The sequence below is a fragment of the Nanorana parkeri genome, unplaced genomic scaffold (genome assembly GCF_000935625.1).
Source record: "Nanorana parkeri isolate BGI_ZX_2015 unplaced genomic scaffold, ASM93562v1 scaffold457, whole genome shotgun sequence".
In the NCBI taxonomy this organism is placed as follows: Eukaryota; Metazoa; Chordata; class Amphibia; order Anura; family Dicroglossidae; genus Nanorana; species Nanorana parkeri.
The window spans coordinates 13,600-81,535 of record NW_017306725.1 but is presented as its reverse complement, the minus strand read 5'-3'; the positions used below and the strand labels follow the sequence as shown (position 1 = coordinate 81,535).

Below are 67,936 nucleotides of genomic sequence, written 5' to 3'. Positions count from 1 at the left end.
AGCCTGATGAAGGGGACCCGGCGAGGCCCCGAAAGCGCCTGCACTTATGACATTAATATATTTAGGGCACCTTTCCCAGTTATCCCTGGGAAAAATATCCCTATTTTTAAAATGCTGAGGCTTGACACTAACAAACGCTATATCCTTTGACACCTGTGCCATAGGAATTTAAAGCAAACCAGTGCTTGTGTCAAACCTCATAACCTTCTACAAGAAATCAAACACCTCTTGATTCTTATGTAATAACTGTGATATAAGGCTTCTTGATTGCACCAAAGTCCATATGAATGGCAGGTTGGTAATTCAAGATCTATAATTCATATGAATAATGGATGTTTTTTATTTAAACAAAGATGAGCAATCTTAAAACACTCTGATGATGATTCACACAATTCAGTTCTACAACCCATTTCAGAGAGTAAAAACTTTTATTCACATACAGGTTTAGTGACAAAAAGATGAGGAGTTTGGAGAAGGCAGGAGAAGTGAACAATCTAGGACAACATAGCTGAACTGGTAAGTGAGGTGAATTGGAGAATTTTTCCAAATCAGCTATGTTGTCCTAGATTGTTCACTTCTCCTGCCTTCTCCAAACTCTTCACCCTATCTAAGAGTGTCCATTAGCATCCCTGCACTGCTCCTTCTTGCCAGGAACCTGTCCTTGCTTCTAGTTAACCAGCATTTCTCCTTTGCATCTTTTTTTATGCTGTATAAGCCTCTAGAAGACATACAATTAAAAAGTGAGCTATTACTCACTTTAATTAAATATTAGCACCAAAGAGTTTAATTGGTTTTCGTATAAGATATAAGGGTACCCCAGTTGAAATTTGACATGTTAGCCCAGTGGCTTTTAGTTGACCATCTCTGCATAAACATTTTTTTAAAGATGCTAAAAGATAGTGTATACCAGAAATGTCAGCTGCATTTAATTCAGTTTTGGTAAGTTTGCTGGAGTAATTGCAACATGTAATAACTGAATCATGGCATGCCTGAAAGCTGTGGTGTAGGAAATCACCACATGAAGCATAACTGTTACATCAATAGGCTACTGCCTGGGGGCTAAAGAAAATACAGATTTGTTTAGGAATCAGTCACTGGAGAATAAAGGTAATGTTTTTCCTACCACCAGACTTGATGAAAATAATGTAACATTTTATCAACAGGAATAATGCTAGAAAATACACTCAGGTTTGACCTTTTGTTTTCTGCTACATCGAAGATTGTAGGCTTCAGTATGTACAGTAGTATATATTGTTGTAGTTATGAATATCTTTAGTATGAAGATTATCTTGCTGCACTCCTTACCGGAACTTAAACCCGCTATAGCCAGGTGGGTGCTTGAAGTGACCACGGATGGCACCGTGAAAGAACTTCAAAGTGAAAAAAGAATGTCACCAGCACTCCAAGATAAGTGAAATAAGTCAATTGAATGAGTTAGCATATTATAAGTGCAAGCGCTTTCGGGGCCTTGCCGGGTCCCCTTCATCAGGCTCAGATGCTCAGAATGACAGGAATTCTGTCATTCTGAGCCTGATGAAGGGGACCCGGCGAGGCCACGAAAGCGCCTGCACTTATGACATTAATATATTTAGGGCACCTTTCCCAGTTATCCCTGGGAAAAATATCCCTATTTTTAAAATGCTGAGGCTTGACACTAACAAACGCTATATCCTTTGACACCTGTGCCATAGGAATTTAAAGCAAACCAGTGCTTGTGTCAAACCTCATAACCTTCTACAAGAAATCAAACACCTCTTGATTCTTATGTAATAACTGTGATATAAGGCTTCTTGATTGCACCAAAGTCCATATGAATGGCAGGTTGGTAATTCAAGATCTATAATTCATATGAATAATGGATGTTTTTTATTTAAACAAAGATGAGCAATCTTAAAACACTCTGATGATGATTCACACAATTCAGTTCTACAACCCATTTCAGAGAGTAAAAACTTTTATTCACATACAGGTTTAGTGACAAAAAGATGAGGAGTTTGGAGAAGGCAGGAGAAGTGAACAATCTAGGACAACATAGCTGAACTGGTAAGTGAGGTGAATTGGAGAATTTTTCCAAATCAGCTATGTTGTCCTAGATTGTTCACTTCTCCTGCCTTCTCCAAACTCTTCACCCTTTTGTGAATAACCCTGTCATTTTGTATAACACAAAGTGCTTAACCCCTTCATGACTGATGAAGGGATTATACTGTCACGATTGTTTAGTTCATTAATGACCAGCGACGGGATAATCACTGTTATGCTGTACAATTATCACTGGTCCGTGAAGGGACCAGCGCTCACTGATTTACTGCTGTTGATGGGCCCCTTGGGGTCTGAGGCAGACCCTCAACAGCAGCTTAGGTGGTCACAGCACTTTGATCACAGCGATAGCTGGTTGCTGTGATCACAGAGCCGTGACAATCACAGAGTCGGCAGCAGCTCACTGTGTTGTGCAGCTGCGAGCCGGCTGTGTGATACAAACTGATACAAAGTATCTCTAAGGAGAATACTGTATTCTCCTCAGAGATACTAAGTATCAAAGCCCCTGTAAATTAAAAAAATACTTCTTAGTGCCCCCTAGTTTAAAAAAAAAATAAACATTTTAGAAGTAAAAAAAAAAAAGTGCCAAAAAAGAAAAAAAATGATAAAATAATAAACAGTTATAAGAAATAAAAATGTAAAAGATAATAAGATAAATAAAAATAAAAAATAAAAAAGTGAAAAATAAATAAATAAATAAAACCTAACCTGCCCCCCCTTTGGCCATGGTCTGAATGGCCTATCCTGAAATATGATCCAGGGGACTATGTATTGCTAAGGGGGCTGTGGGAACATGAATTAGCCATGACTAAAAGTGTTCTACAGGTCACTGATCTATATCAATCTGTATTTACATGGCAACGCTACATAGGTTTCAAACATCTTTTCTTTAAACATTGGCAGTCTCTTGTAAGATGAGGGTAGCTTCTCGCAGTGTCTTGGAACACGGCAGCAGTAAAAATAGGTACTGCAAAAACAGGTTGAAGGTATGATATCCAACTACTGCAAAACAGCAACAAAAACATTTGTGCTAAAAATGTTCTTCCCCCTTTTATCACATGCTAATTATGCTAAAGTCAAAACAGCTTAGCCATGCCAATGTTTTGTTGTGGCAATTGAACTGTGCTACTTGATGTCTCTCTTTGCCACTTCAGAAGGAAAGTTGGTAGGTAGGCTAAGGGTGCCCACACACCTTACGATTATCGTACGATAATCGCGGGAAATCCCGAGATCGTACGATGTTCGTAAGGTGTGTGGAAGCCGTGCGACCTCTACTACTGTAAGGTCGCATGACTTTAAACTTACGGACATGTTTGAAAACCCGCCGAGTAGCCTAATAGTGATTTCCTATTCCCCAGAATGTATTGGTAGAGAAAGTAGTCTCCCACATAGTGATAAGCTGCACTACCACAAGCATTTAATGTTTCCTTCCCAAATGTACGGGTTTCTGACACAAGCTAGTGAACTACTTTATTTTCATACCAAAGCAAACAATGTAAAGGAAAGTACTATTAATGCAAACTGAGCCGTTCTCAGTGGGCCAATATGACTCATAACAAAACCAGCAGCGGAATACAGTGTGGCTGACAAATGGAATTTGGTAACATGTGGTGATTAAAAAAAAAAGAAGCTACTGAAGTAAAAGCAGCCACTAAAGTATTTCAGTAGCTCTGTGGCCATGCAACATACTAGTATGTTTTATATTCTACAGTCTGTGTGACGGGGCTACAAAATATCATTGTTCTTTTTAAAGCATTGCGTTCTCCAATAGTAGCAAGAACCATATGCTCATACAGGGCTTACAGGCGTGTTATGTGTATAGAAAAAGAGATCCACTAGCATCCTTTTTTTTCTCAACCATCCAGCTGTCCTAATGTTTATTATAAAGAAAATGATCACAGGGGTGGAAAGATGTCTAATGATGTTGCAATAGCAATTCAGAATTCTCTTTCCTTGTCTAATCCACAAAAGAAAACTTAAGGCCCCATTTACACCAGATCCATTGCTTTGCGTTGGCATCTGTTTTTCAATGGATGCTACCGCAAGGGCACCAAATAAAATGTATGGGCGAGAATGGGGCCAGTTCATACTGCTGGATTGCGTTGCAGTGCACTGAAAAGGAAGTAAAGCATGCTCTACTTTTTTGAGCGCAGTGCAAGGCATCAAAAACGCAGCACAAATAAGAAAAGGGCAATACAGTGAAGTATATCCACTCAGGACATGTTACTTCACATAAAGATTGCCCCCCCCCCCCAAAAATAAAAAAAACAACACAGTAACGCAACGGAAGTACAACGGAGGGTGCAATCACAAGTCGATTACCTTCCAATTTTGGTGTGAACAGACCCTACATGTGAAAACTGCTTGCTATGAAAAATTGTGCCACTTGCCCACTCTTGAAACAAAGGGCCACAACACTACAAGCATCTGGTAGCAGTCTTCTTACTTATCATACATCTCACAGTGCCAACAGCCAGATCAAATTATATCCATTTTCTAAAGGAATACATTATAATACTTAAGCCACAACTGACAGATTTTTCCCTTTAGTCTATAAACAAAATTAATTATTCAATTATCAAGAGGCTCAGATTTAACCTTTTTCCTGCCAACCACGAAAGGCATATGGCAGAAAAAAATGTTTCCAGCTGAGTATGCCTTACACCACTGGCATTCACCCTTTTGCTATAAGCTCATGGTTGCTTCAGCGATCACTCCGGTGTTTGTTCATAACTGAGAAGAAAGTAAGTGTTTACTACGTCCCCTGTTATGAATGAACAGGAATTGCTACACATCACCTCATCTCCTCAATTTGTGAATGGATAGGAAGCTCTACTGAGTGCTTCCTGTTCATTAAGTGCTAGGGCTGTAAAAAAATAGATTGAGGACTCTCTGTCATGTTGACAGTCTGGAGCATAGTGCTGCATGGCATGTGCAGACACACTGAGGGGAATTTATCAAAACTGGAGCAGACAAAATCTGGAGCAGCTGTGCATGTCAGCAAATCAGCTTCTCTCTTCAGTTTGTTCAGTTAAGATTTGAAAATGAAAGTGAGAAGCTGATTGGTTGCCATGCACAGCTGCGCCAGATTTCTTCTGCTCCAGTCTTGATAAATTCCCTTCACTGTGTACTGTCACTGTACCCTGCTATACACTTTGCTTTTTCGTGACTAGTGGGCTATGTTTGATGCTATTGTGCCTGGGTACCTGGAATTGTCACTAACTTGAACCCTTTTCTGAACTCCCCTGCACCTGCATACTTCACCGCTGAAAACCACTACACCCGCATAACTCAAGTTTTTTTTTCTGCATCAAATATTTTGATTGATTTACAAAAATAGGTAGATTATGTTATTTTTGTTTGTTGTTGTTATTGTTGTTTTTAAAAATGCCTATGGTGGGCGCAAACCTAGGCTTAAAAAAACATAAATGTGTACACAATTGAAGCCACAGAGTGCCCATATAGTTCTTGGTGTCTTAGTTCAGAAAAGTCATGAATTCAAGAAGTATAATGATTCTGTTTAATCGCATGTATTTTTATCATACAGAGAACATGTCTTGAGGGTTCCGAAAATCTTCTCTTACCTCTCTAATTAATTGTAACTTCAGCCCTAATTTCTGCAGAAAGAAGAACACATGGTTTGAAAAAAGTAGGTTCTGTCTTACCACTTCCACCGACAATTAACAATTCCAAACCACATGCTTACGCACAGATAAATTTCTGAAACCAGTGAGGTAATGGCCTGAATCCACTAACCAGAAGAAAACTCTTAAGAACTAACCATATGTTATAAGGTGGTGTTTATTTACCTGAAACTGAGGAAATCCCCACATGCCTTTCTGCTTAATAAAATGCAACTGACTTCCTATTCACATTTTTTTTTAATCATGCATTCATTAACTGACGTACATAATGCATGTAAGGAGACTTTGGGGAACTCTTGTAAAAGGGGTAACATCTTCTTGGTAGACGCAATTTTTGTATTTTCCCATTATTTCTATTTTCTACTGCTGCGTTGCTAGCGTTTGCAAAATACCCCCCCCCCCCCCCCCCAATCATATATTTTCTGAAAGCACAGGCCCGGTAGAATAAAAAGATGGTGCTACTAATTTTGTAGGTCCTGCGATTATTGTGCAAATGTTTATCAAATCCATATTACACTAATAAAAATACACAATTACATTGATAAAAGCACACTAAAAGCAGTATCAGTGCACAAAAATACTTTTCCGACTAAAGCTAAAAGATAAAACTGTATTAAGTTAATAAATAACAAATATTTGTACATTTTAAAATTTTTTATTTCATTACTATTTTTTTTTTTTTACTGTTGGGGGGTTTCGGGGAAATATCAGGGGTCCAAACAGACATTTCTTTTTGGAAAAAAAAAAAAGAAATTGAGGACACAGAGTCCTCAATCTCTTTATCTACAGCCTCAGCACTCAATGAATGGAAAGCACTCAGTACAGAGGCTTTCTATTCATTCACAAACTTGAGATAGTAAAAGATTTACAATCATCCAGTTATGAATGTGGAGAAGCCTCTATAGTGAGTGCTTCTCCCCATTCAGAAACTCATGAATGAACAGGAAGTGATGCAAATCACTTCCTGTTCATTCATAACTGAGGACATAGTACTGTGTGTCCCCAGTTGTTTCCAAATACTGGAGTGATCAGTTGATCACTCCAGTGTTTGTCCTGCACACAGAGGATCGGTAAATATCGCAGATATTTACCGATCCTCAGCTCGGCCATCCTGAGACACTCAGCCACATACGATCACAGAGGTGCTGGCGATCCTCACAGCTCGGTCATCGTGACATGCAGCACTCCCTCCTCCGCCCCCCCTCTCCTGCCATTTCTCCTTGGATCCCTGCTGCTCTACCCCGCCTGTACAGGGGAAATAGATCCCAGCCTGGAACGGCTTTTAATTTTTTTTAACGGCTGTCATTTCAGCCACTGATGAAAGCTGTTATTTTACAGGGGACCGTTGGGGTAACTATTCTGGTATAAGTTCATGGTCACTAAAACGATCATGAGCTTATAGGAGAACAGTAAAAGCCACCGACGTAAGGCTTACCGAGCTGGCCAGCTGCAAGCGGTTGTGTTCTGCCGTAAGCCTTACATCGGTGGCAGCGAAAGGGTTAAAAGAGAACTAAAGCCAAATATTTTTTGGCTTTACTTACTACTAATGTTCTCCTGTGACCCAAAGTCAGCATAGCAGGCTAATTGGTGAAATCCACCCAGCTGCCTATTTGACAGATAGCTCTGCCCACTCCTTCCCCTGTCTGTCCCTCCAATGAGCACTGGAGGAATAGAGAGAGGGTAGGGGGGAAATCCCTGTGGGGTGTGGTGACTGACAGTCACTGCTCTCTGCAGGATAAAGACTGTGAGCGGAGAGGTCAGACGTTACAGGCTCATTCAGCTTTCGATCAATAGAGCCAGCATGTGGCAGTGTCACACAATGGCTTTTATTGCGAAGAATATCATTTACTCACTTGATACTTTATACTCACCCGAAATAGTATAACATTTTATCTCAAATAAGCTCCAAACAGTGCAGGCACTGTGCACCTTTTCAGTCTGGAATTTCACAGCTGGAGTGACTCAAAGCGTATCTAAACTTGAAAATAAAAATGTAACATATTGCACCAGTCCTTAGATGTAGCAGTGGCAATAGTTGTCTTTTTTCAGGCTCTTTTCCTATTGTTTTTCTTTTTAAATTGTTTTCACACCTCGTAATCCTGTGAACTGTCCCTACTATTTTTTCTCCACTGTATTCATGAAGGGAGCCATGGTTGTTATACAGGCTTGACTTCAAACATGTCTGCCTGTGTTCATCTATATTACATGGTGTATTGATGGAACTAGGAGCTTACACAATAAAGCTAGGTTATTTGTGGGTTTTTAGAGTCTCACAGGTAGCTGACACAGACACTGCATTTCTGGCAAGATCAACAGGCTTATGTTATTACTGGCTGCCAAAATGACAGTTGGAGTTCTTCTGTCTTACATATCAGGTGAGGCTGTCAAAATGCAGCCTCTGTGTAAAATGACACTTGCATATAGTCTGCCAATATAATTGAGTACACACAATGTAGCAATGTATTGTTTAATTGCATTTACCATTTTATTCACATGTAGTTTAAATGGTCCCCCCCCTCCCCCGTCACATAAAAAGAATTTGCACAAAATTAAAACAATTTTTTTTTTTTTATTAGCAAATAACTTTGTAACAGACACATACTTGTAGTGTAATTCTAAACAGTACAAGTTCTAGAATAAAAGGAATACTTTTTATTCGCTGTGAAACTAGTAACACAGGTAAAAATAGATTTTAATTTTTTTTACAAATGTCTTTTTGTGTATAGATTACATGGTAAATAAAATAATGTCAAAAGACAATATTGCCAAAAGAAAGCCCAGCTTTAAATTATGTATTAGGCCCCTTTCACACAGGTGCCTTCAGTTCCGATCAGCAGGGGATCTGTGCACGGGTCCCTTCCTAATCGTAATGAATCAAAATGGATCAAGACGAACATCCTTGTCCATCCAGTTTTTTCCTCTATCTTGCAATGGAGGAAAACGCTGAAATTACCAGACCCATGTAAGTCTATAGAGAGTCGTATGTAAACGGACATGTGTCCGTCAATTGCTTGGGAATAGACTTGCTTTAAATGAATGCCCCACTTGCAGGCTTTTCAACGCATTATGTTCTTTTGTTCAACCACCTATTGACAATCCTGTTTTGACCTACTGGGCCTGAATAGCACAGGGCTGTGAACTATCATTGAATCGCCTTCACTGGAGTTCAAAGATAGATAGGAAAACGTTATACAATACTTTAGATGCCCTCTTTTACTAGTTTCTTGTAGCTATCTGAAGCAAGCATATGAAATAATACCTACCTAAAATAAATATATGAGCTTGGTTGCATTATTGTTTGTACTTTATGTATTCACTATTATTCTAGTGAGAGAGGCTAACCCATAAGAAGATCCAGTTTTCATATGTCTTCCTGCAGATGTTTAAATATGTTAGATATCATGCTGTTATTTTTTTCATGATGAAAAAATATCTCAGCATCACACAGCACATCTGGAAGGGAGAAGGAACAATGCAACAATGGTACTTGAGGGATATAAGAAATGTAAAGTTCAAAATACATATCCTCCATTACAAGCTTGAGGATGCTGAGAATTTCGGATAAGGGGCCTGTCAGAGTCCATGGTTGACCTGCAGTTCACAGTCACCGCTCTCTGTCAGGAGCTATCCCCTGAAATCCCACTTGAACACATACATTGCCATTGTCAGAGGGGTGTGTTATGTCCTTAATGGCACTTGCCATCCCAGAATACACCCAGCAGCCTTTCCTTAAGCTTTATTAATCTTTTCATTGGTACATTGTTATTATTCAATTTAGGATGGCCTGCAGGGGATCCTAGGCACCTGATTCTTACCTTCTCCACCTTGTCTCAACAAAAGTAATCCTAGCAAAGTAAGCTCCATAAGTTTCCATTAGTAGCTTGGGGTTCAAGCCCTTTTCTACTTTGGTCAGGTTGCAAATCTTATACTTCTTCCTCTCTTCTCCTTATAAATTGTCCCTACCCCAGACTTAGGGTGCAGACTAGATCAAATAACACAACAACTTAACTTATGCCTCATGGACCAGTTGGAGAAAAAGTTACATTCGTCCCAAAACAGATTCTGTTTTAAGAACAATAAACCTGACTGTTTGTTGGCGAACTTTCAGAAGAATTTGGATTGGCGGTTTAAACCTATTCACCTTTACATCAAAAACAGAGGCCTTACAAGTCACCTACAGGATTCTTCTCTGATGTGTTCAATATATGACAAAGCCCCAAATCACAATCATGCATGGAGATATTTCTGTACAGCCTGTACCTGCCGATCCTCCTTGAGACCTTTCTAAAATCTCCCCAAGCTCCAGTTTCTTCTGAGATCATTCAGAATTCAATGACAGGTGCAACTGACCTGTGGTGGACCTCCTTTTGACCTGCATTCAACCTGACTCAAGCTAGTTTAGCAATCCCATAGATTTGTATGAGGTGAGAAACAGTTGTGAAACAAGAAAAAAAGCTCCTCGACACAGGTCCTCTTTAAAACAGGAATGGTAGACTATAATTGTTTATCAGTATGAACACTCTCTAGTATAGATTACTTACCAATGGGAGACACATCACTGGTAGGGCAAGGGTATTTATGGTTGATGATATGGTGGTTTTAGATTACCCTTTAGTCAGCAAAGTTAGAAACGGACCTTTTATGATTTTAAAGAATTAATGCACTGTCACCCCTCTCAATGCTGAACATTTGTGTAATATAATATGCTTTCCTGTAATGCAGCTGTCTGTAGACCTTTGTTGCGAAGCCTGCTGAAAGCAACACAGCCCTTCTTAAAAAAATCTTCCCATCAACATGGCAAATTAATTAAATTAGTTAACAAAAAAGATGTTGCAGCCAAAAAATTATTTAAAAAAGCATTCAACAGAGTAAACTGGATAGAACTAGAAAATATTCAGACTAAAATAGGTTTTGAAGGATAATTCATAAATGTAATTAGTGGCACATATGCAGATCCCAAAGCTGCAATACATATAGTGGGCTTACTTTTCACTCCCATCAAACTCCAAAGGGCGAAAAGAAAAATATGTCCCTTGTTGATTTTTTTGTTTAATGTTCCTATCCATTAGCCTAATTTCTCAGTATGGTTATTCAGTTTTTTTTTATAGAAAATGTGTATACCATGTACTAGCTCTGCTTGCAGATGATATATTGTTAATTTAAACTACTAGATCATCTCCCTATTTGTTCCCTTGCTGAACTATTGCAGTCAATTTTTCAACTGTTTGGACTCTCTATTAAAACGTGTAAATTTTAAGTTCTAAATTAAGCCCCTGGTAACTCCTGGGTCCCTAAATCTCAAATACAAATACACAACCAGCCCAAGATTCAGGAGTAAAGAAAACGAAAAACTCTAGCACCTTTCAATACACTCAGCTGTGTCCCCTCTTCACCCCACAGGTCCTTACTTACCTCCTCAGATGGCTGCGGCCTCCTGCGCTGACTAAAGCTTAGCTGGTAAAAATGTAGAACCACTTTGCCTGTGCCTGTGCACTAACATCCTATAGACTTAAGTGGAACGTACCTGTATTGCAGGACCAATATCCTATTAAAGTCTATGGGATGTTAGTGTGTAGGCCCAGTTTTGAAGGGGCTGAATGTTTTGAAGGGGCTGAAGGGGGTTTTGGGATTTGTACATATTTCTGAACTCGTCCTATTAAAAAAAAAAAAAACACGGTCAAGGTAGACTAAACCTGTCTGATCTTAGAAGATACAGTTTATGCTTTAACATCGGACATTCTTTTTCACGAAATTATTATTTCATTAAATTGGTGGTATTTTGTAGTGAAGTTTGTTATATAGGCCAGTCAATCTTATTGCTTTGTGAGCTCACAACTGTACCGGATGTTGTTACGTCTGAAACAACTTTCATTAATAGGAAATTCTTTGTGGTAGACAAAGAAACAAAAAAAATAGTAGCTTACTAAAATGGAAACACTGAGTGTTGTTGAAAGCATTTAATAGCTGTTAATGATAATCATCATTATTATTGTCACCATCAAACAACACATCATCAATATTATATGCAATAAAAAGGATTCATCATCACCCAGCGAATAATAATATTTGAGCTACCATTCTAAATTCAAGAACCTTTAGGACAAATGATCTGCAAAAGTTACACAGTTGTTGTTGTATTATTGGGGTCTGCCAGATTTCTACATCTTGGGGGGGGGTTTATTAAAAGTGTCTGAGACAAGTTCTATCTCAACTGGTGCAGTTGCCCATAGCAACCAAGCAGCTTCTATCTTTCATATTTTCTACACAGCTTAGAAAATATAAAATTTAAAAGCTGATTGGCTGCACTTCAGTTGAGACAAAGTTGAGGCAAAGTTTGTTTCAGACACTTTTAATTAATTTCCCCCTACATTAAATGTATTATCTTTTCTGATTTGAAGACTTCTGTACAGGAATATTTATTCTATTGCCATGGGTAATCATTATCTACATATCCAGGCATTCTACGATGTGTAACAAACTCAAGTTTCTAGTGTTAGATACAATATGGTGTCACAATAAAGAATGACTACATTACACTATATACATATAGAGCTGGATTGACTAACGTATAAAGTGACGTAACGTGAACCTGTGTTCACCCAGCCATGTTAACGATCTATTTTTAAATTTTTGTATAAAGATGTTTAAAGTGCACACATGTTCAATTCATTTCACTTTACACTTTAGTAAATCGATATGTTTTATACCAAATTTTCCAAATCAATTTCCCCACATAATTGTATGATTAAAATGAGTGTGGGAAACTCTGACTCCCAGAAAAGGGAAAAGAAAAGAAATTGCAGAGTGAGGACAAGTTAGAGAGTAAAAACTAAATTATGATTGATTGTTCATTTTCATGTTTCAAAATCAGCCCGCATTAATTATACCAGTAACATAACAATGCCACTTGAGCAAAATTTGTTGGGACTTTTTAGGTGCTACAGTGATAAGATCATATGATCTTGTGGACATGTGAGAGTTACCACTTATGTGCCTGAAAAATCCCAACAAATTTTGCTCAAATGGTGTTTGTACTTATGTGTTAGGAATGTGGCACATTGACCCTGTTTGGTGGTCCAAATTCAGATTTAGTTATACTATGAGCAATATCTAAAGAGTAAATATTTATTTATTATTAATATAGTTTATATTTATAATGACCTGATTAAATGCTGGCTAATATAATATGCCTTAGTTGCTGCTGGAAATTTGCATTTTGACAGTTTAATTGTAGGAGATTTTTCAGATTGTTTGTATACTGTTATACCAGTGGGACCTACAATATAATTTATTTAATGATAGTCTGAACATTGCAGTGGTTCAGTTTACAACAAAGATAATTATATGCCCTGAAATCACTTACGGTGACTGATGTGAGTATACTACATGCATTATAGTTGACCTAATTAATTTTTCAAAATCATGTAGTAGAAAAGGACATATTGTTTCATCTTAATTTCTTGTCAGCCCATAGGAAGTTCAGTTAGAGTTTTCACTTGAGACATCCGTATTTACAGCTGACTCTCTGTTTACTTGACCCATTTTGAACATGGCTTCTACAGGAGGCAATGGAGTATCTGTAGAATTTGTTTGCAATTGAGATCATTGTGGTTCACGTAGGAGGACAATAGTGGTCACAGGAAGCTTGTGAAAATCATGTACTTTTACCAATTAACAAGATGAAGAGTGCCAAACTAAAATGAGACTGTGAATATCCACATTATAGTAAAATAAGACATGCTGTCTGAGCATGACTAGCTGAAGGTTAAAAGTATAATCACATATTATCTCACTGATCCATTTAACATATACTCAATATCTCCTATAATTCGAAAATATATTAATATTATTTTCCATATATTTAATTTAATAAAAGTTTGGAAACAAAATAAATCTATAGAACAACATACTGTATATGTGCAGTTGTTAAAGGACTATTACAGGTATATGAGAATGGTGGTCTTATAAACTGTTTAGGTTGCAAGAAGAATGAACTATATCATAGTTAGCTTGTACATATGGCAATAGCAGATTCTAAAGGACAAGAGCACTATTAGGTCCACTCTAACCTGCGAATTATGTGGCTAACACTATATTTGTCCGGAAAAGCACAGTTGGCATTCTGTGAGTGCCCAAGTGAAGAGGGTGATGGTAAAAGGACACAAGCACTGTAGTCTATGAGACCACCAGATCTTATATTCGGCGTGGGCTGGAAGTACAGAGGGGGCTGTACTATCAGGTAGAAAGAAAAGTTTTGATTTTAAAGTACTTTGAAGTGATCCAGATATTTATTATGTGGAGAGGTAACATTTCTTTTAATAATCCCTGTGGCCAGAGTTCCAATTTAATACATCAATAAATGTATAAATGCAAACAGTATAAGTACCTAAGTTTAACCTGGTATCGACCTCATCCTCTTTATAGCAGAGCTGGAGTGTAAGAGGAAGAAGCAGCCAATCAGTTCATGTGCTGACAAGATGCATGCTAACAGGAAGAGAAAGCAGAGTGACAGAGTGATGAGCTCATCACTGTGTTGCTTCTCCTTTCACTGTCCAGTTACAGGCAGGTCGGGTACAAGATGCAGTTCATTTGCAACTATTTAGAGAGAGCAGGTTCAGCATCTGCAGGCCATAGCAGTGGTTGGGCCTCACCTTTGACAGGCAGGGCACATCTGCCTTTCTTTTCTGGAAGTGGGTGAGCTATACAGCCAGAGCATGCGGAGGAGGTGGTGGAATGGTTGACCAAGACTTTATCAGCCTCCTTCTCCCAAGTGCAGAGTAGCACAGTGTCATCACATTTCAGTGGAGTTGGCTGAAATGTGCCCTGTTTATTCTCTTACATAGCCAATCCCACCATTGCTCCGTAAACTGGCATGGTGGAGTTGGCTGAATCTTTTCAGCACAGCTTCACTAGGAAGATGCACAGCAATTAAATTGATCTGATATAGAGAAGATTAAGATAATAGAGGGAGGGGACAACAGGCACGGAGAACCAATTGCCAGTGATGTTCCTGCAGCTGTGGCTCACTACCAACTTGGCCTCATGGATGAGGAGGGTGGTAATGAAGATGAGGTCTCAGACCGTACCTGGGTGCCAGAGATAGTAGAGGAGGAAAGTGAGGGAGAGGTAAAACATCAGCAAGGCTGGATGTCATTCAAGGGCAAATTGCAGAGGAGTGAGGGGACCAGCCACCCTATTCCACCACACAGCACTTCTCAATGGCTGCAGACCACCAGCATCCCCAGGAACCTTTCATTTGAAGTTGGTTGTTTGGTAACTGATGCTGAGCTTGGAACTCTGTACTGACTAGATTGATGTTATGTCAGTAAATAACAAATTACCCCTGTGAGGATATTGTCTCCAGTAGGGATGTCCCGATACCACTTTTTCAAGACCAAGTACAAGTATTTCCCCTCATGTACTTGCCGATACCAATTACCGATACTTTTTCTTAAAGGAACAGGTGACTTTTAAAAAAAACAATACAGACTAATGATTTTAGGCTAATTTCTGTATGATTATGAAGAACTTTAATTTCAAGACTGTTTTAGAACAATAAAACATTTTTATTTGCTTTCACACAGCTGTAGTGAAACTACAAATCCGATCATGCTTCTGACTCTGGGATCATTTAACCTATTCATGTTAGCAGGGGAGAATTGTAACTCTTTTACTGCAGTGTACTGGAAGTGTGTGCTGTATATGTAGTTTGTACTATGGATCATGATTTAGCCTATTCCTGTTATCAGGGGAGAATTGTAACTCTATTGCTGTAGTGTAGTGCAGGGGTGTGCTGTGTATATGTACTACATATACAGTACACACTTCCAGTACACTGTAGCAATAGATTTACACCCAGCCCTGTCCCAGCTTCCCTCACTCACAGTTTCACTCCGATCCCTGTTGCCTCATGCTGTGCCTCACACGTTGCCGTCAGCACTGGTCCAGTGGGCGGCGCTCCAGGTGGGGTCCTAATTTAACTGGCCGGCAGACTGCCCAAAGGACCCCAACACACGCGGTACCTCTGGGCAGCCTGAAGCTACAAAAAAAAAACATAGCGCAAGCATCGGCTCTATGTATCGGGGCATTTTCACAAGTAAAAGTACTCGTGGAAATGCCCTGTATCGGTCCCAATACTGATGCTAGTATCGGTATCAGGACATCCCTAGTTTCCAGAAGTAAGTGCCATTTGTTATGAGAGTTTGGTCTGTACAAGTGGAGCAATTTTATCTTAAATATATCCTTGCTACATAGGGTTATCCTCTAAGGGCTTAGTGGAAATAAATACCTGCTGCTGTGTGTTAATGATGGTTATAACATGTTTTTGAAGTCTGTCTCTATCTATATTTTAATCTTTTAGTTTTCAATAAAGTGGGGAAGATTTAACATATCTGTCAGGTTTTACCTTTGACTTGACTCCATTATGGGGATTTTCCCTTAGTGTCCTTGTCCTTGTTATGCAAATACAAAAGATTAGTTGTTGCCAGGAAGTCACAGAAAGCAACAAAAACATTGTTAGGAGTTCTAACTATCCCTTCTACCACTCAAAATATTTAAATTGGTTTTATCTATTTTTTATTTGCTTTTACCCAAATAAAAGAAACAAAGAGTAGAGAAAAGTACAGCATATACAGAATATAATGGACATGCTGAGCATTATATAAAGAAAAGCATCAAATATAATAAATGCACAGGCATCCTACGAACATGTACACATTACAAAATCATACTCGTCAAGACCCTAAACAGACACCATCATGCTTTTTGTTAAACAAACAAAAGATACCAATTCACAATATGTTGTTTATGCAGTCAATATTTTCCACACTCAACAGGCATAATACGTATTATTCACAAGCTAACCTATTGGGGATAGCTGTGAGGGAGGGGCTCGCCCCCAAGTAATTTCAGCGGGCAGCCCAATGTTTATTTTAGCTTTCCAAACAATAGTGCATAGTGCGTCTTTTGAGACCATTCCTCGGTTGTGGGTAAAGGGGCTTGGGAGACCCAATTTCTAGCAATTATTTTATGTGCAGTAAAGACCAACAGTGTCTGCAGTGTATTGGTCTAAAGCCGATAAGTCAAAATAACCAAGTATACCTATAAGGGGTTTGCCCTCTACAGAAACACTGAACATGTGTTTAGTGTGGAGACCACACCATTCTGGTATCAATGCAACTTTGGACATCTCCAAGAGATGGGTTAGATTTATATTGTCTATCCCACACTTTCTGCAGATAAAGTCTGTATGTAACCGAATGTTAAAAAGAACCCTTTGCACACTGACAGTAGATCAGGGTGCTGCTAGTTACACAGGGAGAGCAGTGATCTTCTAGTGTAATCTGCAGGACTGAGCTCTCAAAGCTTAGTCCTGCACACTGCAGAAGACAGCCAGGAGATGCAGACTGACTTTTATAACAGCTGCTCTTTCCACATAACACTGTGTGCACTTCATGTATGGAAATAATGGTGGCATTAGTTAAGTCTGAGGAGGTATTTCTATATTCTATTTCTTTCACCATTATTACATCAAGGAAGTCTGCATTGATTATCTGCTGCTCATCCACTTGCAATGTGACAAATTACATTGGCAGATGTTAGTGGAAAAGTAAGTAGCAGGAATAGGATGAAGGTCTACTTAAAGTGGGCCACTTGCAACCAAACTATATGCAAGCAGTTTTATGTAAATACAGGAATTGGGTCAGTTTGTTAATCTCAACAAAAAATAAGTAATAAATAGCTTATTTTATTTGATTCTTTTAGATAGAGGGCACCTGGTGGCAATATGACCCCACTTACCAAACCGCACACACTGGGGATAACTATGGGTTTTGCCTGGGCTTCTTAAGTGGGGCTTCAGGATACCACTCTCCGACCAGCCTTGCAGGCCTCCCTGTGCTTCCCCTTTGCGGTTTTACAGTTTGTGAAGCTATCTTTGAACTGGTTGCTATGAAAGACAGCCTCTTGGTTTTTAGGGATTTGAAAGCTTTAGATTCGGCGAAGAGGTTCAAGGCAGCAGAATAATGCTCCGCCAACTTTACCAGTTGATCGGCTGATTTTGCATTGATTACCTCACCCATGTTTGCAGCTCTGGAGGTAGATCATTCAGAAACCGGTCCAGAGCAACTCTCACCATGAGTTGTGGCCCTGTAGGAACGTAGGGCTGCAGCCACCTTTTAACCAGGTTCATCAGGTCATACATTTGGGAGTAGAGGGGCTCATCTTTCTGATAGCTCATGCTGTGTACCTGCTACACCTTCACTGATGTTGTCACCCCTAGTTCCGAGAGGATCTCTGCTTTTAATTGATCGCATCCTCTGAGGTCAAGTTAAAGTATGCCTTTTAGGAGTCTCCTGATAACAAGAGCAAGAAGCGCTGCCCACTGTTATTTAGGCAATGCCTGACCTTCTGCAGTCCTTTCGAAAGTACATAGGAAGGGTGTAAACACAAAGCCAAAGAATTTCCTTTGGAGTGGTCTGTGTGAGCACAGTCCTGTATGCAAAAAAAAATCTGACTTTTGGCTACTTATGAGACATTTTGGGTATACTTAGACCTGCAGGTTTTTCCAGCACAGCCTGCATACAGTCTCACGCTCCAACATGCACCACACACTACTCACCCCAGAAAAAATGTAAATGATGCCCCAGGTGAGGAAACCCCCTGCATACTGCAACACAGCCTACCACTACCACCAGCTCATCTTTTAAAATGCCACGTCTAGTCAAGACAACCGGTGAACTCCATTCACAACTCTGCTCTGGACTGAAAGGGGCTATTTGTATTCATGGCCAGTTCATTTTCATTTACTTACTTTTTAAGCAGTTACAGTAGCAGCTTTTTTCTTTCCTGAATAAAAGCCTTTTTTGAAGTACATGACGTTAAGGTATTAGCCACAAAGCAGCGTGTTCGTTCTGTTTCCAGGAAGGGTAAGATGTGGACAAACGTTTCACATATTCAGAGAATAGCATAAGTGATGGCAATTACAGAGAAACGGATTCTTCACATTGTATGGCTTAGGAAAACAAGAGACTAGGGATGTTCAGATACCAGGTACTGTACTCGGTGCAAGTACAAGCACATGTACAGATACTTTTCCAGCTCCAAGACTAGACTAGAGAAAAATACAAAAGTTAGGAGGCAGCTGTCATTTCTAAGGAGCATACGGAGCTCCTGGGATTTGTGCATCCCTGTTTTATTGTAACTATACCATTTTTTTAAGTACAAGTATTGATACTTGTCCAAGTACTCACAGATACAAGTACTGATACATTTTGGTTTATTGTCATGTGGCAGTTTTTCTAAAACAATACAGACTATTGATTTCAGGACAGTGGTGGAGTGCCAGAGCTACGTCCCAGTGGCAACCGCTGCAACACTGGTAGTTCTCATGAAAATGCCAAGTATCTGCACTGGTATCTGAACATCCCTACAAGAGACAGTATATTCTTTTACCCTTAACTGTAAAAGCCCAATTCCAGCCAAAACATTTTTAGTTCTAAAGTGGAGAATGGTTAAAACTTCTGTCAAGTTCGATTGTTGTTTGTAATCTCATTTTAGAGGATTTTTGTCCACATATAAAAAAAAGTGGTTGGAGTTAGGCTTTAAAGAGACACTGTTACCTTGCCCATGCAGGACAAAGTGACATTGGGGTCTATTCACAAAGCTGCCGAAGGATCTGGCCGTAGCTTCGGCCGATCCTTCGGCTAGCTTTGTGCAGCTCCTCTGCAGCCAGGGAGAATACCTGGCACTTTCGAATATGGGGGAGCATGTGACCTGCACCCCTTTGACAGTGCCTGGACCTAGCAGCTAAGCACTAGTCCCAATTCACATTACCAGGGGAGTGATGTGTCCCCCTGTAGAAGAGCAAGGAGCAGCAAGGTAGCACAGGTGAGTATGAGGGGGTCAGGGAATATAATTTGCCTAGACACTGTCACTTTGACCTGCATAGACAAGGTGACAATGCCTCTTTATGTACACCTAGAAACGTTTTTGATGGATTAACCAGCTAAATCGTAGTTTAGCAGCTTCATGTTGATGTTGGCAATGGCAAAATACCTAGGTGCATGTTCTATTGTAATAGCAAAGTGTTAGCAGTATGTTTAAGACCATTTCAGGTTGGCTACACGCCTGTACATTGTCGTAATATGTTGTGTTGCAGTGCCATTCATTTAGAATGTCCCCTCAACATACTGTATATGCACTACAGCTGCCAATGCAGGCATGTTTTTTTATGAGTTGAAGTGTGTCCATAAGACACTGTACCATGAAAATATGTGGGGAAAAAAACCGCAATTAAATATGTGTGTTAAAGCGATTACATTATGCGATGCACAAGTGCCAAATAGGCCTTACACTTTGACATTTGTTACTGAATTTGACAGAAAATGTTACAGATGGCATTCAGAAGTTTCCCGGAGATGGACTTCAAGTATGAGAGATAAAGAATGTATAAGTTATCATGTAAAAAGAATACTGTCATGCATTAAAAAGGGTATTTCTTTGAGAGACAAATCAAAACTCTTACTACTTTACAAAACATTGGTTCGGCCTCATCTTGAAAATGCGATTTAGTTTTGGTCCCCAATTAATAGAAGGGATGCCCTAGAATTGGAAAGGGTTCAGCACAGGGCAACAAGGTAATAAGGGGTGTAGAGGGCCTCAGCTATGAAGAACGATTAAGTAATCTAAATGTATTTACCTTAGAGAGGAAGCAGGGCATTTTTTACCTTAATACATTCTCTTCATTAAAGGAGAACTATGAGGTGAGTGCTTTTCACTCACCTCATAGTTCTAGCCGACCTGTGACAATGAGACTGTCACAGGTCGGCTCAGTAGATCGGGAGGTGAGCGAACATATACCGGCGTTCGCTCACCTCTCGATCCTGTCACGGCTCTCTGCCGTGACAGGGGAGGGGCTGGATTCCCCCCTCCCCGCTCCGATCCGCCAGCGCTGACTGGCGGAACGGACGGGGGAGGGGGCGGGTACAGCTGGCTCTGCCTCTAGATAGGCAGAGCCAGCTGTCACTCACGCAGCTGGGCGGATCTCTATATCCTTCGGCAGCTTTGTGAATAGACCCCAATGTCACTTTGTCCTGCATGGGCAAGGTAACAGTGTCTCTTTAAAGCCTAACTCCATGTACACATGGGAGCACCAACAGCAGTCCCCACAGCTCTTCTGCCGCGCACACACACACACACACGTGTTGGACTGGATGGACCTGTGTCTTTTTTCCAATCTTATCAACAATGTAACTATGAAAAGCAACAAAATATCTTATATACCTTCTGAATAATAACCAGTGTCTTTGTCTGTGATAGAACCGGCAGTCACAACGGTAGTACCGGAGTATGTATGTGTTAGGGGGGGGGGTTTGTCTGCTTTTTTTCTTTTTTCAGAAAAACAAGGATCTAGTAAAAAGTGTCTTAAAAGAGAAACCTTGTACAGACTGTAGAAAAGTAGTAGTTTATTCCTCCCAGTGTGATTACAGATGATGTAGAAAAAGAAGACATCCCTGGCATCCCTTTACATGTGCACGCTGTCGGCTTGCCCTATTGTCCAGTAGGTGGTGTAGTACATTTGCCAATTAGTTTACAGTTACATTTAATCATCAGAGCTCTCTGTGTAATACAAATGAAACCACAAACTCAGCGAAGAAACGTGTTCCAGATTTTCCTATTTATATCAAATTCTAAACTTTTATTTCAGGGGTTAGCAAGGTTCACATCCCAAAGGTAAGCCTCCCCTGCCTAGTCTGAAGTCATACATTTCCTTATTTTTTTTTTTAACGTATTATTTATTAGTTAACATTATTTTTAGCATACTGTACACAGCATAATACTAATAAAGTTACCTACTATGAAATATTTTGTATCTTTTGTTAAAACACAAGTAATCTTCACTTAGTGCTGGTTCACACCTGGGCGTTTTTCATCGCTGATTGAAGCGCTGAAAAACGCTCAGCAAGTGAAATCCCATACTTTCCTATGGGCATGGTTCCCACCTGGGCATATTTCAGCGCGTAGAAACGCGCTGAAAAACGCCCAACGCCCAAACAAGTACATGAGCTTCTTTTGGGGTGTATTTCCGCGCGTATCCATTGATATTCCCGAGTGTGGCTCGGTGTTAACAAAGCGGTAACCCCGAGCCACACTCGGGAATACAGCGTAGGTCTTACTTGTCCGCGATATCTGCTGTGTCCTCCGGCCGCAGCCGCCTTCCGGGTTCCGTCCCTTGTGACCGTCCGCATCGCAGGGGGGCGGAACTGGCGGGAAGTTTGAAAGTTAAAAAAAACAAAACAGAAAAAAGATAGAAAAAAAAAGTTAAAAAAAATCATACCGCCATGGAGGTATAAAAACAAGCATCGAACACGCGTTTCACAAAACTAAATAACGTCCTAAAAAACATGCTAAAAACACGCATAAAACTCGCCTATGGCAACGCCCAGGTCTGAAACCAGCCTTATGTATTCATCACCCCAACAGCCCATGTCCAACCGCATCCACTGGTGTGAAGGAAACAGGGGGAAGTTCTGATTACTACACAGCACACTGCTTATCTTTTTTTTAAATGTTTTTATTTTATTGAAATGTCATAAAATGACATTTCCTTCATCTTCATGCACTGCAGAGCATTGCGGTGCAGTGTAGTGAATCGTAACGTGCTGCACTGCCTAAAAATGTAACATGTGTAGCATAGCTTTTTGGCACACACCATTGCAGTGCAGTGGGTTGAACTAATAGGACATAATGCAATTTGCCTTGTCCATGCGTTGAGACAGCGTTGAGACAGCGTTGGGCAATGCTGTCCAGCGCAGCCCAACACATACGGTGTGAATGGGCCCTGAAATTTTAATGTGGACCTTGCAGTACAATGTAATTTCCACTACTAATGTCTGCACCCCCTCTCCCTGTAAAAATCACTAGCTCTTAGTATGTGCAAAATTTACCTGTAGAGAAAAAGTATAGATTTGTACTCATCCAACCCCTGTGTTTTGCATCATTGGGCGCAATGTTCCCATCCTTCTAGGGAGAACAGAGCAGCGCAGATCTCATGAGAAGACACTACAGTCTTTTGCAATAGCGTCTTCTCGCAAGATTTGGGCTGCTGTGTATTTCCTAGGACCTAGTTGGAAGGAATGGGACGTCACCCTCGGTTAGAGTAGATCTTGTCACACTCCTTACCGGAAATCCCAATGATAGGGAAGGGTGCTTGAAATGACTGCGGATGGCGCCGCTGATCACATAGGTTAGTTGAGAAGAATATCTTTTCAGGATCACCAATAGTTTATTTTATTGAACAATTGTCAAATGGAAACAAGCGCTTTTGGGAACGTGCAGGGTCCCTTCATCAGGCTTAACATCAACGACGCATGGTACCGTGCAACTCTAGAGAAACAGAGCCAGGTGTCAATCAGGTGAGGGGATTGATCCCGAAGGCCGCAGTGCGGCTCTGCGCTGTCAGCACATGGCAGGCAATATATGTCCTCCTGTGACCCTCAAAAGAACTATGGCCAAAAAGGTTGGGCCATAGTTCTCTTCTAACAGTGCGGGAGGTGCATTGCATTGCCATTCTTTTGAATGGCACCAAATGCACCTTCCGTCTGCAATTAGATCGACCACAATGCGATTGACCATAGTACTGTAGTACTGTTTACAATCACACTACAATGCATGGTGCGCAGGTGCATTGCACAGTACGTAGGTGCAGTAGGTGCATTGCAATAAACGCATGGTTTACAGTCCTGGTGAATGGGTCCTAAGCATACACTACAAAATATGGTAACTGTGCATCATACCAAATATGGAGGGCAATAAAAATATTTTTCTGTTGGAGAGTAGCGGAACACTAGGATCCCTGTCAGATTTTTATTCCTATCTGTGTCTCTGTTGCAAATATTCCTTCACTTCCTGTTTAGTGAAACAGTTGTTAACAGGGCAGGAAGTGAGGGGAAATCTCTAAGGGCACGAAATGAGGGTAAATCTAAGTGGGGATAACTGAGCCCTGGATACCTGTGAAAAACCTGACAGGAGTTCTTACCCTTCCCCACACTACCCAAAACTAAAGAAAACATTTACAGCTGACATACACTTTAACTTGGCCGTCAAATGTGATTGCAGTAGACAAAAATGAGAAATTCAGATGATATACCCAGTCATAACTTGGCATTTTGAAAAGAAAAAGCAATTTTATGTTAGACTTCTTTTTCTCTAAATATATTCCCCACCCAATAAACATTTTTATATTTTACATAGCTGTTTGTGCTATATAAATCCTGTATAATAATGATAATAATAATTTACATTTTCCTTTCCACTTAAGTGCACCAAATACGATGGATGTACGGAACAGAAGCAGCAACAAAGGTCACAAGTAAAGGAAATCTTATCTTTACATATAATAAAACACACACACACATGTTACAGTAGGGATACCTTTGAGAGGCATTGAAAAGAATAAGTGCAATTGGAATTGTGTTGTGACTGATCAGCAGCAAGCATGAAGAAGAAATCTCCTCATCTAAAGGGATGCGGGGGATGTCGTTGTTCATATAACTGTGGTAAAAAGTTCCTGTGCTCTGCGTGATTGGTTGCTTCCAAGTCCATCCCCCATCAGGTACTCTTTATCATTGCTAGAGCTAGCCACAACTCTGCTCATCTGGAGACAGCTGTGCGCCCTGCAGAATTTGTGTAGTGGGTCTCCTCTGGAGAGTGGCGCGGGGATGAGCCCCGGCGGGTACCTGAGGGGGGCAGCGGCACTTGAGGGTCCCCCGGAGATTGTGGCACGATCGCAAACCTATCAAAAGTCTGTCTATATCGCAGTGACCTTTCTGGCATTGCTGCAACTTGGCTGCACTTTGGGTCTTTTTCTCTATGTCAAGGTGAGCAACATTGTCATGTCATGTCACAAAGCTAACACACCAGGATCCTTTATTTCAAAAAGTGACTGTATTTTTAGAGTCTTATAGTCACATGGCTGAAATAACGACCCATTAGTTGTAATTGTGTTATATCTTTGAAATTGAACCTATTGTCATGTGTAGCACTGTAATTTTTATAAAGTGTGGTATGTGAATTTGGGGATTTACTTGTAGATGTCATTGCAATGTTTGTAATCTAGGAGGATGAGGACATATGTCTTCCAGGTTTGTTTTTCAGAACTTGAGTTATTATTGCTTTTGCATAGCGTGACTATAACCTCCCAATACCAAAACCAATCAGCTTCTCTCTTCAGTTTGTTTAGGTAGGATTCGCAAATGAAAGAGAGAAGCTGATTGGTTGCCATCCATGCACATCTGCTCCAGTTTTGATAAATTCCCCCCTACTATGTATTGCGTATTTTATATAAACATGTACTATGTATAGCATATATTACACACACACATATACTATGTATAGCATATATTACACACACACATATACTATGTATAGCATATATTACACACACACATATACTATGTATAGCATATATTACACACACACATATACTATGTATAGCATATATTACACACACACATATACTATGTATAGCATATATTACACATACACATATACTATGTATAGCATATATTACACACACACACACACACACATATACTATGTATAGCATATACTATGTATAGCATATATTGCTACATATGCTATTGTTGTCTATGGCATGACTAAATATAATTCAGGATTAGTCAAGTGACCTTAACGAAGAAGAGAATTTAAAGATAAGTCAGAATGCAGTAATTCATTAAATTTAATCTGAATGTATTTTTGGAAGATCTGACCTTACCAAATCAAAATCTTGCTAGTTGTTATGGTTACTGCACTTTTTAAAACAATAATGTGCAAACATGAATGTAACCTGCGAAGTGTGATGATCCATGTATGGCTGATATGACTTGAGTAAATGATCAGGGATTGCTTTAGTGCACTTTGCACATCATCATTGGTCTTTGCACTGTTGTGTGATGATAAAGAGAAACAAAGTCATAACAATACAAAAATATTTTTAATTAGAGAGTATTTGTTTCTAAGTGCTAATAGCAACACATCAACATGTACCCAGTAGCTAGAATCAGACCAGAACAAGAAGAGTTCTGATTGGTTGGAATTGGTGATTTCACTTTGAACTATTTCTAAGGCTGCACAGCTTTTGTGAAAGGAAATAAGCACAAAAGGGGCGCCTTTCCTGGTGCAGATCAATTTTATTTCAGTAAACATGAAGTAAAGAACCGAATAAGAACAGTAAAGAACCGAATAATACCCGAATAATGTGTATAGCAAATATTACACACACACACACACACACACACACACACACACACACACACACACATATATATTACTATGTTATAATAACCTGACTTTGTAAAGGAATCACAGCATGCGTCTGTTTCCAACCTATTACCACCAATCTTTCATGTGTAGGTCTGCAAAAACTGAACTCTTTTCTGTTGTTCTTTTTGGACCTAGAGGGACTTGGAGTTAATCAGCGGTAAATGGAGACATGTCCTTTTACATAGGCCAGCCCACAGAGTAACATTGCACTTCCAATCAGATCTGCCTAGAAAACTGACAGGCAGATCTGATTGCAACGTCTGTGTGAAAGAAGCCTTGCAGTACTTTAATCACCACCCTATGGCTTCATTCACACTTAGGCATTTTGTCGCTCAAAGCTTAGTGCGACAAAACGTTCAAGCCAAGGAATCCCATTCATTTCTATGGTCCCTGTTAACAACTGAGTGGTTTGTTGTGCGTTTTGTTTTACAAGGTTTCCCACTCAGGGAGGCATCATGGGTACGGCACTGAGGCCAGAGTGTTCATGGGGGTTGAAAACAGCCTCCTTAGGTGCCAATTAACCTAGCCTCGCTCCTGTTAGAGAGGAACACATGACATTCTCCCTGCCTCTCTACAATGAAGTTCTTAGATCCTGAGTGGTGAACTGCTATGGCTGAGTGCTGTCATATATAGTTGTGGAGGAAATACGTCAAAACCTACACAGGACATCAGAAAACTCTGGTAGAGGATTGGGGTCATGCAGAAGCAATTAGAAGGTAAGTAACTTCACCTAAATCCTCTGTATACCATTCGGGAGATTTTACTTTACTTCCTAACCCATAGACCCATCAGGAAGTGAAAGGAAACCTCTGAAAAGTGAGGGAAATCCTCTCTATATTGAAACTAGTGCCCCCATTGAAAGATTTTCCACTATTCCTGTTCTAGTGACAACTCAAAATCCTGGAGTTTCAGTTCTGGTTATAATGGTCACTAGGACATATAGAAAGGGTGAATCTTCCTAGTAAAAAGTAACCTGATAGGGTTTATAACCCTTCCCTACTCTATCCAAAACAAAAAAAATACGTTTTAGCTTTTAGCTATAACCGTTAGAGTCTCTATAGGGACCACATTCAATCCTCCAGCATCTTTAAAGAGCGGAAACACCAGTTTTTGGTGGATTGTACCTCTGAGCCTTTAGCTTGTACTATGTATTCAAATAAACATTTATGCCTTAATATTGTGCAAAAAACACATTACTGGAGGAAAGACAGGTGCTTTTGCTGCCCTTAACAACTTGCCAGGTGTCTGCTTCCACTTTCTGACTTGCAGTAGAGTACAAATGCCTTAAATGTGGTTGACTGGTGACCATTTCAGCCTGATTTTATTACTCAGCTTCCCTGGGGTTTTGCTTTTTTTTTGCTTTGTGCATTAGGGAAGGTTTTGTCTGACTGTTTTTGCTATTTTCAGCCAGGGGGAATTTTAATGTTGCACATGGAGCCAGGAGACTGTCTAGTCTGGGGAATTACATTCTATTAATGCTAATGTGCATAGAGATTGTAATTGTATAAAAATAATGAAAATATGAGAATTGCACTCCTATTATTAGCTTTGTTCTGTGCTATGGCTGAATAGGATACAAATTGTGCTTAAAGGGTTAGTTCACATTTATATCACCTTTCCAAAAAGTACCTATGCATTTGAGCTTGTGTGGTATATTATTAAGCAGATCTCTGCAGTGTTAAAAAAGATGCTTAATTTCAAATTATACCTGCAGGCCGTGCACAGTCTTTCCCCAGCTTGTCTGTGAAACTTCTAGAGTAGGGGCCCTCTGCTGGCTGCTGGACACATTAGAACAGGAAAAAGCGATCTGGCTTGTTCATAACCCTATGCATGTGCAGTGCGTGCTCCCTCCCTCTTACACAGCACTAAGTTCCACTGCTGCTACTGCGACAGAGGGGGCGAAAGTGCACTGTGAACTGCACTGATTGTGAACAAGCCAGACTGTTGGTTTCTGCACTGGTGGGGCTGCGTGTCCAATAGACTGCCTGTCCAATGGCTGGCCCATCCTGTCATTTAGGCAGGAAGGGGAGGGTCTTCCACTGTTTTTTTACAGAAAGGCTGGGGTGAAGGCGCTTAAGACCTACAGCTATACCTTGGAAAATATATATATATTTTTTAAACCTGAGGACAGTTTTTTAACATACTACAGAAACAGGCATGCATAGATACTTTTTGTAAAGGTGATGTAAATTCACCTTTATATCACCTGTCCACAAAGTGCTTGGAGTGGTGACTACTTTACAACACACATAGGGACGATAGGGAACAAAAGTAGCCACCCTCCAGAAGAAGGTCCAGTGTAAGCATGAATGCAGAGATGATTTGAGGATTTACAGCAGAGTGAGGCACAAATAAGATACATTTTTTGTTAATAGTTGAGGTTAGGGATGCACCAATACCAGTTTTTCGGTATCAAGTACGAGTACCGATATTTTGCTATTGGTACTTGCCGATACAGAGTATCGATACTAGTGCTTCCACTGGCATGGAGCCCGCTTCCCTGGCAATCGGGAAGCCGGGCAGCAGGTAATAACATCCCGCCTTCTTCCCGATTGCCTGGTTAGCCGGCTCCATGTTGTTTCACCGGCTCGATTGTGATTGGCCGGGAAACCGGCTTCCCAGCCAATCAGCATTGAGCCGGCTTCCCGGCCAATTAGGAAGCCAGGAAGGAGTAATGACCCACCTCCCGGCTTTCTGATTGGCCGGGAAGGCGACTCCATGCTGATTGGCTGAAAAGCCAGCTTCCCTGCTAATCAGCATGTAGCCTCCTTTACGGCCAATCAGTTAGCCAGGAGGCAGGTCATTACTCGCAGCGTGGCTTCCTGATTGCCAGGGAAGCTGGCTCCATGTTCCCCTATGGCACTGCCAGCCAGAGGAAATCTTCCTCTGACCAGAAGTTCCGGTATTGGAGCATTTGGCCATGTACGAGTATCGGCACCAATACCAGTATCGGTGCATCCCTAGTAAAGGTACTTAAATGCATTTTTAAGATTTAACTACTGAGTTTAATGTCACTTTAACAGATCTGTGTGGGAGCAAAAGAATGGTGACCATATGCTCCTGCAGAAGAGGGAAGTGAAGTAACCCTGTTATTTTGCCTCGCATAGGTACAGCAAAGTATCACTTCAAAGTCCAACCCTTCAGAAGTGTTTATTCTTTTTGGTATGAGCACTGCTTAGTTACCTGTCCCCTACTTTTATGTCTTGGAGACTCCATTGGTAAGATTTTCCAGCAGGAGTTTTTCTCTGTTCCATTGACAAGATCCTAACAAAGGTGACAATCTATTCACTGGATTCCCCAGTTATCTGTACATTTATGAGAATCCACTTAGTGGAAGAGACATCAGCTTATGGCTTTATTGATGGTTGCATCATTTATTTAGAATTCTGAATTGCAGGTGTCCATGAGAGACAGAAGAAACTTGCATTCAATTATACTTGTGTACAACATAAAATTAAACCATCAGTTTAGGATGAAGGTGTTCTTTTACGAAGATCAGCAAGAAGCATATAGATCTTTAGAGCAGTCATTTAGGAGTAACAGTAATTTGATTAATAGTAATGGCTTTTGATTGTGATGTTTTTCATGTACATCTTTCCTGAAAAGAACTGGTTTATGTCACATGGAACTGACATTAGTCGAGAAAACTTTTGAGAAAAATATAATAAAAGGCTATAGCTTAGTTGAACCTGAGGGCAGTCAGTAGTCCATATATGGTTAATTTAAAAAAAAACTGATTTAGCAAGCCCACATTAAAAGTTTGACAAAGCCATTGTTTTCTTTTTGTTTTGGCTACAATAGGAAACACTTCAAATAAATCTATTCCCAATTACTAAAATCTCATAAATGTTTTTAACATGTTTTAGTAGTTTTCAATCTTCTTCAAATTCTTATTAAAATAATACCTGGTAATTTTGCCGTGAAGGTCTTTGTTCAGGTACTTGTTATGGGGTGACACCACTTTGTCTCTTTCTCCCAATTGCTCTTTTGCATTGTCACCCTGTTAGATGCACTTCCATTAGAGGGTAAAAGTGGATGTTGCCAGTAACAGGAAACTTGCCCTGAGCAATGATTTTGGTGGCTGGCTTCTTCTTCTTCCTTCTTCTTCCTTGTTCTCTGTGCTGGCCCAAAGATGACGTCTGCAGCAGATCTCAGTGCTCCCCTGAGATCTCTTTTTCTCTGAGCCTTTTCACTGAGATCTAAGGAGTTTACGTCAGAGATCTCCCTGGAATGCACTGGTGATATAGCCTTTAAGTCACTGGTAAGGTAGCCTTCCAATGGGGCAGCTGGAAGGCACTGGCCAGAGGCGTAACTAGAACCTTCAGGGCCCCGGTGCAAGAAACCATGAAGGGCCCCCCCAACCGCCATGGCAACGCATGATTAACAGGAAGGCTGCCGAGGTCCCCAGCAAGCGCGGGACCTCAGGCAGCCGCTTGTTTAAAATTTTAGTGCCGGTGTTCTGTCGAGAACGCTGACCAAGTATCTGCGTTTATGTACAGACGGGATTAACGAGGAAACCAGCATTTATTTACAAAGTATTCGTTTGTAATGGTTAATTGTGACCGTTAATAATATACCATGCAGGGCTGTAAATGATGGGTGGAATATTATCAGGGGCAGACTGGGCCGGGGGGCAGGGTGGCAATTGCCCCCCGGGCCTCTTCACGTCGGCGTTCTCGACAGCACACCGGTATCTGCGTTTAGTGTTGGGGCATTTTCAGAAGTATGAGTACTCGTGCCAAGTATTGGCAGTGGTGTATCCCTACTTAGAAATATAATGCATTGCTGGGACTTGTGGTCCTACATAGTTGGAGCTATTCTGCATTGCTGTATAATGCAGAATACCAGCACCCTTGCAGGACTACAAGTCCCAGCAATATATTATAATAAAAGTCAGCTATGCAGAATACCACCAGCATCCCCCCTCCCACTATAATGCTACCAGTGCCTAACAATACCAAGAAGTGGAGTACATAAAAAGGTAAGTTCAAAAATAATAATTTTATTTTACAAATTTTACAAATATAATGGGGGAAATTTATCAAAACTGGAGCAGACAAAATCTGGAGCAGTTGCCCAGGGCAACCAATCAGCTGCTGTATTCAGTTTTTCAGTTAAGATTTGAAAATGAAAGAGAGAAGCTGATTGGTTGCCATGCACAGCTGCTCCAGATTGCATCTGCTCAACTTTTGATAAATCCCCCTCAATGGGATTAGAGGTCAACATGCAGAGCTGCATACACTATATATAATTTCAGGTTTTTACATGTGCCTGTGTCACTATAAAAAAACATGTTTTATAGTGAAAGCCCAACTCCTGCCAAAATCTTTATTTTTAGGGTTTGGTAAGAGAATGGAAGGGTAGCACATTTTTCAGCTGTATGGTGAGATCGCTGGAACGGGAGGAAGGTAAGTATTTTACTGGGCACTCTGCACTCAAGGAGGTGGGGGATTTATTAAATTAAATTATTACTTTTACTGAACCTATCCTTTACAGGTTTCTGAATTTTCATTGTTGGTAGATGTGGGTTTGCTTAAAACCCTGCAAGTCAATTTTGAGCCCTATAGCTAGGGTTAGAATGTCATCAATGCAGTCTATAGGCATACAAGCTGTGGTGCCCCAAGTAACACTCAGCTTCTGAGATCACCTCTTAGGCTTAGAACATTTCTTGTATAATGAGTCCTAACCTGGCAATGTAAATACGCTTATGTGAAATCATTGTATTTCTAGTAAGGATGGGAAAAACGTGCAACCAATAACTAGACAACAGCTCTGAGTCGTTTTCAGCTTCTGAAGTATAGTTTAAGACAAAACTCATCCACTGCAGCAACAAAGTATTTTAGTTGTTTTCAGATCTTTTGCAAAGAATGCATTGGAAAGCCACAAAGAAATGAAAGAAGAGTGAAAGTTTACAAGATTTTGCAAGCTACTTCTATACTTGCCTATTCTCTTAACCACAAAAATCCGTCACAGGATGTGTGGCGCAGAAAGACTCAGTTTTAATCGCAGGTTTTCAAGCTTTATTATTCCTGTATTGCAGTTACTTTCATCTTGAGGAAAATTTTCATAGTATTGCATATGATTTACAATTGCAGTTACCCTTTTTCAGTATGTGTGGTGTGTACAGTCACCTTATGAAGACATGGCAATGCGCCCAAATGAGGCATGTCTCTATTAGTGAATCTGCTGATTTCTGACTGCATTAGCTTTTCTTTGGTGGTATAGTTGATGTCTTTATTGCTGCCTAATAGTGGTAACGTAATTTTCTTAAAATGCGGGGCTGTGTGGGATCGCTCCTCACCAGTGTAGCTTTCCCAGGCTCTGTGTGGTAAATTTCCTGCACCACTGTGCAATCCTTTAAAAAATGTAATGAATACTTTGAGACACTACAGAAGTAATATAATTCACTCCCCCTTCTATGACAAGGGTTATAGATAGGCAGCACTCGCATACTACTGAACATTACAACTTATAGTGGAAGTAAAGGTAAAAAAACTAAATTCAGATTGGCTGGCTTTCTGTGTCAGCAGAGACTGTGTAATTCTCTTCTGCCATAAAAGCTTCTTTTTATAATGCAGCAATTTTTTCTCTGTACGCTGAGTCACGCATGCGCATCTCAGCACACAGACCTGGCATGTCAAGATGAAGTAACTCTAATGCACATGTGTAGGAGTTATGTTATCAGGGCCCAGCCAAACTTTATATACTGTACACATTTACCACACACACATTTACCACACATTTTTCACTAGATGTTTGGGTTTGATAATAAGTTGCGCTAATTTCGTGCAACATAAAAGTTTGCAACTGCCACCATTGTAATCTATAGGGTCTGGGCTTTCAGAAAATATATAATGTTTGGGGGTTGTAAGTAATTTTCAGGCCTAAAATGGGGATTATAACATGGGTGCAAAAAATTAAAAAAAGGCCTTAAGCACTCACCTCATAGTTCTCCTTTAAAGGACCATTTCTACTGATATAAGAGCAGTAAATTACAATGGATTTCACTCTACATCTACTTGGTAAGTTGACAGTGCCTGTGGATCTTGTTGAGCCAGCAAGCTGCCATACTGTCCATACATACTGGGTCTCGAAAGTTTGTCTTTTGCACAAAGTGGCATTTGAAAACAAGACAATAACAGATTTTACCAATAATTTATGATATGAGGTGCTCAACCTTAGATATACTATATTGTATAAACTAGGGGTGTTCAGATACCAAGTACCGTACTCGGTAAAAGTGCAAGTACATATACTTTTCCAGCTCCAAGAGTAGACTAGAGAAAAACTCAAAAGTTAGGAGGCAGCTGTCCTTTTTAAGGAGCACACATAGGTCCTGGGATTTGTACATCTCTGTTTTAATGTATGATTTTGTTTTTATAAATATATATATTAGGAATGCACCGATACCATTTTTTGAAGTACAAGTACTGATACTTGTCCAAGTACTCACAGATACAAGTACTGATACATTTTTGCTTATTGTCATGTGACAGTTTTTCTAAAACAATACAGACCAATGATTTCAGGACAGTGGTGGAGCGCCAGAGCCAGATCCCAGCTACAACCGCTGCGACCCTTGTAGTTCTCCTGAAAATGCCAAGTATCGGCACTGGTATCTGAACTGGTATCTGAACATCCCTAGCCTATAAACAATATAACGTGCATTAACAGAACTGTAGACTATATGCTTCAGAGCTTGTCAGTTTCTGATAGTGCCAAACGTCGCATAATCTTCTTTATGTTCACAGATGGAACCAAGATGTATATGTGAAAAAGAGTGTGATAAAGAAAGGTTAAAATCATGTGAAGTTATGAAAGAGACAATAACTGCAACAGTAAAAAAGGTATTTTCACGTAAACAATAATGTCAACTTTTGCTTTGTTTTGTTTTAAGTAGAACAGAAATTCAGTCAAAATCTTTAAGCTTAATTTCGGGCAGTGTGAAAAGGCTTAGAAGCTCTGTCAGCTGTGTCCTCAGATTTCTGTTCACTTCCTGTTGTGTCACTGGGACAGGAAGAGAGGACAATGTCTCCTGCAGAGATACAGATACAGAAAAGTATTCTTATTAGTAGAGTGGGTAACAGTTAGAGTTCAGGGTTTTGTTGCTGTTTGTGCAACCCCATTGAAGAGATTTCCTTACTTTCTTATTATGGCACTGGGACAGGAAGTGTTCCTAACAGGAACACAAACTGCAATTAAAAGCTGACAGAGTTTGTAACCCTCTCCAACCCTAAAAACATGTTGACTGTTCTACATTATTCTTAATTAAACTTAAAATATAATATTAATAGTTTTGGTAAAAGTTGTATTTAAGGGCCATACACATCTCTCCATCCAGCGCTTAGAAACCTGGGATGCTTTTGATGTTGTCCCGCCAATCTCCTGGCAACCAGTGGCATTACTGGTTGCCAGGAACTCAGCGGGACGTCACCGTCACCTTTTTTTTGGTTCTAATTAGATGTTTTGCTGCTGCTCCAAATCACAAGCACACCCGTAGATGTACAAATAGATTCTCTGTATGGGCACTCAGTTTAACCTTAAACAACAGTGATATATGCTCTTATCTCAGTTCACTGTCCATTCCATATTTAGTGAACATGGAGCAGATTGTACATGTTCAACTGTGATGTATCCCAGTCCTTTCTCAGGCTCTCCAATGCTTTTTCCCTGTTGATTGATAGCTGTTGATTGATAGCTTTCCCTGTTGATTGATAGCTGTTGATTGATAGCTTGATTGATAGCTTGATAGCTAATGGACCAGTCATGCAAAACTTTATGGTTACAGTGACCTTGACAATGTTATTCGGGTCAGTCAACTGAACTGTATTTCATGCCTACACTTGTGTTTTCTTCTTAACACTTAGGAGATACAAGCACAAAGTGCACGGAATGAACCGTATGTAGGGAATGGTAAGTAAGATTCTAGTTAAAATTATCTCTTTTTAAACAAATTGGACATTCTTTTTATCCTTTTTTTTGTTCATTCTAATTTTCTCCAGAGGTATCAAGTCACCCCAGGAACCTCAATCATCAGACCTGGCCAGTTGCTCATCTTACATATGTCAATAGTACAGAAAGTAAGTGTTCATACATTTGAATCTCTTGTAAGATATACCATAGTAATGTGTGGTGATCCAACTTCAGAATTATATGGATTTTTAATCTTGAAATATGTGTTAAAATGGGAGTTTAGTAGTCTTTTGGCAACAACCATTATGTTTTCTTTTTTATTTGCATTATAGTAAAAGGAAATGTAGAACTTAATTGTTAGGGTAATGCAAAATCTCCTTTGTTTTAAAATCTTTTTCCTTTCCTTTGTTTTAAAATCTAGCATTGTTTTATGTAGGGACATAATGGGCTTTTGTCCTTAGCCAATTAAGAGGGAGGCGTCATATGCAAGCAGTGGAACACACCATGAAGTCCTTATATATATCACCTATGTTCTAGAAAGTCAAAATGTTTTAAAGGATTCTTTTAAGTTATGATCCCATATTCAGTGGCATACCAAGGGAGGGGCAGTCTGCCTTGGGTAAAGCCATCCATGGGTGGCTCCAGGAAAGCACCCTCCCCTCAAAGTTCTGATGCTGAGGAGGAGCCTAAATAAGCTTTTTTTGTTCTAATTAGATGTTTTGCTGCTGCTCCAAACAATTTGGACTCAAGGAAGCTGTTTCTATAAGCAGAAAAAATGCCCAGTAGAATGTTAACTACTACTATCTATATCATGACCTGGATAATTAGAAACCTTTACAAAGGAGAAGAAAATAAAAATGACATCAAAACAGGAGGGGAATTTATCAAAACTGGAGCCGACACAAAGTGGAGTAGTTGTGCATAGCAACCAATCAGCTTCTTTCTTCAGTTTGTTCAGTTAAGATTTGAAAATGAAAGAGAGAAGCTGATTGGTTGCCGTGGACATCGACTGCAGTTTTTGTCTGCTCCCATTTGATAAATTCCCCCCAAGATATTTAAAATTAAAATTGTATAGAGAAGCATTTTCCAGCATATAGATAACTACAAACTGACATTTTATGACTGTTTTTGACTATATTGTCATGGCAAAAAAGACAGGAAAGTTGTATAAATGTAGGTACTCTCAATGACAGTGGGTCCTTTTTTAGCTACAGTGGGTCCTTTTTTAAGCATTGTATTGCTTATAATGTAACTTTTTGTTTTGGATAGTATTTTTTTCACAAGACGTGTAGAACCAGGACAATTAGCAGTGTTCTGAGTGACCTCCACTTTATTTTCAGTGGTTCTTTTGGACAAATCCGGCATCTTCTCATCTGACCACCCAGACATAGGGTCTGTGAACACACATAGTAATGCTTAAGACCATAACTTGGCTAAAATGATTCTGTGATTTTAACCAAACCATAACATGCCTTGCCAGAAACTTCTGGGATATTTTTATATTCTTTTTTGAATATGTAATTTTTGCTGGATTCTGTCCTAACCTATCCTAAATAAAAACAGACCACTCAATGGCTTGTCTAATCAACAAACTAAAGTATCCCTTTGCATTAAGGTCTTCATTATTTAACATTCCAGTAATGTCTTTTTAGAAATATTATTTCAAAGTTCATTTAGTGAGTGCCCACAGCCATGCCAGAAATTGATATTTGTGATGGAAACTACCTGAGCCACTGCAAAGGAAACTATCTAAATCAACATACTGTATATACAACCTCTGGCCATTGTCAAGCTTGTATGAACTTGAGAAATTATACAAAGCCAGAAACATTAATATTTTTCTACGTTTCAAGATGGATGCTATTTTTAAGTTGTTTTTGTATTAGCCCATGGGATAAAGGTTTACCATGTATTTCAAAGACTGTGTTGTTGAAATATCAAAATGTATGCAATAGTCTTTCTTGATGGGCTATTCACAATAGCCCGTACGGCAGCCGAAGACAGCCGAACCACTCAGCCAAGCCAAACGCATATGCTTCGGCTCGGTTGAGCACAGCTGAAGTGGGAAGGACGGTCTCACAGCAATGTAAACAAACAAAAAAATGGCGTGGGGTCCCCCTTCCAAATTGGCCAAATGTAAACAGATAAGCCGAGCTAGCAGTGACATCTGTTGACATTCGACCGCCACCTGTCCTCAAATGACCTGTAGACAGTGGCCTGTCATTGCACAACAAACATGTTATATATTATGGAAACCAATAAAAACTTTGAAATTCAAATGGGTGGAGCCAGCTGTGACATCATGACTGGCTCCACCCATTTGTTGTCATACGGCCGGGTCCTTTCAATAGCGATTTCACATGTGTCGGCCGAATGTCGTCAGATTAGGCGGAGCCAGCAGTGGTGTCACTGCTACCTCCACCTACCTGTTTACATTCTGCAGAATGCCAGATCTCAAAATGTTAAGCTAGGGCTGGGGGTAAAATTAGATGGCAGACAACAGTAAAATACTTAAAAACTGGGGGTTTTATGCGGATTCAGTTTAAATAGATATTTTTTGCTGAAACTATAAATTGAATGCAAGATTTTGGGGGAAGGTTCCGTTAAAATTTTCTTTAGTTGCATAACAAAGAAATAAGGAAGCCTACAACTATCCATATTCATAATCTAATGTTAAAGTTGACATCACTTCTACTTTGTATCACATTAACCAACTCTCCACACCTTTTTACATTTAACCACTTTGCCGCCAGAGCTATTGTTAAATGTTTCATACTTTCTGGATCTGCATTTTTGGATAGAAAATTATCTAAAGGCCCCGGGACATTATATATTTCTGAAAGCAAAGGCCATGTAGAATAGAAAGGTGGTAGTTGCAATTTTTTATGTTGCATGCTAGTTGCAGAACTGATTACCATATCAATATTTTCAATATAAAGATACACAAAAAATCATTTTAGTACTCACAAACACAATATAATCCCCTATTTTTTGTACAAAATAAAAGGTGTTGAGCAAGTAGGTACGGAATATGTCAAGTCTCAAACTGTGTGTGCCTGCCAAACAGCGAAAAATTATGGAACCGATAAGTATCAATAGCTGACACTTCAAATGCCTTTACAGCTCATCAGTTTAGGCCTTGTGCACACCAAGCACATTCCAGGAGCAGAGCAGAGCAGAGCAGTTACAGACCGGATCAAAACTGCGTCCAATGTATTCCAATGGTATTTTAGCTCTAGTTCACACCGCAGTGTTCAGTTCCAGAGCATGTAAAAAAACTGCAGCAAGCCCTATTTTACCTGCTCTGGAACGCTCTGGAATGCATGCAAACGCATCAAAAACGCATGCAAACGCCCTGGAACGCAATGAAAGCCCATTCTAAACTGAAAAAAACAAACCGTGGCACAACCCATTGCACTGCGTGTGCAGAAACTCATGCAGATCTGCTCTGCATTTGATGTGAACAAGCCCTTAGAGATAACCATAAATGAAATGTCTAGGACAATTTCTCTCATTTCAGTGTACATGGCATTACTTAATGTGTGTTGCTCAACTGGGGTTGACTGGGCGGCACAGTCCTTTTACCTTTTACTTGATCACTTTTACTCCAAAGCCAGGAGGCAACTGAAAATAATAAAAACAAGCTCAACACGCTCACAGCTGCTGCTGCAGCCATAGTCTTGGTTTGACGCTTTCAGTGCCTGGGTGTACGGAACACCTTGGTCTGTACGAACTTTGACACATTTGTTATTCCATTGTGTCCAGATGTAAACACTTTATCAACCAATGATCTAATGACCATAATCTTGTTCTTTTCCATTCAAGTGAAGAGAAAGATGCACTGAAGTTCTTATTTTAGAACACCGTTTTGATCCACCAAACTCTTTTTAGTTTTAGCCCTCGTTCACACCTGACCGTTTTGTAGCGCGTTTTACGCTCGACGAACGCTCTACAAAACGGTCAAAAATATAAATTGCATTGTAGTCAATGCCCTCGTTCCCACCTTGCCGTATTTCCGCCCGTCCCTAACGCCCTACAAAACGGCCCACGCCTGAAAAGGTCCCGGGACTACTTTGGGCCGTTTTGTAGGGCGTTTTCCATTGGGATACCGCCAAGTAGCTTTCGGAATCGCGCGACTTTTTTACCGCGATAGACGCGCATATTACAATACGCCTAGGTGTGAATGGGGCCTTAGGCTCAAAACCAATACAAATTAAAATGTTTATATGTACAGCTGCTTCTGGAGTTAAAATATATGCAATGTGATGCACAAATACCCATATCTAGGAACATGTTTTTGTACATTTACCAAAGTATTCTTAGACTGTGTAGGTTTCTATTTCAATGCAATGTTTGGTATTAAGGAGTACCTAAATGTCCCAGTGATTTTATGGTATTGATACTACTTGTTAACTCTTTTTCATTTTTTTCAGCCAGCAACCAAGGGATAGAGCAGCTTTTTTCCTGGAACGATAAAGAAGGTTGGGCCCACCTACAGAATATGATCTACCGCAATGGGACGTTGACAGTCTTACAAGATGGATACTATTTTATCTATGCTAATATTTGCTTTAGACGACATAAAGCAGCACTGAAGATTTCCCAGAATCCCTTGCAGCTCATGCTTTATGTCAATAAATTATATAAGAATGGAAAGCAAAAAACTTTGCTGAAGGGAGGAAAAACTGAAATTTGGTCAAATGATTCACTGTATAACTTTTATTCGGTCTACAAAGGAGGTGTCTTCAAACTGGTGGCTGGGGAGGGGATACTTATTAAAGCCTCCAATACGGCCCTAATCGATCTTTCTCAAGAAGCAACTTATTTTGGGGCCTTCAAGATACTTGATATATACCTCTAAGACTTACTGTGTATTCTGTTTAGCAAGTATAACACACAGCAGTGCACCTTTTCCACCTTGTTCTGCATTGTCCTGAAATATTGCACATAGGTCCTGGACAGACAATTCTTTCAGAAGAGGTACATGTTATATTTATAGGACAATGTATATCATGCTGTGCCTTATTTATTCATCAAAACATTTTGCTCAACTTTTCAAAAAGTATTTTTCTGTAAATATTAAGGGCCTATGGGCCTATGTTATGAAGAACATTTTTGTAAGTATTTTTTATTATTCTCAATTCAGACATATACAGTATTCATGCTGGCATGAGATTCTACTTTGTTGATTCATGTTTCTGTTACAGCTCCAAAGTACGAAGCATGTTTTTTTATTATTGTTATATTGTAAATGTTTTGGAGTCTTTAAAATACTCTATACAACAATATATACAATTTATATATTATATTTTAGTTTTTAACGTTTTTTGGTTAGTTATTTTTATATATTAGCTTTATGGCCACACAAAAAGCTGATTTCTTCATTCAGAGGATAACTTCAGTCAAAAAGTGGAGACATAAAAGAACAAATAAGAGGTAAAAGTAAGAAATATAACCAAACAGAAATAATCCTGTTATGGTACAGTCAGGGACCTACAAGGTATGAGCATAGCTTGAGTTTTCACGGAATTAGAACAGGAGTGATGTAAGGTAGACTACCCATGTTTTCCAAATTTGTGCACAATTCTCCAAGTCTGGCATTGATTTGGATATCATTTTGGAGATAACCACATTTTCATGGTGTATGCTGGTTTTTCTGATGTAAATGTACTCTAGAACCCCAAACAAGGTTTTGAGCACAATTGCAATTTGTTTTGATTTACTGCATGGCTAACCCAGCCTAAATTATAAAGGGAAAGAGAGCTAGCAGTAGCCTTGCATCCTTCTGAATAAGCAAATGTTGCCTAAGTTCTTCTCGGTAAAATCAGCGGGCACTTTTTGCAAAGAAATTGTTTGTACACAGTTTCCTTGTATGTCACTTTTGTTAGTTTGCATGCCAGCTACTTGCCAGTACTTTTATAAACAATCAAAAAAGTATCTAACTGGCATAATGGAAAAATAGTGAACTGGTCTCTAAATGTGTAAACAAAAGTGCGGTTTTCATGTCCATTTATGCCTATTTTTAAATATGGTGCATTTCAATAAAATATGACACAACCAGAAAATTTGCCAAAAAGGTGCATATACAGCTTTCAATCTTTTATAATAAGCCCCTAATATATGAATATAAAAGGTTGTATGCTGTGGCAGTGCAGAAGATATGACCTTTAAAACAATAGCGTATTTTTATCCCAGAATCCTCCATCTTTATATGCATTGCAAAGTAAGGGACTATGAGGATTGTATTTTTCCCAGAAAAAGAGGCAACCATATTAATATCTATGCTGATGTGTGCATAATTCATTTCCCAGGCTTCAAGACTCCATGGGCTCTCTGCAGTTTAGCTTAAATGGATGTAGGTAGCTGATTGCTGAGTGCTTATTTGGGACAGTCAAATTCAGTCAATTGATACAGGCTTTTAACTTATTGTCACATGTTGCTGGTTAGGACCAATAAAACAAGAAAACATTCAGTGTAAGAGGGTTGATGCTTTGTGTGCCAAAGGTCACGTGCTAGCAGACAGCAGTGGTGGAAGTCTATCATTATGCCTAGTGTTACATCCAGGGTTGCCAAGTGTCATTTTTGTTTGTGATTTTTTAATAAATTGGGTATACCTGGTGCCTCAATCCATGCATTGCAAAGTTATGGTGTGGTGACGTGCAGGCAGGGTGTGTATATGAACCATGCCTGTCTGCGCATTTCTCGCCATACTACAGAGGAGGGAGGGGGATACTGCCCATGAGTGCTCACCAGGCCCAAGTCCTTCCCTACCCAGCCAGACAGCCATTTGCAGCAGAGCACAGCCAGCCAGAAGCCAAGTGTGCGGCATCACAACAGTGAATTGCAGAGGCAAAACTTTACTGCTCATATACTTTACTTACTTCATATGTAATTGCATCTGTCATACATATACTTCAAGGACAGGTTGATTTACATCAGCACAAAATTTCAGTTGGAAATGTACACTGCAAAAGCGGCTTAAAAATCTTTCCCAGTGCTCTCCCCAAAAAATGCATCTCTTTATTACATTCAGCCATAGATAGCTTTTCCAGCTGGGAACAATCCACTTAGCAGAATTCTCTTTCCCCCAGCAGTGTCAGTATTAAACATACAGTATTTAACAATTAACACAACATGCTTTGTTCTCTTTGTCGTACGAGCTGACATTTTAAGTGAACAATTTTATCCATTCGGCATTGCTTGATAAACTTTGTTAAGTATGTGGGTGAGTTTTGACAGGAAGAGCTTTGCTCCCCCCTTAATTCCTTATAGCAAATGTGTTTGTAGTAGATATGACATTTTTAAACAATGCAGCTGTGTGGCAACTGTATTAAATCAATTAAGAAAATACTCCTTTTTAATGCCACATTTTGAAATAATTTATTTTATTGGCAATATGTCTGCCTGTCTCTATCTATCTATCTATCTATCTATCTATCTATCTATCTATCTATCTATCTATCTATCTATCTATCTATCTATCTATCTTGTTGTTGCTAGATTTCAACACAAAACCCACCAAAGAACACCGTCATAGACCACAGGAATAGGAACTAGATGGTGCTAAGCATTCTTTGACACAGGGAGTCAGGGCCCTCATGAGCAATGACTTGGGTGGGGAGGCTTTCTGATGACCCTATCTATGAGAGGGAGGCTCACAAAAAGCACACAAAGAAAGGTTCTCACATGGCAAGGAATTATGATGTGATTCTTCATTTATAGTTACTTTGCACTAGTCTGTACACAGAATGGTACATTCCTGATAGCAGTCATTCAATGTCGTATTTTGACAAGCTAAAGTTATTTACTAATCATTCCAGGTAAATATGTACATTTAAATCCACCATGTTGTACCGAAACATGTATACACACCTAAGGCCCATATGTGGTTCATTTTCCTCAGTTGCTAAGCTGGTTTTGAACAGGTAGCACTAAACCAATTCACTGGAACAAAACCATTTGTGCAACCTATTAATAATAACTGTGCTTATTTAATATGATAATACAAAGAGTGAGGATGTGCAGTAACCATACCAATCAAAAACATATAGAGGGAACACAATAATGAAATCTGATTTGATTGGACGCCATGGGTTACTTACACCACTGCAACTTGCATTATATTATTAAAATGTATGTATACCCCAATTTGTTTTCCAGTTTGTTTGGCATTATGCCTCACTATTTATTGTTTTCTCCTGCAAATTTTTTCGTACCTGAATATTCTGCCAGTAGTAGCACTTCCTGTTGTAGACTGACCACACTAAACCACTTCCTCGCAATTAACACCAACATTGCCGGCCTGCCATGCATGCTTCTTCAGGTGGCCATTTGACTGCCAGTTAGTAAAGCATGACCTGATAGGTGGCCCAAGGGTTAAGAGGTACATCGTATATGCTCACATTGCTGCTGGTAATTGAGAGGCAGTGGCTTAGCATTGCCAGCCTGCAACTTGAGGCATTACATACACTCTAAATCAGGGGTGGGCAACTCCAGTCCTCCAGCATTTGTGGTACTACAAGTCCCATGAGACACTGCAAGACTCTGACACCCACAGACATTACTCCCAGAGGCAGAGGCATGTTGGGATTTGTAGGTAATGCACAGCTGGAGGGACAGAGCTGCTCTAAATTTACCCTTATGCAAGTTCCAGTTTTGATTCTACGGCTCTTTAGACACTCTATTCTATACTTTTCTATTTTCTTTGCAACCAAAAGTTATGGTTTTATTTATAATTTGGTTTTATGAAGGATAATAGACCCAACAACAACAAAATAAAGCAATAATTTGCTGAGTCTTACTAGAAAAAGTTTTATCATAAGTAAAATTGGGTATACATAATTAACTATCATAATGGTAGTATATTTGTTCAAGAGTTAATGATCTCGATTTAAAAGGGTCTTTTGTGTTTCTACATGCCATATACTGTACGTATATAGAGTTTATACATTGGTGCATCATTTTCAATCATCTAGGTTATACATACAGAACATAATAATTTCAAGATATAAAGTTTATATGTTAGCGCTGACAACATAAGCAATTTATGTCAATATTTAGCTACATTTATTTTGCTAATATCAGTCTTGTTTTGAATATATTTTGTCATATAAATATTTAATTTTTGTATCTTTCATTTTTGGCTGTAAATATATTTAATGAGCACTTTGTACATATAATTTTTGTATTTGCAGCTAAAGAATTGTTCAATAAATTTAATATATTTTGTTAACACGAGTCAGATTACTTGTTTTGTGAGAGTTCATAACTTAAACATGGATTGTGTACATAAGCACAATATTCTAGCGCAGTATACTTTTAAATTTGAAATAAGTGTGAATAATTCTAGAATCACTATATGTAAAAAATCTATTAAACTTGCTATACACAGATTTTGACTAGATTTCCCACTACATACAGTAGTTGTTGGCATATATGAAAGTGACCCTGTTGCTCCTCTAACAAAAACAAATAATTGATAACCCAGTAATAGAGAAAGTAAAATAGTTACCTCTCTAGGAGCATCTGTCGTTACCATCTATGTCAGACAGCGTGTCCCCCACTAGGTGCCATCGTTCCTTCTGCCAGCCTCTATGTCAATACAGGTCACAGTAGTTATAAAATCAGATTCTACTGTGTGCAGGCAGCTCTAGGTTTATTTTTTTCTCAATATGTTAATGCTTACAATTCTGGAAAACATAAAACTGATATCACTTAAAATAATAATGGAAGATACATCTTTTTGCCCCACTGGGTAAACATTCAAGCTGTTTACCTAAATAATGAACTGGTAAAATGTTCACTCTTTTCCTTTCAGATGTTACTTTACATTAGGATTATCATATAGACGTTAAAGTCCTTCCAGGACCAAGGAAAACAAATTCTGTGTAAGCTCCAAAACAACTTGTTGAAGCTTATGGGAGCTATTGACTCCCATTTGCCAGTGCTGGGCCAGCTGTGTCCCATGGGAGAGGGAGTAAGTCACATACTTACCCATATCCAGAAGTTCTGGGTATATTTTCCTTCACTCTCAGGAGCGCAACAGAGTGTATGATATGCTACTTGGGAGGGTGTGGACTTAGGTGACCCTCTTACTCTGTCCTGCATGGGCACAGGAAAGGGTCACTGTTAAAATAGTTGCTGTGCTTTTCTCGACACCCTGGGATAATCATAAATGGGTGTTAAAATGTATTTGTGTCTATTCCTAGTTCCATAGTTCTATACGTAAAAGGCACATGATATATTTATCTCAGTATTGTAAGTACTTTAACATTTGTTCTCTTTGTAATATATAATCTGCAATGTTCACAGTAACTGTAATTTTACTGTGGTAGATGGATTTTTATATTACATGGGAGATGACATTTGATTACAAAATGCAACACAATGCCTTTACTTTCACTGAATTCATATGAACACCATTACTAAAGTGCAGCACAATGCAAGTCAATATTTTCTTAATTTTTTTCTGGCTCACAGTCAACACTTGTCTAAAATTCTTGTCTATTTTTGCTCAGTCATACCAGGCGTCTTGCGTTGCAAAGATAACGAGAGCAGTGCTGACGTTAAAGAGAGTGCACTTGACAGAAAACATTTTTTTCTAAACAAAGTGATTAGATTAGATGCCAAGAAAAAAAACCTTACAATAAACTTTACGTTAAAAAAAGAAATAAAAATCCTTGTTGAAATAAGTTAATATTCTGGTGGGGCCTCCAAGATAGGTTTGTGGTTTGCTTCCAAATGGTTGCTCAAAATGTAACTCTTATAGTGATTTATATTAAATATTTAAAGTGAACCCAGAATGCACAGCTAAGTCTGACCACAGATGTAACAGGAGGTCTAATGTTAAGTAACATCCTGGTCACAAAAAAAAAAACATCTTTTAGTTCTCTTGAAATGAAAGTAGATCTAAACCCAATCTACAAAAATATCATATGAGCTTGAACATGTTAATGTCATTTCAAAAGTTATTGTTATTATTTTTAAATCTGCAGCTTTCATTAAAATAAAACCTGGTGATCCTGCCAGTGCTCTTTCCCAGTCTCCCAGTGCACTTGCGTTGTCACTCTTTCATGTATGCGTCCCATGGAGCTTGCAAGTCATTGCTTCAAGACACATTACACAGACATGGTCCACTGTGGTCATCATCAGGAACCCCACCCTGATAAATGCAATGCTGCCATCACTGGAATGCTTGCATGTAGATAGGAAGAGGCTACAAAGAAGCTGCCAGAGATTAGCAATACTAAAATGCAAGAAAGGATGGAGACAAGGTGAAAACAAACAAAACAAAATAAATCTGCTTTACTAAATTTACTAAATACCTGTTTACCAACAGGTATTGAACAATATTTGTCTAAAGATAGTAATGCTAAGATTTTGGGAGTTACCTAAACCTGTGTAAAAGGAACATTTGGTGAACATAGTAAAACATGTTTGACATCTGGTCATTTCTAGAAATGTCCAGGAGCTGCCGCCTACCTCTTTGGTGGGAAAAAATACTGGACAGACTGGCAACTCTGAGTTAGGATTCCTCTCTCTTGTCCTCTCCCATCACCAGCCTCTTATTTTGCACTTCCATTATGAAAAGACCGAAGTCAGGCAACACAATCACCGCATCTATCTTTTACGCAACCTTTTAATTTCCCCTAGGTTGCATGGGTAGGCTATTAGGAGAAGATAACAAATACAGACAAAATTAAAAGATTTTAAGGCCCTGAGGGATATCATGAATCTGTTAAAAATTGTTTGCATGTTTTGTTACAAACATTTACTTACGAGTGTTACATATTGCATTGAAATTACAATTCAGTCGATTAATAAAATACGCTTTCTATCCCACACTGGTGTTGGGTTTTCAAGCACACTGGTGGGCAAAGTCATTAGTGTAGGGAGTATATTATGGCACAGTTGTGCTGTGTATGGCCCTCTTGCTCTACCTACCATGGGGGCTGTGGCTGAGATCAGAAAGACACAAAATGAGACAGGTGAAGCAGTTACTATTGGCATATGGTCATCATAATTATAATCATCATTATACAGTAAAACATATACTAACTACTATTCTGTTAACTTTTTCAAAATAGTAATTAGATAACTTCTTTACTATATTTATTAATTACAAGTATTTATATAGTGCCATCAATTTACACATTGCTTTACATACTATTCATTCACATAAGTCCCTGCCTTGAGGAGCTTAAAATCTAAGGACCCTTTCTCATAGGAAAATATACACTAGGACAGGATATATACATGCATTGTTTAGACAAGAGCCAATTAAACCAAAAGCATATCTTTGGAGTGTTGCAAGAACATGCAGTACCCTAATGCAACCCACTCACACACAAGGAGAACATGCTAACCACTAAGCCACTGTTTTGCCCCGCAGCACAATGGCTCATTGTGTTGTTTTGTAATGATTTGTTTGTACTAGAGTAAGTTGAGACCAAACTGACTTTAAGTCAACTCTTATGCTGAACGTGTTGTACACGTAAACAAGGTCTGTTACAGGAAACTTGTTTTACTGCACCTGATGTGATGCACCAAATCGTATGGTAAACCACTCTCCTCCATGGTTTAGAGGAACTAATTAATAATGGAGGAATTAATTAATGGAGAAATGTATTGATATATACATCTGGTGGAATGAAAGAAAGGCTCTTGTGCGAGTTATATCATTCTGGCAGAGCCAATCAAGATGGGCAAAGATTGTGAACCTGGAAGAAGACTGGGTGAAGATGTTCGCACTTGCAAAGTTGCTGGCAGATGACATATCGCTGGATGGGAGGTGAGTATATTTCCACTTAATGTATATTAAGATACAACGTTTTGTAAATTCCTTATTGTGTTGTATTGTAATTATTGTTTTTATTAATCTAAGTTATTTGTGTATTATGGCAATCTTCTGGTTATCTCTTGACAAAGTAGACTTTTGTCTTTGGAAGTTTATTTTAACATATAAATGCTTCTGCCTGAACTAAGGGCTATGCTGACCATTTTTTCAAGGAATTTTTCATGGGTGGGCAGAGTTCACACCACTATGTTGCAGTGGTGTGCGCTTTAAATAGTATGGCATGCAGTATTTGTTAGGTGCACCACAGTGAGATGTGGTACAAAGCGTCGCACCACGGAGTGCCCATAGAACTTAATGAAATGTCAGATAACAAATTCAAACAATCCACATGAGCGCCACAGGATCTGATTCGTAGCCTAGAAACACTTGTACAGGCACCACTACTGGAGGCATTTGAAGCCCATTTGAAGCCCATGTCCAGGATCCGATGGGGGGAATGGCTCTTGATGCACTGACTCCAGCCTCAGTCCACTCCTTGTGAAAGTCCCCAACACTTTTGAATGGCCTTTTCCTGACAATCCTCTCCAGGCTGCGGTCATCCCTGCTGCTTGTGCATCTTTTTCTTCCACACTTTTCCCTTCCACATTACTTTCTATTAATGTGCTTTGATACAGCACTTTGGGAACATCCAACTTCTTTTGCAATTACCTTTTGAGGCTTTCCCTCCTTATGGAGGGTGTCAATGATGGTTTTCTGCACAACTGTCAGGTCAGCAGTCTTTCCCATGATTGTGATTCCTACTGAACCAGACTGAGAGACAATTTAAAGGATCAGGAACCCTTTGCAGGTGTTATGGCTTAATTAGCTGATTAGAGTGGGACACTTTGAGCCTCGAATATTGCACCTTTTCACAATATTCTAATTTTCTGAGATTGTGGATTTGGGGTTTTCATGAGCTGTAAGCCATAATCATCACAATTATGACAAATCACAGCTTGAATTATCTTGCTTTACATGTAATGAGTCTATCTCATATATTAGTTTCACCTTTTAAGTTGCATTAGTGAAATAAATTAACTTTTGCACGATATTCTAATTATTCGAGTTTCACCCGTAGTATTTAGTATGTTGGCATTTGCTGTATGTTGTATTATATTTTGGCATTTAAAGGAGATATCCAGTGCTACCAGGTTTCAAGGACTGGTTGACCTGGGAGAAAAAGCTGTGTCCAGTTTGGTCATACACATAAGGCTCCGTACTACAGGTATGTGTAGTTTTTTTAATTACTTACTATGTGCTATGAATTGTTTTTAGCCAGCAGTGCATATAAACTTCCAAGGCCTGCTGTAATGCCACAACTTTAAATGTATTTTTCTGTCATTTCCTGGGCTAACAGCAGAGATGGTAGCAAAATGCTCTAAGCCACTTGCCATTATTAAGCTTTACTTCCATTTTATCTACTCACATGTCCATGCTTTTGACTGCTACAATAAAAAAATTCATTTTTATTTCATTTGATTTTTACTCAGGTTTGAACAGAGTGACCTGGATGTCGGTCAGCCCGGGATACATGGTTTTGTTGTGTATCTGGACTAAGTTGTATTTCTGGCTGACGTAGACCTCCCAACCGCAGTTTGTTGCTTTGTCTGGAGGTTTGGGTGTTTCTGGCCTCAGCACAAGGGAATGCACTCGAGGAACCACAAACTTGACTCCCACACATTCCCATGGGTCACAGTGAGCATGCAAACCATGAACTAAAATAATATACTTAGGATGACTTGTCACCAATCTAAGACAATTAAGTACATGAACTGTGTATACTGAAAAATTAAAAAAATAAGCTTAACCATTTATTACCCCATGACTCTGTACTGGGTTCAAAATAACATGCTTGAAAATTTATTTTATTAGAAATGCTTGGTACAGCCAAATGTTCAGTCTCTGAGAATTTCTTCTGAGCATTGTTTTGCGGATTGTGGATACCTTGTTAAAAGTACTGGACATCCCATTTCAAAACAATGAGCATTAGTATACAGTTTCCCTTTCTTTGAGACCATAACAGCTTCCACTCTTCTAGGAAGGCTTTCCACAAGACGTTGGAGTGTGTCAATCGGGTATTGATGTTGGACAAGAAGACCTGGCTTATAATTGACTTTACAATTTAACTCAAAGGTGTTCAGAAAGGTTGAGTTCAGGGCTCTGTGCAGGACACTCAAGTTCCTCCATGCCACACTCATTAAACCATGTCTTCACAGGCCTGGATTTGTTTAGAAGAGCACAGTCATGCTGAAACAGAAAAGGACCTTGCCAAAACTGTTGCCACAATGTTGGAAATCCACAGTTATATAAAATTACTGTAGGATAACCAGTACCTACACTGGAAACACTTGAGCTCAATCATTTGGAATGTGTCCACAAACTTTTGACCATATAGTGTATATAGAAATTGTATATGCCATCTAAATGTTAACTGCTTATTAGATACTATAACCTAAACAAGGCTGAACATTAACCTAAACTCAAATGTTAATAGTCTTGCTGGGAGTGATAAAAAATATTAGAAAGTCTGAAATACTTACCATTCCAGAGGGAATTGCTGTACCATGTTTCCTTTATAGCAGACAATATGTTTCAATTGCTAAAAACGTCATTGCCATGTGTTATTGCTGTCTGAATATTCATTGTGAGATTTACCCTAACTTTCTCTATAGACAACAGTAAGAACAGATCTTTGTCTCAGCGCTAGCATGATCTCAGCAATCTTCAGGCAGTTAGCCTCTCTACACTCCCAGTGGCAGCTCCTCACAAGGTCAGGGAATCCTCTCAGTGCATGTAAAGATAAAAACAGAGCGCCCCTTTTATGTGTAGATAAAAAGTTGTATAAATAAATGTACTCACAAACGCACAATCGAATATGCATAGGTTGCCAAATATCCTGAGAAAGAGTCGTTCGTAGGATTATTCCTCTCTGGCAATCTTTCGAAAAACAACCACCGGTCACATCTCTCTCTACACCGGCCACTGTGTATTTAGGCTGACGCGTTTCTGGGGCACGCTCCCTTCTTCAGAGCCATAGCTTTCTCATTGAATGTGCTGGATTAAGGTTACTGGTTGCTGTTGACGATCCCATTGGCCAGAGCGGGGAGGAGATCAAAGCCTCGCCTCCGTCACGACCCGAGGTCCATAACTGTGCCTCGCTGACATACCACTCTCCTTTCTCATCCAGCCTATTCAGCTAAGAGCACCAAAGTACTACATCAAATATAGCTATTTGTATATTCAAACAGTGATGTAACAAAGCTTGTCGATATAAAACTAATTTAAAACAATATCTTAAGATTCCTAATGTCGCTAAAGGATTTTTATAATTACGGTACAAATGAAGTATTACCAATATCTACTATTATCAAAACATGATATAACTGTACAAAAATAGAATAAAAACAAAACTATAACAATAATAGCCCGTAATCAACCAATATGATTTTAACATGTACTATATCTCAGTGGAAAATTACTTATAGGCTACAAAGTATAATAATATGTAACTGATAAAATATGTAAATATTGTAGGTATTAAGTCTGTTATTTTGATGTTATTTTTATTTATGATGCATAAAAACGAAATAAATGATTTAATCATCTTAATAACTCTATTGGTTAGCGGTTAATGGCCATTAATTATAATAAAGTGCATCTTAACTATAAACACATGCTGGTACATTGAGGATGCCGACATGAAAATACCTTTTATGCACTTTTATTCAGCAGAGCAGCTGAAGAAACACAGTTCAATGCAGGAGGGCCTTGCACAGCATCTGCTCATCTGAGCCAGTAACTGAATTCAGGTTAGTTTCTAACCGCAACAGGGTGCTCCATAATGGGTTCTCCAAAACAAAGAGGCAGCACCTTTTTTTTAACTTTTGTCAGGATTCAGTCTTTTCACCCAGCAGCAGGCTTCCACGGGACAGAGAGAGAGAGAAAGAGAGAGAGCACCCTGAGCATCAGTCAGCTCACATATAAAGCCTGAGGCATGTATGACATTCACGTTTGTACAGTATTACAGACAGGAAACAGACTGGGTATATTAAAGGCGTATTCACACTTGCCTGCCAGCTTAAAACGGGTCACTGTAGCGGGCAGGCTATAGCATTGTGACAGCTCCAGCAGTGGGCAGTTTATTAGCCAAAACTGTCAATGTTTACTTTTTTCTTTTCTTTTAAACTTTATTGGTAGCCTACAAAGTGTACACTCCATTTAGGTCTCCGCACAACAGCACGGTGTGCTGTGCTGTGGTACGGTGACCTGTGGTGGCATCCAGTGCACTGCAGAAAAATGCAGCAAGTCTGCATTCTTCCGCAGCACACTTCCTCTGTTGTGGTGTGAACAAGGCACATAGAATAGAATTGATTTCTATGTGTCCTAGTAGTGACCTGTGCTTTTTCTTGTGCAGAAAAACACAGGACACTGCTATAATGTTAATAGGTAAAATTAACATTCCTAAAGGAAAAATGATAATGTATGTAAGAAGTAATATTGAGCTTTTATGCTATACTGGTATTGTAGTTTACAAACTTCTGTCTGAGCCAGGCAAAGTAAGTCACATTTTAAAACAATCTACATGCAGTCGTGTGACTTATCAGCTAGATAAATGTTGATGAACATATTAAAAGTGCCTATTAGTATGAAAACTTCACTGTGTCTCACTGACCATTTGAAAGGTTGGGAAGTAAGAGTTCATGTCTTTCACAGCCCAAAACAGTTTTCTCTAAGCACTAGGAAAAACATAGCAGATTTTACCCCAAACCAACAATTGGGCTGTTTTCCTGACTAAGCAGATTCACAGGACTGAATTCTTAAAAATGGTTAAGGATAAATCCTGTTACAGATAACTAGGCAAATTGAATAATTTGGGACTCCAAATTCTAAAAAGGATACAAAAACAGAATGTAATGCATTTTTCAAACCCTGAAGATTTTTAAACAGAGTTGACATTTACCTGTGTAGCCTTATAGTCATTCTCTTTTATAGTTGAATCATTCAAAGATATATATTCAACAAATTATGGTAATTACTAGGGATGTCCCGATACCGATATTGGTATCGGTATCGGGGCAGATACAGGGCATTTTCACAAGTACTTGTACATCTATACATAGCCTGGTGACATCTGTACGCAGCCTAGTGGCAGCCCTGGTGACATCTATATGCAGCCTGGTGACATCTATACAAAGTCTGGTTACATCTATACAAAGTCTGGTGACATCTATGTACTTGGTCCTTAAAAAATGGTATCGGGACATCCCTAGTAATTATCAATGTTCCAAACTATTTGGGAGGCACAATCTTTGTCTGTTCATTAATGTTGACCCCAACATCATCAACATCTTTCTTAAAAGATCAAATTCTAAGAATATATAATATATGTTTTCAGATCAGTGCCTCTAAGTCACTGGTAATATGTGTAAAACCGCCCCCATATAATAATAATTATTCATAAATATATATTAGGATTTTTTGTTGCTGGATCAACACTATGTTGGGTGTCACGCAAGCTTTCCGACTTTTCACGTAAAGTACATCATGGAAAATATAGTTGGGAAGAAAATACCAGGCAGCTATGTAACTTTCTCGTGGGAAGAACTCAAGAAATAATAGCAAACTATTGACAATTCAGCCATCAGTTTGAACTGAAATCAGTTTTAAGCAGAATGACTTTCCAATTTGTTATCCTGAAATATACTCACACCATTATTCAATTCAGTATAAAGTAATAAAATGGAGCAGAAAGATATATACAGCTTTTAAAAGAATAATGCCAAAATATAAAGCCATCTATATACAATACGGAAGTTTCAACGTTCTCTGTGCTTAAGTTTGCAAGTCATTTTTTAATTTAATTCAAAGTATAATCAACCTATGGGACATACATATACTATGCTAGTATATATAATCAAGCGGACCTGCGCTATGTTGATAAACCTACACCCAGCTGCTGTGTTAAATTTGTATGGGATGCATACAAATTAACTAATGAAACTCTAAAAGTGTATTTTGGAGTTTCATTTATATACTATGCCAGGTTCACACTGATATAAGAGCTTTGCTTTGAGAAAACAAATTAATTTATTCTAAAAACATCCTGACATGTTGGTTCCAGTTTCATCGGCATATAGCATTTTATGTATTTCATAAAAAACTGAACGAGATCCAGTGACCTGTACAGCATTTTGCACCATGCTGAGCTGGGTTTACCACTGGTCCTCATAATGATTTCATAACACACTGACCTCTGACAATAACAATCAGGCAGACCACGCACCCTTGCATACTAGTGTATGGATTTGTTTCTGTATGACACAATGCAATGTTTTTGAGCTAAAATAGAGCCTTCAACTTGACAGCTTTGCTTCTATAAATAGGACAAACAAATGGGAACTATTGTTAGTGCAAACTGTCTGACCCTTCAGCCAACAGAAGAAACTAGTTGACTGGAAGCAACAATAAACTGGGCCCCTTGTTGGTCAGGAAATGAACAGTGTAACTGGCCTACTTGGCCTTGCATGGTGGAATATTTCTGTGGTTGAAAACAGTGTTTACAAGAAAGTGGTGTCCCAGTACAATTTATTTTTATTTCTTAATATTCTAAACTCATTGTTCCAAACCAGCATGTTGGATATATACAATGCACCATCTTCAAGAATTTGTTTATGGCAGATTGTGCCCTAAATTGTGTCAGTGAATAGATCCATAAAGTGAGTCTGTGAGGTGCTTAAAGGTGGCTAAACTAACACACAGGTGTGCAAATATCTGGTGCTTGTAAGTGCCTGTCATCATGTTTAAAACAATAACCTCTTTAGTTATATTTGAACTCATACCAAATATGAGCTTACAGTCAGTGATGCCACAGGCTACTTTTAAGAGATTATAAAAAAACACCAGGATTGCTCTTATGTTTAAAGCAGAGGTTAAGAATTGAGGTAGGAGAGGGCCTGTACCAACTTCCTTCAAATTGCATTGGCAAACACACCAGGAGATGCCACTGGAACCTGGAAGGTATGTGTTTTTAAATTAGCAACATTTTCTTTTACACTTCACAAATGAATGGGTGACTACCTGTCCCTCTCCCATTGTCCCCCATGGGAGAGGGAAGGTAAGTTGGCACCTAAGCACCTCCCCTGCAACACCCTTTCCTTGCCTTTGGGTGTGCCAAAGGACCCACGTGTCTGTCAGAATTGAGCACCAGTGCTTTGGAAGGGAGTATCCTTTTTTGGGGAACCCTTTCAAAGCACCTTTCCAATGCTGAAAGGCAAGAGGACCATTTTTAACACGGAAGGGGCTGTGTTGACTTGCTGACATAGGGGTCTATTCACTCAGCTGCTGTAGGCAGCTGAGTGAATGACCGACCTAAAGCGAAGTGAGCCGAACGCTGTTCGGCTAACATAAAAAGCAGTGTTTCTCTCCTTGGTGGCCGGGAGCGGCAGACTCCCGGAGTGCCCAGGAGAGTTAGGCTGTCTGGAGATCAGTGTCCCTGGTTAGCTGGTAATCAAGGATGCTGATCTCTCTGCAAGTGGCCGGAGCCAGGAGTAAGATCACGGCTGGCTCCGCCCAGCTGTCAGAAGCAGGCTGTCGGCTCGGCCAGCTTCAGCTTTCAGCGCGGCTCAGCCGAGCCGAGGCATGTGCCTTCGGCTTGACTGAGCTGCTCGGCTAAGTTCAGGAGCTGTACGGGCTATTGTGAATAGCCGATACAGCAGCCCTTAGGTTCTACTGAACCGAAGGGGTCCTAGGGCCGAAGCTAGCCGAAGGATCGGCTGAAGCTACGGCTAGATCCTTTGGCTGCTTCGTGAATAGACCACATAGTGTTTATTTTGTATTTGTTTTAATTTGTTTAAAAACAGAAGTAAAAAAGAAAACTCATAGAAGTGTTAAACCTGTAGAGGTTCAGTGCTCTTTATATGCAACCATTGGATTTTCATGATAAAATGCAATGAATCATCACCTTACCTTGGAGAATTTTAATTTCAAATACATTAGGTAATGGTGGGTAAAAGTTCAGGAAAGGTAACATTCACCCTTTTATACATAGGAGGTATGTTATAGTAAGCACCTTTTCTGATGCATGAACAGATATTGCCTAATGTCAATAAATGTATTTGGTGAATGTTGGATGAATATCCTGGCAAATCCTTTATAAGCATAGCCCTTTGTGTGAATATGTCATTAAGCACTATATAATAACATATAATAGTTTGAAATATAACCACTGTCATACATACACTGTTATACATTAGAAATGTCAGATGTTAAAATAAAACCTTGCCTGTGACTGAAATGTCAAAGGCATCATGCACATTGGCTCCCTGTGTGGAAATAATTGTAAACTGCGAATTTTTAACCCTAAATTGTCTGTGATCACTCAGGCCCAATCAGTAAGTCATTATTGCTTATGTGGGGAACATGGATATAAGGAAGCTGATCTTATGCAAAGTATGTCCTGTACAGGTTTCTATCTTCATTATATGATTTGACATGGCAGAACTGGTTACTTCAAGTAGACAGGTAACAAAGTAGTAGCAGAGATATAAACAGAGATATAAACAGGTAGAACAAACAACGCTTGCTTGTTATCAAAACTGGAGCAGATAGAATTTGGAGCAGTTGCCCAGGGCAACCAATCAGCTTCGGTCTTCAGTTTGTTTAGTTAAGTTTTGAAAATGCAAGAGAGAAGCTGATTGGTGATGGATGACATCTCCTGTGTTAAACGTCTCTTTGCTTTCTAACTTTGCAATTTAAATTATAATTTACTCAAATTCAAGCTCAACCTTTGTGTACATTCTTATAATGAGTTCTTCCAGAGATCTGGATAAAATCACAGAAAACACAAGAAGAAGCTGGACACCATTGACCCCACAACAGTGGGCGGAAAGGAGCATTAGAAAATGAGGACATCAAATGGATGATGCAAGGGTAATACTGTATGTATTTATATTTGCACATTGGTATAATTAATGGTTGCGCTTTCATATGAGGGGTTCGCTTTAAGAAAACACATTCTTCCAAAACCTTTTATTCTAATCAGAGACAGATGTTTTCTTTCATTATGCGTTATAAGTAAATAATACATTTGTTTAGTTAAATCAATATGAAATATTGTAAATAAATATTAGACATGTGGGCCGGCAAAACATTTATTTTGGTTAGTTTCTTTTAAGCTTTTACATTACTTCCTTTTTTGGGATTCGGGTCCGAAATCCAATTTGTTTCCTTATTCAGATTTGGACAAATCAGAAGTTTTTGTTCATTTCGGATGTGTTAGATAGTTATGGACAAACATTGGTTGCAGCAAAGTAGAAATTCTATATGTTTATTTTTTTAACTTTTATTTTTTTTTTCAAACAAAGGATTTTTTTATGGTGTAAAGTTTTTCATTTGCTATCTTATTAATAGCAAATAATAAAATCCACACTTTACAAAAAATCCTTTGAAAAAAAAACAACACAGTTTTTGACAATTCCTTTATTAAAAAAAACACCAAAAAATATCCATTGATATAATCCAAACGTCAATCATGTTGTCCAGCAATGTCGATCCACGTCAATCACAATGGACCACCGCCACTGACTCACCGTAAGAAAAAAATCCCAGGTGCCCGCCGCCATAACTAAACCCGACCAACAACGGCAGCAAAATGACAACTCTGCTCCTGTATTTCAGCAAAGGGGCTGAGCAAGTTGTGACATCATCGGACTTGTTACACCAATTTGTTTACATTCCGTGACAGCTCTCGGTCCCCTAATGGAATATAGAGAAATAGGCGGAACAAGTCCAGTGATGTCATGATTCACTCTGCCCCTTTGTCTTCAGGAGCAGAGCTGTACTTTTGCGGCTGGGATCATACACGTCAGTGGTGAGTCGGCGGCTGTTGGCCATCATGGTTGATGTGGATCTACATCGCTGGATGACGTAACTGACGTATGGATTACATCGATGGACATTTTTTGGGGGGGTTTTTAAGAAAGGACTTGTGTTGTGGTTTTTTGAAATAAAGGGCATTGTACTTCATTGTTGTGCGTGTATTTACTATTTTTACTGTTATTTGGTGAATAATAAGGGTAGAAAGTACCCCTTATTTATTCAAGAGGGGGTGTGGCATCTGGGTGTCCCTTTATGAAAGGGACCTATAAGCCTCCCTGCCACAGACCCCCACAAACACCAGCCCAGGGTTGTGAGGAAGAGACCCTTGTCCTCATCAACATGGGGACAAGGTGCTTTGCCAGGGCATCCACCCAGCAAATCACCCTCCCTATGCTGAGGGCGTGTGGCCTTGTATGGTGCAGGATGGGAGTGCACTCTCGTCCCCCCCTTCTTGTTCTGCCAGGCTACTGCTCGGATCAAGGGTCTGATAAGGGGTTTTTGGGGATACCCCAACACTAAAAATAAAAAGTGTCTGGTATAAATAGGGGAGGGGACTCCACGCTGTTTTTTTATTATTTGAACATTTAACAACATAAACTCATTCTGAATATTCGTCCGAATTTCAATTAGGAACTAAACGAATCGCACATGTCTAATAAATATAAAGTATGTACCGATTTGCAGTCAGCAGGTGGAGAATACAAGACTGGTACTTCAGGATTTAGTTGGTTTATCGCTGTCTTGTGAATACAGACAACATTTTAGATAATACAAACACACGCACACACACATACACACACATACATTTGAATGACTGAGAGAAAGCACAGACCCCTCCTCTGCCAGTAGAGCTAGTGCTGTCTAGATCTTCAGACTTTAGTAGTAGTCAACAAGCTCTGAGCTAATACTGGGGTTTCCCATTAGGCAGCCCAGCATGCACTACACACTCTGAAACATGGAAGCACCCAGTATTAAACATTTATGTACATATAGGAAATACATATGAATCATTCAAATGTTTCTATAAAATTTAAGTGAGTAACCATTCATGAAAAGACCACTGTAGATTAGCTTTAAGGGCATAGCATGGGACATTATGTTGCTGGATTTAAAATAAACCTTTTTGTGTTTAGTGCTTTTAGTTTTTGTGCTTTTAGTTTAGTTTAGTTTTTCTTAATCTGCACATCAAATAGACCCTTCTATATAAACACATGCAGAGGTTTCTAATAGGTTATATGTGTATAAGGTGCAGAGGTTCTGACTTCAGTTTGTATTTAAGAAAAACATGTTTGAGAAAAGCTGCAGGCCTTAATATCTTAAATATTAATCTGTGCTAGTGATTACTTTTATATTCACACTTTCTTTTTTCAGATAACCATATGTCAGAATTCAGTAGTAAGAGCAGAAACTCTGTGACCATTATTTACTTGTGAAAATGGTTTCCACGTCACACTGAGCATTTCCTGTCCTCTACTTTAAGATAGCAGTACAGTAGAAAGGGGAAGTGGGCTACACCCTGTCATGCAATGTAATACTTCTGGGAGCTACAAAACACAGATTCATATAGATTCATATATCTCAAATATATGTCAGACATGGACTACGTCAGGCATTTAATGGCCTGGTGCTTTTCACTTCATTTGATTAACACAAAATAATATTTCACTGCTCTATCATTAGAACAATGCTGATCATTTTCCATTCAATTAAATGGTTGGTTCTCTCACAACTAATTGGATTCCCGAAGAAAGTGAGAGAGAGCTGTTTAGTAATTCAGCCCCAAGAGAATCAATAGCTGCAATATCATTATGAATCAAAGCACAACTCTAGGTAAAAAAATAATGTGTAAGTAAAAGTTAAAGAAGAACTCAAAAGGGCAAAAGTGTTCTTAACACTTGCAGTGGGGTTACCCCCGCACTGCAAGGGTAAAGTGCTCGTTTTTGTCCAGATGCTTACAAAAAAAAGTTATGCTTACCTGATCCTCGGATCTGGCTTGCTTTTAGACTGGTTGCTGGAGGCTCACTCCCCCTCTGCTGCAGCGGTTTAAGGATCCTTGACTCATCACAGTCTATACACAGTGTATATAACATGAGAATGCCAAAGGACACACCATCGCTGCAGTGGAGGAGGAGACAGAATTCAGGGACCAGAGTATGCAGCTAGCTGGCTCTTCAGTTCGGGTGAGTAGAACACTTAAAGTGACATTAAAGCCTCAGATTTTTTAACATAAAACAATAGTGTAATGTGTGCCTTACTGTAATCCATGGTAGTTTCCCTTCTCTTTGCTCTTCCTTTTAAATCTGTAGTTTTAAGATGTGTATCCAGCTGGTCACATGTTATAATCTCTGTAAATCGTTTTGATTTATCAACAACTGCGTACTATAAGGGCTCTTTCGCTACACAGTTGTTGATACAACTAAAGAAATCACACAACAAGATTGTAATGTGTAACTAGCTTTGGATGTACTACAAAACATTCCACATACATTTACTGAACGATTCAGGATATTGTTACACTCACAACATGCATATTAGGCTGACCACATATGTTGCAACTTAACTGCACAATCTATTAAGGTTAAGTTGAATGCTACAAAATATATATATTGGGTAAGTTGATGTTGTTAAAAGAAGATGTTCAAACTGCTTGTCCTGATCATGAGATCTCCTTTTGATTTAACAAAAACACCATGCATACATTTATTTTATAAATCAGGATATTGAAACATTCACCTCCAACATGGGTACTATGCTAATTATATGGACTTTAAAGTGATATTACAGTTAAACATGTTTAAAACTTTTTCAAATGCTGACGAAATCCCATACAATGGATGCCACTTCTTGATGTTTGAGACCTCGTTTACACCATCCTCAGTATGTTTCAGCCCGATTATGGCCGTAATGCATAGGATCGGATTGCGGCCGGCTCAGTTTGTTGTGGGGCAGGAGGGGGCGTGCAGTGCAGTGAAGTGAATGGCACCGCGGCCACGCCCTCTGGACCGCAATGCGATCGGCCCCACGGGAACGCAAGGCACATCAATGCCTGTGGTCCGGTCAGCAAAAATGCTGCAAGCACTATATTTTCTGATGTGACTGGAGCGGGCCGCAGGCACTGAGGATCCTCAAGGATCCTTAGACTGCTGTAGAGGAGGGGGAGAGAGGCTCCAGGGACCGGTCTAAGAGCAAGTCGTCTCCGAGGATCGGGTGAGTATAACTTTTTTTATTTTTGACCCTAGGCAAAAATAAGCACTTAAACCTTGCAGTGAGGGGATTGTCCCACTGCAAGGGTTAATAAACCTTTTACCCGGAGTTCTGCTTTAACCTATCCAAACATTTCATAGGCTACATGCTAATTTTATGGATGTGTTAGATGTTATGTGAGCCCACATACCTTTTTATTGCAGTACAATTTTATCTAAACTCAGTAGATTGTACAATAAGAACTGAAACATGTGATCAGTTCTCTTGGATTTGACCACAACTCCTAATCCCCAGACCTCTAAAATCAAATCTACATCCAAATTGAATGTAATGTGTTGCTTGCTACTATTTACAATTGCCATTCAAGGAAATTACCAATGTAATGAGTGGGCACACAATTGCTAATATGTAAATGTATATACGTTGCATTTTTGTGATGATTTCTTGTTGCTATGTTTATTTTCTGTTGTAGCATGAAAAGTAAAAATGTGTTCATAAAAAGAATAAAATGAATCACTTGTCCCTAAAAACTCTTCCACATTTTCTTTTGAAGTGTTTATAGTTTTTGACATTGTTGCTAGCTGCCATATAAAAAATGTATGAAATAAAAGTGTTGTAAATTCTCAAAAATATAGATATGAGAACCTTCTTGCAGGTTGGCACATTTCCTCTAAGATCAGATCTTGTGTAATCACATGTGCATCCTGCTTCATAGAAATTGGTTAAGTGAACAAGCAAGCAATTGTGGTTCACCTCCAGCCATAAACATGTTCAAAGGTTAACAGGAAACCACAAAAACATAAATCAATACAAATGCAGAAAGTGATGCTCTTTCTTTGACTTCAGTTGTGCTCACTTGGTCAAGTGTAAGACATAAAGGTGGAAGAGCACAGGATGAATATCTTAGCAATTCACACACATTTTAACACTATCGGAATTTTCAAATTTGAAATAGTAGTTACAGTATTTGGGTATATACATATCTATAACAAAATAATCAGAATTTATCCAAATAACTGAAACACTGAGAACTGGTAATGAAAACTTATTGTAAATTTGAACTACCACTCAGGAGGTTAAGTGCATATAATTCATGGCTAAACTCTACACTAATGTGGAGCTTAACCCAAAACTGCTAGTTGCATTAAGTAACAAGAAACTCACTCCTAATCTTCTTTCCTGGAATTTTGTCTTCTGGTCTTGATAACAGCTATAACACATTGCTTAGGTACGCTGGAACCTCTGCACAGCTACTGACCTCCACCCAATTAAAACATGATGCTTAAAGGCAATACATGAAAGACACAAGGTCTACTTTAGTGGTGTTCTAATACACAGGTGCAGCTCTGCAATTGCAAATGCACAGCATCAGAATGTTGTAATGCACAGATGCAGTTATCCTTTTATTAAGTCAGTTATTGCTACAAGGCATCTGAGAAAGGAACTCACAAGCAAAGTGACAAACAAGTGAATACTGCCTGTGGCCCCCAGTCCATGTCTTAGTAAATACCTCCTGTTTTGGTGCCACTCTCTGTGAAACTTACTTTTTCTTCAGAACAGGCCAAAATGGGAAGTGTAGGCGACTTCAGAGCAGAGTTGCTGGGAAAGCTGCTTTTGGTAGATACAGATTGCATTAATGAACTCAAACAGTCCCCGTACGTGACATACAGGTGAAACTCGAATAATTAGAATATGGTACAAAAGTTCTTTTATTTCACTAATGCAACTAAAAGGGTGAAACTAAAATATGAGATAGACTCATTACATGCAAAGTATAAGCATGCATATGTACTCAGTACTTGGTTTGGGCCCCTTTTGCAGCAATTACTGCCTCAATGCGGCGTGGCATGGAAGTGATCAGCCTGTGGCACTGCTGATGTGTTATGGAAGACCAGGATGCTTCAATAGCGGCCTTCATCTCTTCTGCATTGTTCGGTCTCATGTCTCTCATCTTTTTCTTGGCAATGCCCCATAGATTCTCTATGGGGTTCAGGTCAGGCGAGTTTGCTGGCCAATCAAGCACAGTAATTCCACGGTCATTGAACCAGGTTTTGGTGCTTTTGGCAGTGTGAGCAGGTGCCAAGTCCTGCTGGAAAATGAAGTCAGCATCCCCATAGAGCTCGTCTGCGGAAGGAAGCATGAAGTGCTCCAAAATCTCCTGGTAGACGGCTGCGTTGACCCTGGACTTAATGAAGCACAGTGGACCAACAGTGGACCAACACCAGCAGATGACATGGCTCCCCAAATCAACACAGACTGTGGAAACTTCACACTGGACTTCAAGCATCTTGCAGTGTGTGCCTCTCCATTCTTCCTCCATACTCTGGGTCCTTGGTTTCCAAATGAGATGCAAAATTTGCTCTCTACATTTGTGGTGCTCTCGTCGTTTATTGATATCACTGGCATCTTAGGCATCCCGCAGAGCACCCCGATTTATAAGCTAACATTCTGATTTGGACCCAGCACTCCACCTATACATACTGTATACTACTGGAGGAGTTGTAATGAAAAAGACCAATAACAACTTGCTTGTCATAGTTTACACCCCTTTATAAAAGGTTATGTTGTTCTGATGTCTGTATACCAGATGAAGCCTAAGTGGTGAAACTTCAGTCTAATGAAAATACAAAATGTAAGCTGCGTATTATCTGAGTGTTCAGTCTCTTTCTTTTCAGCTAGGTGCATAGACATTAGATAATCTACCTATCCATTGATCCTGCCTGGCCATTAACCTTTGGCAGGCTCTTCCTTGCCTTTTTTACATTAATTTTGGTGAAAACTTACAACACAGAATGATTAATAACCTGCTATTTCTTGTATTGACTAAAAAGGAGATGATATGCATAAAAAAGCTTTCAATTTTCCTTACATGGCATTCACAACAAACATCACAAAACCATTTAATTAATTTAAAAAAATGCGGAAGTGAGTGAAATCTATGCACTCGTACCTGAGAATACTGTATTTGAATACAATGTCAAGGGACATGCACAGGGGTGTAACTAAAAATGACAGGCCTCTGCAGGAATCCTATAACATCCCCTTGAGAATTGTTAGCGTCTTCATGAGATTGCACCCACTACACCTACCAAAATGTGACACACCTTGACATACTGCCTAATATAGTAATAGTAGAAACACAGATGATGTGCTCTACAGATATTCCTTTTAAAGTCAGCATTTTCTGCCTGAACGAATCAGGATGCAGTCAGTATCAAAGTAGATGTAAACCCTAACTGACTGACATCACGTTTACCAAAGCAATGTGTAAAGAAGTAATTAGCTGTCATGTATTAAAATAATAAATATTTAATCTGCTGTAGCCTCTTTGCAGGCACTTCCCGTTTATATCAATGACCTAGAGTGATGGCTACATGGCATTCTCAGAAGATAATGCCTGTGCAATGTATGCTGAAATGTTCACTTGTAGTCTCAATCCAAAGCCTGTGTGGCAACACAGGCCCCTTGGGAATCCCACCGCACTCCTTACCGGTAGACCCCTCTATAAAGGGGGTGCTGAAATGACTGTGGATGGTCCATCTACGAACAAGATGCCACCAGCACACCGAAATCTATGTCCAAACAAAGTCTTTTATTGACGCATATTGTCATAAAGATGGCCATCTTTAAGACATTATGCGTCAATAAAGAATGTTTGTGTGGACATACATTTCAGTTTGCTGGTGGCATCTTGTTTGTAGAGTGACAACGCAGGGACACAAATGGGAGGCAGTCACAGAGTGCTGTCACCTTATAACAGAAAGTGCCTGCCAGGTATCATTTTATTAAAAAATATAGAGTTCAAACTATTGATAATGACTTAAAGCGCAACTGAAGCCAAAACTTTCTTAAGTTTTGGATATGGTGAAGAAGGATTAGAACACCTGTCAGGTTTTTATTGTGGTCTGTGTGCACATTAGGGAGATTCACCCTCTCTGTTTCTCCTGGTGACAATTATCACTGAAAGTAAAAGGAAATCCCACATTGGGCTATCATCAGAACAGGAATAGGTGTGCAATCTTCCATGGGGACAGTAGTTCTGGTAACCCTGCTGACCACCAAACACTAACTCCCTCTTCGTGTTACGGCTATCAGACAGGAACTGAAGGGAAATCTTCCCAATGAGTCACAGATGGCAAAATAATAAATGGACTAACTCCCTCTTCGTGTTACGGCTATCAGACAGGAACTGAAGGGAAATCTTCCCAATGAGTCACAGATGGCAAAATAATAAATGGACTAACTCCCTCTTCGTGTTACGGCTATCAGACAGGAACTGAAGGGAAATCTTCCCAATGAGTCACAGATGGCAAAATAATAAATAAAAAGCTGATACAGGTTACAACAATCCCTTATCCTATCCTATCCAAAACTGAAAAAAAAAGGTTTTGGCTTTAGTTCTACTGTAAATCCTTGGCTGTTGGCTGCTCAAACTGAGCAGGAGCTCATTCCAGCTCCAAGGCAAAGTCCACAAATGACCAGAGAACAAACAATAGAAGCACTGCTCTTAGAAGGAATGAGTCGGATGCTTGCCGCCAGAAGCAAGTCCTTGCTTGAATTTGAGCCCATAGAAACAGAAGAAAAGCTGGTCGCACACCGGGTTCCACTGGAATCGTTTTTTAAAAGTTGTACCACATCACTGGTGTCCTGCCCAAGGTCTGCCCTACTGACGCGTTTCATCAAATCACGGACTTATTTGTAGACATTACTCTAAGACTAAGCCTGTGATTGTGTGAAATGCATCAGACGGGGCTGACATTGGGTGGGACACCAGTGATGTGGTACAAGCTTCAATAGATGATTTGAACTGAAAGTTTGATTGGGTTTTAAAAATAAAACAAAGATTCTGTTTGAAAAACAAGAAATGTTCTTGTTAATACACTTGTTCCTATATTAGTACCTTTACGACAGCAGATATTGGTCTTAATTAGCTAATTTCGTATCCAGTAAATGATGGTTTCACTTTTGTAAACATGCCGTTGTTCAATACAGTTTAGGAATGTCATAATCATTTCTTGTAGCAAGAAGAATGTTCCCTGGGAGGTCCCAGCACTTGACTTCTTTCCTCCTAAGATGTGGAGTGCTCTCAAAGCATGCTGAAAACAAACAAACCTGTGTGGGTATTGCACACACAGGGTCCCTGTGAGGTGGCTGAAATCACCCTGGAGATTGCTAGATCGCATAGCAGGAAATCATTACATCACAATGAAAGTAAACACAAAGTACTGTTTATAGGATTAAGAAGGTATGATATTAACTCTCAGAAAAATAATATAATCTGAATTGGTCTGTTCTTTCATAAAGTAGAATTGTTTCAGTACATGTCATTCTCTATTGCTCGTCTAATGTTGACCACACAAGTATCATTTTTACTGTGATTCCATTAATGATACAGGGCCAATTCACAAGCTCAGCATTATGGGACTATTAGATTGTTTACCAATTCTTTTGTTATCGCTCTTTATTTGACTTCATGAAACATGCAATTCACAGAAGCTGGAATCTTGCATACTCACTCTAGTCTGTGGTATGTGTACGTGAAGACATTATTCTATTGGTTATTGTGATAAAATAATGCTTTGCGTGTTATTTGAACTCTTTTGCGGTGCATTTTGGATGTCCTGTAGAGGACTGTTTTCGGAATTGTGTTCCGGACAGCTAAGAGAGTTCATGTTGGCAGGCGAGCTGTTGCATGGGAAGTTCTTCAAAGATGAACTCCAGGCAGATATGAGATACGAAAATGAATTATTAATTTTCGTATCTTATAATATTTTTATAATTATTGTTAAGTAATAAATAATTCATTATTATTAATATGTGATTAAAGAAGAAGTTTTGGGAAAGCAAAATGTACTCTTCCCAATAGTTTGAGCTGGCGCGTGACACTGCAGCTGTTACACGTTGGCTCTATAGATGGAGAGCCAACATGAACTCTCATCGCTAAGCGATCCCCTGATCGCTTAGCTCACAGTCTTCTCCCTGTAGAGAATAGTGACCATTAGTCACTGCTCCCTGCACGGATTCTACCCTGCCCTCTCTGTTCCTTCAGCGCTCATTGGAGGGACAGACAGGGGAGGGGGCAGGCACAGCTGGCTCTGGTTCTAGAGAGGCAGACTCAGCTGTCAATCAGCGGGGTGAATCCCGACAATATTGTTGGGATCTTTCCCAGCTGCAGCGCAGCTCTGTGCTGTCAGCATATAGCGTACAGTGGCACACTGTCTGCTTTCAAGTGCGGGCACCGGGACCTTCACGTACGTGCAGGTTCAGGTGTGCGTGTGACTGTTTGTAGCTGCATGGGCTTGCATCCTCCCATAGGGAAGAACAGTCTGCTGCTCACAATTACAGCAGGACCTGTCCTTTTTGGGATTGGTTCTTTTTACGAGTGTGCACGCTGTACAGATGTTCACGCTCGTCTGAAGGAGGCCTAGATAATAAAGAGATAAAAAATAACAATAATAAACTGTCCAAACTTGATAGAAATCTTCTTTATAAGAGATGATCAATTGTTCTGTTTTCTGAGTTAGAGAGGAGACCACAACTGGTTCGGCTTTGCAGTGGTGTGTTTAGGTTTTGTGCTGCCCTAGGCAAGACTATACTCAGGCGCCTCCCCCGATCTAAATTTGCCCCACCCCTTCCTGTATAAGACATTTTGCGTAACCTGTCAGTCGCTGGATACAGTGTGCACGCTGGATACAGTTTCTGCCAGGTTGCGTTAGTAGCGTAGCAGGGAAGCTGGGGTCTCAGGTAGGCTGTAGGATCTCTTGTGACCCCGCATAGCCCACCTGAGACCTTGTGGAGCCCACCTCAAACTCTGCACTTAGTGATGCACTAGGCTCCGCACTTAGTGACGTACTGAGCTCTGCACTTATTGACGCACTGGACTCTGCACTTAGTGACGCACTGGACTCGGCACTTAGTGACGCACTGGGCTCTGCACTTAGTGACGCACTGGACTCTGCATTTAGGGACGCACTGGGCTCTGGAATTAGCAAAACAGTGGACTTGGAAGTAAACGCAGAAGAACACTCAGGGAATACTCAGAATCCAAGCCCTCCCCAGGCCATGATACATGCTTGTCTCCATAGTAGGTGCAGCCTGGTCA

General features: G+C 39.5%; 1 protein-coding gene across 1 annotated transcript; it reads left to right on the top strand.

The window, feature by feature from the left end:
* Positions 1-24,321: 24,321 nt before the first annotated feature.
* On the top strand, positions 24,322-39,780 carry TNFSF11 (tumor necrosis factor superfamily member 11). Its single transcript, XM_018560471.1, has 5 exons — positions 24,322-24,559; positions 33,758-33,853; positions 34,874-34,919; positions 35,003-35,086; positions 39,353-39,780. Exons 1-5 carry the CDS (start codon positions 24,401-24,403, stop codon positions 39,778-39,780), a joined length of 813 nt encoding a protein of 270 aa, XP_018415973.1. The 5' UTR covers positions 24,322-24,400.
* Positions 39,781-67,936: the final 28,156 nt, after the last annotated feature.

What these genes read in the sequence shown, in the direction of transcription:
- TNFSF11 (XM_018560471.1), top strand. Translation starts at nt 24,401, where the DNA reads ATGAGCCCCGGCGGGTACCTGAGGGGGGCAGCGGCACTTGAGGGTCCC. An exon ending in TAACTGCAACAGTAAAAAAG is followed by an intron (nt 33,854 to 34,873) that starts GTATTTTCACGT and finishes CTTAACACTTAG; the next exon opens with GAGATACAAGCACAAAGTGC. An exon ending in TGAACCGTATGTAGGGAATG is followed by an intron (nt 34,920 to 35,002) that starts GTAAGTAAGATT and finishes CATTCTAATTTT; the next exon opens with CTCCAGAGGTATCAAGTCAC.